Source organism: Haemaphysalis longicornis, unplaced genomic scaffold, assembly GCF_048455015.1.
Source record: "Haemaphysalis longicornis isolate Haplotype H1 unplaced genomic scaffold, Haemaphysalis longicornis Haplotype H1 scaffold_1, whole genome shotgun sequence".
NCBI classification, from domain to species: domain Eukaryota; kingdom Metazoa; phylum Arthropoda; class Arachnida; order Ixodida; family Ixodidae; genus Haemaphysalis; species Haemaphysalis longicornis.
The window spans coordinates 72522468-72590313 of record NW_027526203.1 but is presented as its reverse complement, the minus strand read 5'-3'; the positions used below and the strand labels follow the sequence as shown (position 1 = coordinate 72590313).

Here is a 67846-nt window from a genome sequence, read left to right as displayed (position 1 = left end):
GAAATAAAACAGCCTCAGCAAAACACCAAGAAAAAAGAAAAACCTCCAAATGCAAACTACGAAATAAAAAAAAAATAAAGCCGGGGGAGCATTCATGAACCCATAGCACCTGTGTAAATGTGCATTAATGTTCTTAGGTATTAGGCAATATCAAAATTTTGCATTGTGTTGAAAAAGAGTAAATAATCATAGATAAAACATATGATGGGGACCTTGAAAATGTGTTTTCTGGTTCTTGAAAGTCCTTGAAAATCCTTGAATTTCGGCTTTTGAAGCCCGTACGAACCCTGTTCGGTGTACGAGCACCGGAATGGCAGTACACTATTTCTATTAATCTGCGGGCATTCATGTGAACTTTCATTTTTGAAAAGGACATTAGTGAGTTTTAGTGTAACGTTTGCTGAATTTTGCGTGCGTGCAACGCCAAACCTTACAGACCCTGCAAACTGTAAACCCTACAAACTTCGGGACTGCAAGCCGGAGAGTTTAACCCAGTTCATTCCATTTCATCATCAGGTCAAGCTCCTTGCCGCACGAATAGGCAGCAATCGTGCCATCATGACTTCTTTCAGAGCTGATGTGCCGATTTATGCCCTGCTGTGCAGCTGCAGTAGTTGCATGAAACATTGCATAGAATTTACAGTTGTGAAATGTGTTCATTTGCGTGTTCACAGGCACTGCCCCCCAACACCACACTGCTGCGGGAGAGCTGCAACAGAGCCACGTCATCGCAACGTTCTCTGCGAAGACGAACTCAAACCCCACGTCTCGTCCACTGCTTGGAAAGCCGAAGGAGCAGATCCGCGTGTCCTCAACTGCTCGGATATGCATCTTCGAAAGCTGAAGGAGCAGAAGGAGAAGACGAGGATGATGCCAGCTATAAAGGAGGAAGCGGTCTCAGGTAAGGCCTGCCTCGGGCACAGTGCCTGGAATTGGCTTCAGTGCTTCACAGAGCTTGTAGTGTTTGTACAGTAATTGCTCGATAATTAAAACTGCAAGGGAAGCCATCTCAGTTCGAACTAATGAAAGTGAAGTTTAACAACACTGCACTGCGATTGGGAAGCAGCAGTGTTTGAAGAAGTTTGTGACCGCAGTCCACCTCTTGTCCTGAAAGGCAGCAGCCAGCTCTTTGCTCCAACGAGGGAAAGCAGAGGACGGCCTCCTCTTTGCCTTCCTCAAAACGTGGGCCATGACTCGGGGGCATGGCCGGTGTTTAGTCCGGCTTTGGCTTCCGAGCGGGCGGCCGAACTGGGGCTTCGTGCTCCTCCTCCTCCTCCTCCTCCTCCTCCTAACTGGCAGGGGTGGGTTTTGCGCTTTTCTCCTGAGAAATGATGTTCACATCTGTCCGTGGGCTGCACACCACTGCACTCGTGTCCTCATTGACGTTATCTGCAAGCAGTACATTTACCAGAACATCCGTCCTGTGGGATTTAAAATTGTTTTAGTCTTCTTTGTTCTGCGCACCTCATTGTGGGCTACGGGTGCATTTCAATGCGTGCATGCCAGGCACCAAGACCCCGCCATGGTGTTGCGTAGTTCGAATTTCCCGTGGCAGAACCTGCTCGGGTTAGGATTGAGAGGCTTCTTTATACATTGACTTGTGGGGAGTCTTGGCCAGCTCAAATAATTCCTGATTATTTGAGTTTGAATTAACGAGCTTTCACGACTGCATATCGTTCCTATACGTGGTGCTCTTTTGCGAAGCGTTTTCTGTATGATTGACTCAAGTTTTCTAATTCTTTTTGTTTGTGACTGTAACCTGGCAGGTCAAGCTTCTAGCCGCTCAGATAGGCAGCAGTTCATGCCATCATGTCTTCTTTCGGAGCTGATTCGTTGATTTATGCCCTGCAGTGTAGCTGAAGTTCTTTTGTGAAACATTACATGGAATTTACAGCAGTGAAATGGGTTCATTTGCATTCCTTGAATTCGTTTTCCTGTGTTCACAGGGACTGCCCTCCAACACCACACTGCTTCGGGAGAGCTGCTGCAGAGCCACGTCATCGCAACGTTCTCTGCGAAGAGGAACTCGAACCCCACGTCTCATCCACTGCCTGGAAACGCATTTTTGCAAGCCAAAAGAGCCGATCTGCATGTCCTCAACTGCTCGTGAATGCATCTTCGAAAGCCGAAAGAGCAGATGGAGAAAACGATGACGACAAAGCTGCACCACTGTGCCAGGTAAAGAAGCTTAAGAGATCCTAGGTAACACCTTCCTCGTGCGAGGTACCTGGGATTGGTGTGAGCACTTCACACAGCTTGTAGTGTTTGTTTATACAGTAACGGCTCGTTACTTAAAACCGCAAGGGAAGCCATCTCAGTTCAAAGGAATGAAAAGTTTAACAACACTGCACTGGGATTGGGAAGCAGGAGTGCTTGAAAAGGTTTGTGATTGCAGTCCACCTTTTGTCCTGAAAGGGAGCAGCATTGCCCTAACGAGTGAAAGCAGAGGACGCCTCGTTATCGCCTTCCTCAAAACGTGGGCCATGACTCGAGGCCATGGCCGGCGTTCAATCCAGCTTCGGCTTCCGAGCGGGCGGGAGAACTGGTATTTCGTGCTTCTACCCCTCCTCCTAGTCACTGGCAGGGGCAGGTTTTGCGCATCTGACCTGAAAGATATGCCATCATCCGTCAGCAGACTACGTGGGAAGAAACTTTCGAAGTGGGCAGAAAAAAAAAACGGATATAAACTGTATCCTGAAAAGGGCACCTGCCTTCTGTTTCATAGACCGTGCCATTTAACCATTGCCTAGCGTCCACTCACAGGAGTAGACATACCAGTGAAAAAAAAACAAGTTTCTTTGTGTTCTGCTGGATCGAAAGGATCTCACACATCAAACAAACTAAAATGAAGTGTATAATACACTGAACGTTTGAAAGGTAATTTCCTACCACTCCTAGGCATTGGACAAAGCATGTCATGTGAGGCTTTTTAATAGTCTAGTAAGATCGTCTAGACTATAAGAGTGTGGTGTAGAAGTTGGCATTGACACCATCATTAAAAATGTTAGACCCAGAGCTACTCTTCAGGCTTCTTTTCCACTTGGGTCTGTTGCCTTCCAGACAAGCCCTGCACAAAGTGTGTACGTGGGGTGGGATATGGGGAGCCTAACACATTGGCGAACATGCACTGGTTTAATGTATGCTTTAAAAGTCACCTCTTTTCAAAAGCATTTGAAATGGCGTGCGTGTCTGCTAAAAACGTATGTTTAAACTGTCCATCAATTGCTAGGCCTTTCCCATTTCAAGTCGACGTGCAGGCTGAAGAATTCCGGATCTCATTCCAAGGAACCTATCAAACCAGTATTTGAAATGTTGTTGCCCCCGTGTTCTTGAAAGAGTTTAGCAAAAAAGAATGTGCCCACAGATATGATTTTACATTGTTTGTATTTGCGAGACAAGTACCGGTAAAATTGTTTTTACACAGATGCCTCAAAGTCTGCTTCCACTATTTCATGTGCAGCCCATGGCCGGAACTTGGACAGCACAAAAACAATGAACACAAACGCGAGTATTTTTTACAGTGGGAGCACATGAAATTTTACTCTCAGTAACTACATTATAAAAACCAAAGCACAACACTCAATTGTTTTTAGACTGAGTGTTTTAACAGCGTTAAGACAGGGAGAGCTAGTAGAAACATGGTTTTAATAATCTCATCAGATCGATAATGTTGGCCTTTTCTGAAAACCTCCAAATAACTTGATGGCTGCCTGGCCACAGTGGCATTCCGGGAAATGAAATCGCTGATGTGCTGGCGAGGCCGCACACCGCAGTGGCATAGTCTGATCACCGGTGCTGCACCAGGACATAAAGCCACTTCTGCAAAGAAAACTCTCGCAACAAGAATGGGATGAACTACTACTGAACAAGTTACATTTCATGAAACCACAGTAGGGTGAATATTCTGCAGAAAAAAAAGGTACAGTAAAAGCTCGTTAATTCAGATCTCCCGGGAGCGGGAAAAATGTCCGAATTATCCGAATGCCGAATTAATGAATGAATAGGAAAAACAACATTAAAATCACGTTGGAGAAGCATACCTTTATTTGCTGAAGTATTTTGTAATAGTCGTCAGCTTTTTTGCGCAGATTCCGGCTGGCAGTGCAATTTTTCTTAACTCTTCCAAGTGGCCAACAGCACACAAACTGTCGGAACTGCTCTGGAAAACGTCCTCCAATATCAAATGCGCCTCCGAGACTTCTCGTGAGGTGCGATGATGTCGTGTCTGCACCTCCTTGCATGACTCTTCGTCAGAATCGTGGTTGATGACGATGGCGATGCCTTTCAGGTTTCTGTTTCACTCCAGTGGTTCCAGTGCTGCTGATTTACCACACTTTTGTGCAGCGGCAGCCGTCAGCATTTGTCCGAATTAAGCGGTGCGGGGCCGAATTCTGTCGTAATAACGAAGGTTTGGTCCCTTAGACTAACATGCACTTTGGTCGGGACCAATAGAGCCGTCCGAATTATCCGAATTTCTGAATTAACGGGTGTCAAATTAACGAGCATTTACTGTACACTGAAATATCTATATGCATAGTGAGAATTTGCCACACATATGGTACATTATCTATTTAGCAGCGCACAATCACAAGTCTGCAACAGATGGGGAGGATGGCTCTCAGTTCTCCATATCCTAATTGAGTGTAGAAAATTTGAGGACACTAGACGCCGGCACTTTCCTGAGATTTGTAGATATGCCATACCTCTGCACCCATCGTTACTTTTAATGGATGAACATATGTATTCACTGAACCACCTTTTAACTTACATTCGAGATATTTTCAACTCCGTACCTCCTGTGCGTAAGTCCAGAGTAGGATAAGTCGGGGCCTTCACATTTCTTGATAACGCGTGGGACATGTTTTATGCTCTGGGCACTGTTTACACACGGATGCTGTCATCATTTCATCATGACCATCTTCTCACACCCCCATGCCAAATATTTATTTTTAGGCCTCACATTCGTTCCAGTTGTATTTTACTGACTGAAAGACCAATCATCTTGATCTGGTGCACTTGGGCCTCGATGCCTTTGCGCCATAAAGACTTACATACTACTACTCCTCGCCGCACAAAGGCAGCAATCATGCTGTTATGATTTCTTTCAGAGCTCATTCGTTGATTTGTGCCCTCCAGTACAGCTGCAGTTGTGTGAAACATTGAACAGAATCTTCAGTAGTGAACTGTTTCCATTTGCAAACACAGGTCCCTTGATTGGGTTCTTTTTCTTGTATTTACAGGCACTGCCCCCCAACACCACACTTCTCTGGGAGAGGCCCAACAGAGCCACGTCATCACGTGGATCTTGGCGCAGACTCGAGGCCCACATCCTCCACGGCACGGAAATGCACCATCCAAAGCCGAAAGAGCAGAAACGCATCTTCAAAAGCCGCAAAAGCAAAAATGCATCTGCAAAAGCCGAAAAACAGAAGTGCATCTTCGAAAGCCGAAAAAGCAGAAATGCATCTTTGAAAGCCGTAGGAGGTAATCCGCAAAGAATACGTTTTTCTGAGAAACTGCCATGGGGGATTTTAGATCAGTTTTACTCTATGTTGCTTTCTCTATTGTACGCAGCTTCATGTGTAGGCATCGGGTGCATTTCCCTGGCCACGTGCCAGGTGCTTAGGCACCGGCATGGTGGTGTGTATTTTAGTTCTGTGTGGCGGAACCTATTCGTGTTCGAATGAGTGGGCTTCTTCAAATATCGACCGCTATGGAGCTTGGCTAGACCAAATCATACAGTTCTAATTATCCATAAATTGGAAGTATTGAAGTTTGAAAAAATGAGCTTTAAGCGTAATGCCTTACTGGCAAAAGTAGTGCACCAATGTGGTGCACCTAGGTGCAAATAATTCTATTTCTTGCAGGATTATAGAACCCGAGGTTTGGTGGGCTTTATGTCCAGCTGGAATTTTGATACCTGGAGTAGTAGTTATTTTGAAGCTGAAAAAATCTGCAACTCAAGCTGGATTGCAGAAATTTCCAGCTGCATTTCTAGCTAGAAATTAGTTTTCTTTTGCAGGACAAGTACAATTACCGGGTGGAATAATTTATTTCATGGTAGGAAATTCCCATTTCGATCTTTATTCCCAGCTGGAAATTTTTTGATATACTCTGGCAGAAATTAAGAGCGGCAATAGCTCATGTGCGCTATCACTCCGCCTAAGCGAAGGACCCGGACCTCAATGGGAGCACGCGTTTTCAGGGTTCGCACAGACCCTTGAAATCCTTGAATATCCTTGAATTTGATAACATTCATTCAAGGGCCCTTGAAACTCCTTAAATATAAGTGAGCTCCTTGTAATCCTTGAAAATTTAGTGGACTTTGTTTTAATAAAGCAAATGAACGACGTATTTCCGTAAGTCCCACTGATTTCAAAAACGCGTTTACTGAGGAATGACCGCGAAAACAAGTAGCCTTGACAGAAGAGCAACAGCAAGTTTCGGTTCTGAAATTGGCAGCGCCTGCATCGTCTGGCAACAAATGGGAGCCAGAAATCCAATGCAATCCAACGCAAGTTATATCAACGGTCGGTCGGTACTCAGTCCATGCGTCGGCCTCGCGCGTCATTTCTCGGCGAACGTTTGCGTTTGTGCTGAGTGCAATGCCTGCAACTTTACTTTGACAGGATGCCAGGCGGAAGTGCAAGTTTCAGTCTGCGTGGCTGGAGCACAGCGAATATCGTCACTGGGTGAGGCCGGAGACAAGCGACCCTTATCGAGCTTCAGCATCAATAAGCAGGTTGCGGTCGAGAATTTCGCAGAGCTGTCGTATATTTCTCAACGAGTTATCTGCAAGGCTGTGAAAAACCATGGCGGCCTGCTGAACGTTCCAATTTCAAAAGAGTTGGAGGCGTCAGTGCACCAATCCCGGCATAGGTATGCTGCATACCTAGCCGAACAAAAGAAACAAGCACTGTCACGGCAGGCAACTTCAAAGAGAAAAGAGCTCGAGAAAGAGCTTGATAAGATGCAAGGGAGGAAGTCAAAGCTTCAAAAAGCTCTCAAGTGCCTGCTGGAATCCGCGGACTGTTTTTCGGAAGAAGCTGAAGTGAAAAACGACCTCACCTACTTAGTCAAGGCAAACAGCTTCCGTCGAACTGATAAATAAAAGGAGCTGGAGATAGCTTCTGTGGAAAAAAAAATCCATGCGAAAACTGCGCTGCTTTCATAAGTCTTGTAAGCATATAAAATTTTGCTGACACTCCTTGAATTTTGCCCATTTTCATCCTTGAAATCCTTGAAAAGTCCTTGAATTTTCAGTCAAATATTCTGTACGAACCCTGTAGGCGGCCGTAGCGGGGAGGTCCACCACGCACCTCGCCGCCCCATCCCTTCTTTCCCCACCCCACTACTGCTGGACATGATAATAAATGTTCTATCTCTCTCTCTCTTGTCTGTAGTCCTGCTTTTCAACATTCTCTGTTGCATTGAGAAACATGGCCATCTACGGAAAGTGTATGGTTACAGCCCCACTGTACCCTCCTAATAACAATCACTTCCTTTTCAGAAAGAGGCTGGAGCCGCTGCCCAGGACTGCCTGCGGCTCCTGCCTGTGTTCCTCTGCAGAAGACGCCACGAGTGTTCTGGGGAAAGGTCGAGCATTTTATTTTCTTGTAAGCTTTTCTGCAATCTATTCCTACTAACAATAAAGTCTGCTCTATTGTTTATGCGGATAATATACGCTTAACCTCAGCAGCGCTGGAAATCCATGCCATTTTTCCACTTACAGAAATATTTGGATTTTGTCGAAAGGTGGAAACAGGTCTACTTTATGGAATAATGTTGCCAAGTGTGTGGTCCTCGTACTTCCCGTATTGATTCCTGTTACAGTCTGCCTTTCATACCGAGGGCAAATCATTCCGCAAGTGACATCTTTAAAATACTTGGGGAATATCTACGACAGTAAGCTTGATTGCCTGCCTCATGTAGACCACATTGCGACGAAAGGGGAACGGGCCCTTGGTATGTTCAACAGAATAAGCAACAAACAATCCCGCATACAGAAGAGACACGTTAATGTTCATTTACAGCGGGTAAGTGCGTCCAGTTGTGAGAGGGTGACTGGAGTAATCCGATGTCGCTAGAATCTCGCAGCCAGCCGTCGTCCTAGAGACGACTGCACTGTGCCTGTGATCAGCCCGCTCGGCCAGATCTTTCTCGACATCGACTTGGCTAACGCAGAGAATATCTGTACTGAATGCGCATTTCGCGAGTCCTGTAATTATGCGAATGGCTATTCCAGACAAGGCAGAATAATTTGCGAGAACAAGGTGTGAACAAACCTGACGCAGCCCCGCTTTCTGAATGCCCCAGACAAGGCGAATGAGATGGCCAAGGTGATGCCACACCTGACTGCTTCGTTTCGTTACTCCACCAACGCATTTGTAGTCTCCGCGTTTCCCACAATATACATTGCCAGAATACGTATTGAGCGTTTACCTCCTGTTCACTCGCCCCAAAACTGAGATGGGCTTCCGAACATAATCAGGAAGGCGTTTTGCGCTGTCAATGTACGAGTGCACTCGTCACGGTGCCGTGCCCCGCGCCGCCATTCCAGGAGACTAAAAGCCTGCTTACAGACGGACGTAAAGAGACAGGCACAGGACACGGTGACCTCGCAATGCATGAGCGTGAGAGTGCTTGTTGGACCTGAGGCTGCACGAGTGTCTTGACGCCGACTGAGCGCAAATACGCAACTGACATCCCTGGACAGTACGGGGCTGTGCGAGCTGCGTGGAAACGGGCAAATCCGATTCCGAGATGAGCAGAGCCCCGCAGTTGCACGAAGCTAATGCCAGCGAAATGATGGAAGCTTAGAGAGTGATTGATGGCTGCAGCGTGGACCCGAGGAAAGGTGCAAGAAACGAGACAGCTTTTGGAGGTCTATGCGATGCAGGTCCCAAGGCAGCAACATTGGGAAGGTGGTCACTGCTGACCGAACTGCCAACGGGTGGTTGGCCCCAATAGCGTTGTCGAACCCCAACTCCACGCTGCAGTGGGCAAGACTGTCGAGAATGCGTGTGCTCCCGTTTGACGCGGAGACGTTAGTTTCAAGGGCTGTCTTCCACGACAATTTGCATGGGTGGCCTTTCCAGCGAACGGCGGAACTGTTAACAGGAATGCGGAGGCGGACGCTGCGGCACGCGCGCTTACCAGTCGCGCAGCCATACACGACCCCGCACGTTCCGTCCAACAGCTCCCCCCCAAACCCACGCCGCTCCTCACATACGGTGAGATTCTAGCCTGGTACCGCGACACCAGACGAAAGTACCCACCGCCGCACCCCGACCTCCCACGAGCGGAGTCGACGATACTCCGTCAACTCCAAACGAAAGCGATATGGACCCCCGTATTCGCCAAGCACATCTACCCCACGGTTTACCCGACCGACCACTGTCAACACTGCTACGCGTACGCAGCCAGGGCTACAACACCACATCTTTCATGGGACTGCAGGCCCCCAGAAGACACCCAAGACCCAATGCCACCAAGCATGGCACTCGCCATAAGAAGCGACGACATCGGCCATCAACGCGGCACGGTCCGGCAGGTGATGGACATCCTCGCGCGGCAACGGCCGAAAACGCCGTCTCCACCGAGACGCGCAGTGAGTAGGCGGCCGTAGCGGGGAGGTCCACCACGCACCTCGCCGCCCCATCCCTTCTTTCCCCACCCCACTACTGCTGGACATGATAATAAATGTTCTATCTCTCTCTCTCTTGTCTGTAGTCCTGCTTTTCAACATTCTCTGTTGCATTGCGAAACATGGCCATCTACGGAAAGTGTATGGTTACAGCCCCACTGTACCCTCCTAATGACAACCACTTCCTTTTCTAGAGTCGTGTATACACTTCGCCACTCGCAGGATCTCTGTCCTTCCTGACATTGCATAATTTTTGAGCTCTTCAGCAGCCACCTGGGCCGCGCACCAGAGTCTGCGCCGTGGCTGGCGTAGGCTACCTGTAGTACGTCACCATTGATCCCCTAATACGTCAGTGCCACGCGAAGTTGGAAAGTTGTTCCACACTTCTGTTTTTCTCTTAGAAAACCTATTTTGCGGATAAAAGGGCGTGGAACGAGTTGCCAAGGGCTACGTCATGTCAGATGGAGCAAAGTTGTATTCTGTCTTCAAGGCTTTCTTAACCCATGCAGGTTCTATGATAACAAATGTTGCGCTTGCTTCAGGCTCCCCTGACCGCAGTGCCCCCAGCTGACACTGCACCGGCGGTCAAAGCACTTCCGGTCCCTCGTCCGTCTGCTCCTCCCCTGGCCGCTGCCCGCCCGTGTGTGGAACGTCGGGTTCAGATCCCTCCTGCTGTCCAGCCGGAAGACGACTATGTATTTGTAGAAATCATTCAACGCAAGAAAAATCAAGCCAGTCTATTTGTACTTAACATATACAGCCCCCCAAACAAACCCCTTACCGGCATCGACAAACTCCTTAAAGGGACACTGAAGTGATATGTAAACATTGCGGGATTACTAGCGCAAATTGTAGTCCGGAGTCCCCAGGCCATGTTTCGACCACTCTAGGCGCGTTTACGCGATTTTATTTAGTAGAAAAACTAATTCGAAAACGCTGTCCTCCTCTCTTTACGCTCGCCCATTTTCTGTGGCGTTTTCGTGTGACGTCAGGAGGGGATGAGCTGGCAATTGGCTGCGCCACGGCTGCGCTACTGCACGGCTCCCCGGCCGACAGAGTCAGTCGGCCCAGCGTTTCGTCCGCCGGCCGCCGGCGGGTCGTCGCAATCAAGGAGGTTAAAAAAAAAATTGCTTGGTCGCAATTGGTTCGCTTAGTTGAAACGAAGCCAGGACACGTTTGTGAATGGAAGAATGTGCCTTTCTTTACTTGGTTTGTTTGTACACTGTATCTAGCTCCAAGTCAAGGTCGCTTCACACAAGCGCTGCACATGCGACGCTTCGCTGACTGGTACGCCAGTAGGAAAATATAAGGCCTCTTGAAGGCGGGAGAAGAGTCAGCGAAGTCAATATAGGTACTAAGCAAATAAAATCAACTGATATTTTTACCGTACAGCGTAAAACTAGGGCGCGGGAAGCACGTTTTTGCGCTGGGCGAACAAGCACAGCGGTCAGCAGCACGACTACGCATCTGCGAACGCTTTTCCGTCTACGAAATGCAATTGCTAGACGTGAGCTACTGCGGAAACTCGGGCGACGCTTACTGCACGATCGCAGTACAACAAATAGTCACCTAAGCGGCTTGAAATGCCAAAACTAAATAAAAGTGTAAACCGGTTGTACAATATATACCTTATATTAGCAAGACATTCGCGTCCCGCTCCATGGCCTAGCAGTCTGGGGCGCTAGGAATTGACCCCAAATGTTTTGCGAGTCACAAGTTCGAATCCCCGCGGGTACGTGCTTTTTTTTTGTGAGTTAACTTTTTTGTTTTCCGCCGATGTTTTCTATATTGAGTTCACCTTTTTTGGGGCCGCAACGTTCATGGCTACACGAACTAGTTCACAAAACGCGCGCAGGCTGGCACTGGCGCGCTAGCGAGTTCTCGTTGGCGTGCTGTTGCCATAAGCACCGACTTCTTGCAGGCAGTGGGCACAGGCCAGAATCAACAGACCCTTGGCCTGGTGCGAGCACGCTTTTTACGATACAGGCATGAGTGCGGCAAGCTCCAAATATGGGGGAAAAGCGCATGGCATTTGAGCGTCTGCGGGGACGCGGAGGGCGTTCATGCACTGCGTAGGCCTCGGGTAGTGAATGCTACGATTCCAAGCCGTCCTGGGAGGCTTATCTTACGCATTTTACAGCCGACAGCATGGCAGAAGCGCGGTACGATGATTACTGAGATATTGAGAATGCCCATCCAACAAAGCCATTGGTTATGTTTTACAGAACCGAAACCGAAACCGAAACTTGTGTGATTGCTAACCTTGGGCATCGTCCAATCACGGCGCCCCTCCTCTCAACGTCACAGCCTTAGTTGGTGCGGCCGCCGCAAACCGCGCATGGTAGTTTTTCTTCTTTCGCGCTTTGTAAAATATACCAATTTGTCAACCGGATAAACGATGAAAAGTGTGCTAATTTGAGCCAGTCTACGCAGTGCAAGCAAAAACGGGAGATTGACAAATTCACTTCAGTGTCCCTTTAAAACCGTCCGGCAACTCACGCGCGGACAAAAATTAATCGTTCTTGGCGACTTCAATGCCCAACATACAGCATGGGGATACCTAAAAGACACCAAGAAAGGCAAAACACTATATGATGCAACACTTCAGAACATTCTGCATTTGTGCAACATTTGCAAGAATTGGCCACAGCATCTCCCGAGACACCACCCCTGACCTCACCTTCACATATAATATCAAGAGTGCCACGTGGACGCGACTTGACGAGACACTCGGCAGCGATCAACATATTACACAACTGGAGATTGCGGACGCTAGACACGCTAATCAACGCATCGGCACCGCCAGACTCACTAACTGGAAAGACTTTCGAGACGACACCCCTGCGGACTCCATCACTAACCTAGATGACTGGGTCCAACGGTTACTTGACACGGCCAAGAAGCACACGAAAGAAATTGCCCTAACCCAAGAAACCCCGGCCACTGATGCACACCTGCTCCATCTTAGGGATGCCCGACAAGGCCTGCTTCGAAGGTGGAAAAGGAACCGAACAAATAAGAAACTTCGCATCCGCATCACTCACAGGGTTCGCACAGACCCTTGAAATCCTTGAATATCCTTGAATTTGATAACATTAATTCAAGGGCCCTTGAAACTCCTTAAATATAAATGAGCTCCTTGTAATCCTTGAAAATTTAGTGGACTTTGCTTCAATAAAGCAAATGAACGACGTATTTCCGTAAGTCGCACTGATTTCAAAAACGTGTTTACTGAGGAATGACCGCGAAAACAAGTAGCTTTGACAGAAGAGCAATAGCAGCAAGTTTCGGTTTCGAAACCGGCAGCGCCTGCGTCGTCTGGCAACAAATGCGAGCCAGAAATCCAATCCAATCCAACGCAAGTTATATCAACGGTCGGTCGGTACTCGGTGCGTGCGTCGGTCTCGCACGTCATTTCTCAGCGAAAGTTCGCGTTTGTGCTGTGTGCAATGCCTGCAACTTTACTTTGACAAGATGCCAGGTGGAAAGTGCTAGTTTCAGTCTGCGTGGCTGGAGCACAGCGAATATCATCACTGGGTGAGGCCGGAGACAAGCGACCCTTATCGAGCGAAGTACGCAGTATGTCAGAGGTCGGTCGACATTGCAACAATGGGGGAGTCGGCGTTGAAGAGCCATCAGAAAAGTGCCAAGCACCGATCCAAAGTTGCGGCAGGTGAGGGCTGCTCTTCCGTCACGAGTTTTTTGCAAGCGGCAAACGTCACAGAAACGACTTCTCAGCGGGAAAACACGGAAACATCCTCTCGAGCTGCGACCCTTGACGAAGACTGCAGAAGGCATGACTCCATGATTGAAGCCGAAATTTTGTGGACGACGAAAGTTGTCTTCACACTACTCATACAGCTCCAGTGGATCAGTTTCCGAGCTTTTCCGAAAGATGTTTCCGGATAGCGATATCGTGAGAAGCTTCACTTGTTCGAAAAAAAAAATGCGCGTATGTCGCGTGCCATGGTCTGCCCCCATTTTGCGCTTCTCAAGTCTTGAACATGATGGAGAAATCTGACCATTTTGTTTTGTTGTCCGTTTTGATGAAACGTTGAACGAATACCTGCAAAAGAAACAACTTGATGTTCACGTGAGACTGTGAAACAATTCTGAGGTGACAACAAGGTATACATCGGCATTCATGGGCCACAGCACAGCGGACGACCTCATGAAGAATTTGACGGAAGCGCTGGCGTCCTTTCCGATGAGCAAAATTGTTCAGCTTTCCATGGATGGACCCAATGTCAACTGGAGTCTTTTCCACAAGTTCCAGCAGCGCATGAAAAATGACTTTCAAGTTCAGTGTTTCAAGTTCAAGTGCCTGCTGGAATCCGCGGACCGTTTTTTGGAAGAAGCTGAAGCAAAAAACGACCTTACCTACTTAGTCAAGGCAAACAGCTTCCGTCGAACTGCTAAAGAAAAGGAGCTGGAGATAGCTTCTGTGGAAAATGAAATCCATGCGAAAACTGCGCTGCTTTCATAAGTCTTCTAAGCAAATAAAATTTTGCTAACACTCCTTGAATTTTGCCTATTTTCATCCTTGAAATCCTTGAAAAGTCCTTGAATTTTCTGTCAAATATTCTGTACGAACCCTGCGTTTTAAAAGGCGATGTCTACGAATGTGTGAAATCGTCTGGCTTTTCTAACATAGTTTGTCGTCGCTGCAGTAGTTTATAAGCATATTAAGTAAAAAAATCATGGAAACGGCTTGCGTCATGCTCAAAATATTCCCAGTAATGCGCTACTTGTGCCGCCCGGAGTAACATCCGGCTGTGGTGATGAGGCGTAGTGGCAACTTCCGTTGCTGTTCTTAAGTTGTACCCGGGCACAGCTAGAAGCACCACAACATTTAGCTGGAGTCCCATCTTTTCTAGGATGCAATGGCTATTGGCTTATCGCATCCATATGACCACATTACATTTGGTCAGCGAGTTTTCAAGGTGTCGTGGGCGCATTGTCATTTAAACACTGCAAAGGCGTGAATGGTCGTTCGGCTTGATTTAAGATTTCCAGCTTAACGGCGAAATTGAAATTCGGCCACTTCGCGCTAGCTAGAGCCACTACATAAACCTTTGGTTGGACACTGACGATAGCACTAGCCAGCACAGCTATACATCGGAAGAAAGCCCACAAAGCACGAACGATGAAAACACAGCCAAAGAAAAAGAAGTGTGGCAGGCGGGCCAGGATCGTATTTTTCATGGGAGGTGTCGATGGCTTGCTTTACACAGCGCGGTAGTGCAGTCATGGTAGGGAGAGCGAGGGCAAGGAGGGGAAAGAGTTGCCCACTGCCCATGAGCGGGCGGGCTAACCGACTTTTAGGGGCGTGATGCAAATTTTTCCTCTGCCCCGAGGGAAAGCCAACTTAGATGGGCACCTCAGCGGCACTCGGCGTTCCACGTAGGGGAATCTGATAATACTACCGTATTTATTCGATTACAAGGTGGTCCTGATTATAAGGAGAGGGTGCAGTTTGGAGAGTCAAGAAAATTACTATATATATATATATATATATATATATATATATATATATATATATATATATTTAGCAGTCAAACCTCGTTATAAACAAGTAGTGTCAGGACAGCAAATTAGTTTGTTATATCCGATATTCGTTGTAACAGTACAAGTAAAAATCAGCTCTAACAAATTGAAAATCTGGCTTGTGCAGAAATACTTGGTATAAAAATTCTTTTTTTAGGCTTCGAATCGACTACAAACAAGGTGACCCTTACCTTTCTCCTTGTTGCATTTCAACTTCAATGAACCGGAACATGCGTACGGGAAATTACAATACAACAAAGTTCACTTGACAAAACAGGCCTGCGTCCTTGTTTATTTGAAGAGGGATGTGATCTTTGTCCGGTGGCTCCTCACAGAACGGAGCAGGATGAAGTTTTCCGGAGTGTCCACAAACAGGAGGGCCTTTATACTTGTGCAGTAGCTTCTTATCCTCCTAGTCAAATATTTCTTCGTTATATCCGATATCGGGTACGGCACTCACGGTTTCAGTTTCGTTATAAAGGAATGACTGTCATTGAAATAAAACGTGACGTACCAAAGTTTGTATTTTCTTTGCTATATCCGATAATTAGTACTGTACTGAGCTTCGAATATGAGGTAGGGTATGACTTTGAGACTACGTATTTTAGAAAAATACCTCGCCTTATACTGGAATAAATATGGTATTTTCAAGGGACTGCGCAAAAGTGTCTTATGACCGGTTTTTTTTATCGGGGTACGAGTAAATGCCGGTTTAGTTAGATGGTCTCACGGACCACGGTGGCTAAGAGTTTAAGTAAGCTACTATATTGAGCACGTTCTCGTGTAATTTGCGAACTCCTAACTCAAAAGTTTCTAAAAATAAAACGCCTATTTTGTGCCCCCTCCTCTCCATGCCATGCACCGTGCACTACACAATCCTTGTGCCAACCGGCCGTATATATGGCCTGCCAGCTCTTCGTCTCGCGTGCGTGAGATAAGGCAGACGTGGTCGAGGGAGTTGAGAGGGGAACAGGTGAGAGTGCGAAACTGCCAAGGCAAAGCGAAATGAAGGATAGTACAAGGCGGCGATAGAAAAAAAGGCGGCAGAGAAGGGAGCGGAGTGACAGCGCAGCTTTGAAAAACACTGATAAGCAGAGAGCAGAGAGAGGGGGAGAGAGAGCTACGTGTAAGGGAGAAACTTGAATTGAGCGGTCGAAGAAAGCGGATCTTGGGTTACATCGTATGTGCTTTCACGTTAGTCGACTCGATGGCATTTCTGGCTGCTCCAGACCTGCTCCAAAAATGCCTTTCTGGCTTTTCCAAGACTGCTACAAAAGGCACTTTTGCCTGCTCCCAGGACTGCTCCCAAACCCATGGACCCTGTTCCACCCCTGTATATATTCTCATTGTAAATGCAGGGGTGAGACAGCTGCGCATATTGCGCAGTTTTGATACAAATTTGTTTTCCTGTGCCAGGCTGCTCCAAAAGCTTGAAAATTGCAAAAATTGCGCCAAACTGCTCCAAAACAGTCTGAGAGTCGAGGATTTTTGGCTCCCGTGGCAGTATTCAGTGGGAAAAAAGGCTTACTGACGGCATCATTTTCCTGCACCCTCAAAGGGATGCTGTTTGTAAAGGTTTAACTGATTGATCATTCAATACAAAGCCCGCATAAAATTGTCCCCAAAACAGCTTTTCCGAAAGTCACAATGTCGGGTTTCACGTGTTATATTCTGTGCGTTTTTAAAGTTTTACCATCGAAAATCAATGCAAAGTCCCGTAGAAAAAATACTAATGTTTACTGAGACGAAAGGACTTGTTCAAGGTGATGAAAAACGGCAATTTTCGGAGCGCTGTATCTCCGGAACGAAATTACTGGGCGCCGCCATCTTGGTGTGGTGAAGATTGGAAAACATGGCCGCCGAGCGAAGCACTTGCTTGTGGTTCAGACTAGTTCACTCTAGTTCAGGGAGAGCGCTCTTCGCAGATTTAGCGTGCTTTTTCGTTATGGGGGAGGCTAGGTTTGCATTTTTTCGTATGATCTGTTGGGGGAAGTTGTGCGACTCGAAAGACTGTGTTCGTCAAAAACAACGTGATGCCTGCGAATTTGCCGTTTTACGGCATTGAGTGTGAGGTGCGGTGCGTGCTTGAAGTGAAATTTAGGACTGATTGTGATGTTATAAAGCGCTGAGTTATTGCTTTCTTTAAAAGCGACCTTGCGAGCGGCGGGAATGGGACAGTCGACACTGTAGAAGGGGCGGCGCAGGCTACATTGCCGCAAAATGTTAAAGCAGTGTACGATAGCGCGACGGGCTACTACGATAGCGCGACGGGCTATCGGGAGCGCGGCGCGAACCCGACACCATTTTCCTCCTAATCCCTTCTACCTTCTGTTCAAATTTCTCTTGCTACACCGCTACCACACGAGACACATAAACAAACGAAACCGAAATTGAAAGAGAAGTTGCCAATGAACTCACCAGATGGCGATAGTTGTCTGTAGAGCGCGGGTTTTAGATTTTGCGGGAGATTTGAAATCATCGGAAGGCGGCTTCCGATTGCCTATGGCGCCGGAGTGAAAGAGTTGAGCGGACGCCAACTGTTTAGTTGAGTGTGTGACTCATGCTTAGGGGGGTATCGCTGAAGCGGTGGTGACGGCATTATTCAAGAAAGGCAGTACAGCCTACGCCAGTTACAACGGACCCTGAGAATCCGGAAAAAAACGTCCGCTGTAGCCGAAGTATGCAGTATCCGACGGGGGGGGGGGGGGGTGAGCCCTAAAGTGGGTACTTCGACCGATATTGCATATGCATAGTACATACACTTTGTTCTTTCTACACGTGTGCAGCACCTCTGCACAGTGTTTGCACGAGGGCAAAGAATCGCGTAAATACTGTTTCGAAAGCTTAGCACGGCGGCACTTGGAAAAGGCCTAGCGGATGCGGTCAAGCGTATAAAGACGCACGATAAGCTGAGCAAATAAAGCAAGAATATAACTAGGTGCAGTTACTAACCAACCATAAAACATCAGTCATGGTCATCAGAATTAGCTAGGCTCTTTTAAATCCCTTCACGACGAGGCAGGTTTTCCCGAAACCGTTCGTCGAACACATTGGATCGCTGCCTGACGTTCCCCCAAGGCAGCTTCCACATTTTTAACGATTTTAGTCTGGTCATTGAAACAGCTGTAATGAAATAATCTGATGACGGACAGCTGTGAAATCGAAAGTTAGACCAGGGGCGGTATTCTGGTAACTGTCCCTTTTGAAAACGTCCCTTTTGCGTCCCTTTCATCGTGACGTACTTCCGGTTAAGAAGTGGACGTTGGCAGCATAAAGCAAAGTTAGCAGTAGGTTTGCCACGCTTGCGTTACGTCACTTCCGGTTGTTGGCTTTTAGCCAATTAGAGCTCGCCAAAAGGGACACTTTTGAAAGGGACGCAAAAGGGACAAAACTCGAGAATACCGCCCCAGGTGGACTGCGCACGGTTACCGGCAGATTGCACACAGCGGATGGGAATGGATGAGAACTTGAGGCATTTCTTACCTTTTTCACCGAACGAAAGGGAACGATGCATGCGTGGGAGTAATAAAGACTGAACTTCACTGAACTTCACTGAAAAACTGACGAGGGCAGACTCGCCTCCGGGTGCACGACTTTAGAGATAGCCCTGTTTTTAATCTCACTGAAGTCGCGTTTATCAACAGCGGCTTTGTTTGTGACGGTAGAGCGGACCGTTTGCTTAGACAGGCCTGTACTTATGGCGATGTCGGCCTGTTTTTCCCTATGTTTGACAGCGTTAATTACGCGTAATTTATCCTACAGTGAAATCGTTACCCTGCCGCTCATGCCGCTGGTCGCACAAAAAAAAAGCCACTGGCACTGGCTTGGCTTGGCTTGGCTTGGTTGTGCCAGCGACTCGGCTGCCAGCAATATTGCCAGGCATAACAGTTTTCTTGCCAAAGTAAACAAAGAAAAAGATATCGGGTGCCGGCCCTGCGGAAGTCCGCTATAAACATTCAGTCGAAACAATTTTCGCCTAAAATTTAGTCTGTTGTAGCCGATAGTCTGCTCTAGCCGGGTCAGAGCAGAGTGAACTCCATTTAAAATGCATGGAGACCAGACAAACCAACAGAAATGGTCTGCTGTAACCGAAAGTTCGTTGTTGCCGGATCCACTGTAACGAGCGTAGACTGTATTCAATCTCTGAATGATTCAGCGAACTATAAAATAAAATTCTCGAGTAATATATATCTACCCTTTTCTGTTAGAATGCTTAGTTTTCCTTTTTTTTTCTGTTCATTGGGTCCACCAACTCCGCCCATGGCTTATAATCATGACTGCGTTATAATTGAATATGGCAATTTCATTGTTGTACATGTGTTCTTGTCCCGAGCTGGTTTCATTTGTTAAAACCGAAATCCTGTTCTTTTGACTTCCACTATTGAAAATGCAGCAAGACTGAGAAATTTGTGCACTGAAACCAGCGTTCTTTTTACCCATTCCTAAAAAGTGCTTATCCATTGGGAGCCAATTATTTACAGTAAGAGGTGACACTTATTACGAAAAGGGTTGGTAAGGTTCCAGTAATTCTAAGTTGCAGCCATTTAGGGAATCGGGGTAAAAAACTGTGGTTGATTCCTCTGTCATAGGAATCAGTAAAACACGAAAGTGAAATGTGCAGCAAAATCTGCAGCTTAACGTGATATTCGGGTCGGCGGCGCTGTCTCGTGGGTGTGCTTGGCGAGCGATGTCCTGCTGGCCGGTCGCTGCCGCAAAGGTGTACTGATGACATTTCCATCAGGGATATTACATCAGTGAAATCTTGGTGTATCTCGGCATAAACTCTCGTGTTAAAATATACAACCCGAAAACGAACAACCCCAAGTACAGTTAAACCTCGATATAACGAAGTCGTAAAAATCGGCACTATTCTTCGTTATAATGAAATTTCGTCGCATCGAAATTCGGTACCTACCAAAGCAATCACTCATTTATTTCGTCTGGAAGTAGTCCATGACCTTCTTTCACCCGCACCCGCTTGTCGCTGGCATCCATGTTGACGCACAGAAGAGCCGTGATACGCAGCTAACTCTGCTTACCGCCGTGGCACCGATCCCCTTTCAGTGCTAGCGTCCTATTTGGCAGCATCTGGTAAAAAAATCCTGTTTCGTCCGCATTGTAGACTTCCGATGGCTGGTATCGCGTCAATATTTTCGGCATTTCCTTCTCCAGCCAAGTAGCGGCTTCAGGTGCGCCGGCTGATGTTGACTGGCCACATTTCGCAGAGCTGAGAATCACGTCCTTAGCTTTTAAAATTGTTGACAGTGTACTTTGTGATATCGTGAATCGAGCTGCAACGTCTCTCTTCTTTTCCTCTTTCGAAACAGCCTCCAGGATCACCACTTTTTGCTCAAGCGAAATAGCTTTGCACTTACAGCCCCTCATGGCGGCGTCGCACGCGGGAAACAAAAGCGGCGAGCAGTATTGCCATCTTTTTTTGAAGCGTGCCGCTAAGTTAAGGCAAAGAAGTCGCTAAATAGTCGCTAAATTTTACAGAAAAGTCACCGAAATAATCGCTAAATTTCGAAACCATAACAAACCCATTTAAAGTAGGTTTTTTCCAGTTAAACTTAGCTGAAATTGTTCAAGAAGTTGAATGTACAGTGAAAGCAAATTTATTTGCTTCTTTGAGCTGCAAAGGTAAGAACAAAAAAAAAAAAAAACGGGTGCCTCTCGTACACTTTTACAATAAAAATAAATGACTGATTTGCCTGTAAGATTGAATCAGTGCACCAGAACACGCACACACACGCTGCACACGGATGTAGAGTCGAGTAGAAAAGATCTTCCTCGATGGTGGTAATGGCGGTCGAGTCCCAATCTGCTAACGTTGTCGGTTCGTTGGCAGCTCTGTAGGCATCGGCGGTGCCAATCAGACGCTACATGCTTCTCTGCTGAGGTATGGGGATGGGGGAAGAAAAGGCCCAAAAAAGATCTGGGCAGGAAAGTAGTAGTAGTATAAACGTTTATTTGCCATAAATGGTAAAGGAGCGGAGGATGATCTCCTGCGTTGGTCTTGAGGTGATCGCCCCCTTTGGTTGGCGTCCCTAGTCCGGGATGCCATGGCCTGCCGCAGCACGAAGAGCCCGGTTCACCAGACCACGCTGGTTCTCCAGGACCGCGCTGGTCAGCACGGCCTCCCACTGCTCCGGTGATGGCGCCAGGACCTCCGGTAGTTCCTTGACGCCCTTACACTCCCACACCATGTGGTATAGGGTGTTGGGCGTTCCGCTGCAGAACTGGCATTCGAAGCTGTATAATGTGGGGTACATCATATGCAATTGTGTGGCATGTGGGAAGGAATTTGTCTGGAGTTTTCGTAGTTGTGTTGATTCTTCTCTGGTGAGCTTTGGATGTGGAGGTGGGTATTTCCTTCTTGTAAGTCTGAGGTGTTCCAAGATGTCTTTGCTTCGTTTGGCAATGGGAACGCTCTGTGACATCCCGGGGAAGACGTATGTTCCCGACAAGGCAACTGCTCGGAGTGAGAGGTTTCGGGCTACGGCGTCAGCCCGAAGAAAAAAAAAAAAGAAACTGTCGTGGACTTGGCGTGATAACGGACTTTCACAAATTTTATTTTTGGTCTGAGCTTGGGCCACGTAATTTACAATTTTGAAATAAGGCCAATGTCATCCAAATAAGAGAACAGCCTCGTTAGAGCTCAACGCTGCTTCGAGGATTTGGCATCGCTCCAAGGCGAAATGGGTAACTATTTGTGTATGCACAGCTCAGCCGTAAACGATGATACAACGTTGCCAGATTAAATCGAGACTCATGACAGCTCGCCTTAGGTGACCCTGTGCTGCATGTATGTCCAATCTTAACAACCGTAAAGTCGCTGGCAAATCTTCGGAGATGTCTCTTACTAAGGGGGTGACCCAATGGTATCCTGGATAAACAAGAGTATGCTCACTTAAAATTAAAATGGAATTCATCACTTTGTTTCCCGCCAATGTGAAGTGGTCGTCCCAACCGTGAGGGCGTTACAAAAGTTTAAACCCGAGGTGTTTACGATAGCGCTAAAACTGCTCAAAATACTAAGATTACGGTTGAATACCGAAGTCGCTAAAATTTCACTGAACTCTTGGGCGATTCCGCTAAAAAAGTCTCTGTCCGCTAAATTTGAAAAATCTGTCGCTAAACAAATAAGTCGCTAAATTTAGCGACAAAATCGCTAATATGGCAACACTGACGGTGAGAGAACGCACCAGGCGATGCGAAGGCACGAGAAAGAGGGAGGCCACTTTGGGTCGCAGCAAAGGCACATGGGGGGAGGAGTTATGCAGCGTCACGGCGGCTCGGCCAAATCCTGCACCTGGTGAACGACCGACTCGCAGAGACGGTGTAGGCGTCGCTTCGCTACGATTCGTTGGATTTGAAACTTCAGCCATCGAGAGTCCTGATTGGAGCGATTCAAACTTCTCGGGGCTCAAACGAACTTCCGGGGGTATAGAAACCCACCCGGAGGTACTTATGACTTATCGTCGGCATTTATCGGCGGCACTTTTCGGAGGCACTGAGTGGAGTGGTGCTGTCGCCTTTGTGCGAGCCATATAACGTTTGCTTACCCTTGTACATACTGCATATAAATGTCGCTTCAACTTTTTGTCGACTCGAGAACTTCCTCGCTCTGCTCTACGCCGCGTCGATAGCGGACGGATCACGGCAACGTCGCTAACCGGTGGCTGTGCTCGGATGGCCAGTTGCAAGAGTGGTGGCTGCAGTGAGCGGGCCCAGTCCTAACAGCGGATACAGCATCAGGATGGCTGATAACCATAATCGGAGACAAGCTGGGATGCGAGTGACAACCTTGGTGGCTGCAGCGGGATGCCCATTCGCAACAGCGAGAGGATTTCGCTGCTTCTCTCTTGCTTGCCGCGCGCCCCGGGAGGCCCGGCCGTGTGCGTTACCCAAGTCGCTCGCGCTGCCAACGCTTTCCCCTCAGACGTCGTCACGGGGAAATTGTCCTTGTGGGTAAATTTTCAAGTTCAGAGACTTTGTTGTATTGAAATTACAGCAACATTTGCTTCATTATACCGAGATAAAATATACATGGTTTCCAATGAAAAGTAAGTTGTGTGTGCCTTGTAACTTCGTTATATCGACGTTATATCGAGAATTTTGTTATATTGAAGTTCGTTATATCGAGGTTTAACTGTATAACGTACTCTTTAGTAATAAAGATTGCTTCCCTGCAAGAAGACCTTGAGTGCAGGGGTGCATTGTTTACAGGCCGCTTCCTTTATCGTACTGGCGTCATTTCTGTGGTGGATATGACGTCATTGAAATCTTTGTGTATCCCGGAATAAAACACTTTTCGTGTTTAAAGAAATGAGGTTGCAGCTCATAGTTGCTCTTTGCCAAAGCTGTTGCAGGTGACGGCGACGATTCTGGATGGGAGACTACCAACAATGTTTCATTTTGTTCTTCTGTGTGGCACTTCGACTGAGACTTTGACTCTTCGGATGAAGACAGGCCAGGTAAGCTAGTGGTGATGCATTTAGGCGGTGGGGTAATTCGGTACGTGTACAAGACTGAGGTAGTTTCATTCAACCAGGGGCTTGCAAAAAAAAAAGGGAATGCTAATTTTTTTTATCTACAAATTAGAATGGTCACTTTAAAGCCACTTTAAATACTGCATAAAATACCGTTCTACTGACACTGAATTTTTTTTAAAATTAAAAAATTTTAGGCACTTCGTAAGCATTTGCAGGGTAATATTTTTTTAATTATTATTCTGGAGGCTGGAATTTTATTGATTTTTTTGGTGTGAGGCATTATGATGTTCTGTGTTTGTGTGAGCACTTTTTTATTCTAGTTTTGGGCTTTTCTTTGAGAGAAAGGTGCCTTGCGCATTGGACGTTAAAGGAGCCATGAAGAGAAAACACAAGTTTGGTTCATTCAAAAGATTGTCTCGTTAGAATCATACTGACACCACTTTTAACGTAAACTTCGCTCAAATAAGCTACATAATTAGGAAAAACGGGAATGGTCATGCGACCCACCAGCTCATTTCCCGCAACAGAACCTATGATGTCACATGAGCTAAGCTCTGCGATTGGCGGAGGCTGGCAGAAGCAGACGCAAATTAGGTAGAGCTTACAAACTAGACAAACGAGCGATTTGCGCTTAAATTTAGGGCACATTCTTTACAAAGCAATAAGAATGATGTGACAAACAGTGGAAGTTACGAAAGCACATGTAAACATAGAAGTACTGATGCGTTCTGCTGTTCGTACTGCGCACAGCATGCTCGGTTTAGCTGCACAGCACTACCGGGCTTGGGGTTGTCTCAGACGACACTGGCCGATTGACGCAAGCAACGGTGTCTTACGTGACCCCATTTGTCGAACGAGCACTGTTTCAGGGAATGAATATTTTCTCCCAGAACAAAAACAAGCCAGGTTTAAATGCGCGGGCAAAAACAAACCAAACGCTTGCCACGGTATGGTGGCGCCATCTAGGTTATGGAACGTAAAGAAACGCGGGAACAAACCAACACCGCTGTACAGGGTGGAGACAACCTTTGAACGGTCCCGTGCCGCCGCAATTGGGCCAACGGGCTCAACGCGTTATTTTCGTTTCCCACGAGACCTAGCAACGCGAAACAGACAATATGATTCAAACTTCTTCAGTAAACCACGTTGCGGCGATAATTTTAGCATGGTTTTGACACAATGACTTGCTTCGGCGGCGAGCGAGCAACTGAAAATGGCGGTGCCAGCGTATACGTGTCTCTACCCTGTACGGCGGATGCGTGAATGAAGGTACTCTAGGCTGCAGAGCGGTCGGTTCCTGTGATGTCATTTGGGACCATGAAAACGCACGATTAAGCGGGAAAATCATAATTTTAACCTAAATTGTTTAATTTCTCAGTGAATAAAGCACCGTTTGTATCCGGACAAGCGCTGGGGGCACTATAAAACACGAAATCTTTCGAATAAAACCAACTTGCATTTTCTCTTCATGGCTCCTTTAATACAGGGGTGAGACAGCTGCGCATATTGCGCCTTTTTTGATACAATTCCATTTTCCTGCGCCAAGCTGCTCCAAAAGCGTGAAAATTGCGAAAATTGCGCCAGACTGCTCCAGAAGAGCCTGAAAGGCACGGATTTTGATGCTCATGTCCGTTCCGGCGGGGACAAAAGCCTCCCGCATCCCGGTGACCGCTTTTATTGTCGGTCAACAGAAATGGCAAAAATAGAAAGACTGAAATGAAGCAAACGATAGCTTCTAAAACACGATTGGCTTTCTGTCCGGGTTCGCTGAAACGGCCTTCCCTATTCGGCATCGCTGTGGCTACAAACATGGCCACCGCCTGATCTGCCTGCTACTGCCTACTTCACGCGCTGGTTTATTTTACGCTATCAGCTGGGTTCCAGTCTATTCATTCTATCAATTGTGCCTTTGAACAGTGACGTTAACGCGGGGATGTGGTTTGAGATTGGTGCGAGATTACGAGAAGTTGCGCGGCTCGTAAAAAAGTTTTGAAATGTGGGGCCTACAACTTCGCCGTGGTTTGTCCTTGAGTGCGAAACGCGGTGCGTGCGTCTATAATCGGGTTCGTGAATTGAACTTTTTGGCTCGTTGTGGTGTTCTAAAATGCTGAGGTGTTGCTGTGCTTCGAAGGGCGATCGCGAGCCTCGGCCCGAGAGGGAACGGTCGGCACGAAAGTTGCGGGCTGCACTGCGGCGCCGCAACCTGTCCAGGCAGCGCCCAATAGCTGCAGGACTGCATGGTTGCCATAGCACGCGACTAATAACACTTGATGTATGCGAAGTGAAATTTAATGCCCAAATCTAGGTGGCTAAACAGTAACGCTACTCAAATGATCACCGGGTGGACGAGCGCCCCACGGACTGCAACGGGTAGGCTGGTTGGGCTATGCGACCGTTATCTCGAAGTTGCTCAACTGTTGCCGTGATTACACTCGTTCATACAACGCAGCCTGGGATTACAAAAATAATAATTTTAGCATTAAAACGGCAAGAAAACACGCCACAATTGCAGAGCCCTTAAATTTGATAATGTTAATGGCAGTTTTGTTGTCAGTGTTGTGTATATCCGCAACACAATATCACTAGTTAGGAAAAAGGTAGTGCAGTTAGAACTTTGTGATACTCATAAAAAATTATTTCGCGTCAGGCTGTTCCAGTGTTCTGCGTATTCAAAACTGATTGGAATGTGTACTTGACCCTTAAATTGTTGAAATTATGATTTTTTAAGCTCACAAGACGGTGTATTAAATGTCCCTACCTGCTCCAAATCAAGATTCTTCTGCTCCAAAATCGAAATTTTGTTGCTCCGAAAACTTCTCCCAAATCTCTTTGGGCTGTCTCAGCCCTGTAAATGTATGGTGGTCAGAAATACTTCAATGTACAGGATAATTTTATGGAAACGGGTTTGCTATAGTCCGGCTCGATAGTAATGCTATTCCCTGTGCCTTCCACCTTTTACACAATTTAGTCCTACATTTATTCACCGTACACAACTTCCCAAATAATGTTATGTTACTGTTCACTATTTCTTTCCTGTTTGGAAACCCCTCCCCCCCTCCGACTTGCAACCTGCAATACCACACATGTAAAGTGATTGTCGTACATTCACAGTAATAGATGGGTGTTAGGATGGCTCTAAAGCTAGGCACGTGAGCATGTGACCAAGTTTTTTTTTACGTTTTACTACAAAGCCACGTGATAAAAATATCAAAATAATATCAAAACATCTCGGAATTTTCTGTAGGGAGGTGTTTTGGTATGCATTTCTTGTGGTGCTTTAGCAGCCTCAGAAACTTATATTAGCTGCTCCAAACTTGGCTTTTCGGTGCTCCAAACTTATCCAAAATAACTTTTTTGTGCTCCGAAAATTGCTCAAAATTGTTGTTTATGAGTAGCATCACTGTGTCATGCATGTCTACATGTGTAAGAGGGATGGCATGTGTCGATGCTGCTTTTGCGAAGATGCTGCTTTTGCGACTGCTTTTGGTTGTGGGTTGAAATAATTGCAGTCAAAATGTGCGCCTATGCGGGCCACATTGGAGGGTGTGATGTGGTAGGGTGTAAAAATCAAAAGACCATGGACAATCCACTAGAGGTGTGCGGCGCAACAAAGACAATGATGGTTGAATGGTATCGAGATTACGAAGAGGAAGGCAGAGGAGGAGAAAGAAGACGTTGAGAATCGGAGGGCAACGCAGCGCACTCGCTGTTAGTGATCAAGTCGTAAGGTTCTGCGGCCTGTCGACCGGACGGCCAGAACCACGGTGTCCTGCGTCTGTCGACCAGACAGTCAGGCACCACGTCCGCACCCTCCACAAGAGGCCAAGGAAGCATCGTGCCGCAGCTCTCTGCATCCGCTGCTTCACCTGACAACACAGATGTCTCCACTTCGCCTCTGCAACCACAGCGAGACTTGTTGAATCGTAAGACTGCACCCATTCCACTTTGTTTGCCGGTTACGAATTGGACTGTTCTGTTGTCCGCATCATTTCCGCCACCTGAAGATTTCAACTGTACTCTGTTTCCGTTTGTGTTGCGCCTCCCGGCATCTTAATTATCAGTCCTAAATGTTCTTCCTCGCATAGTTACTAAACCCCGTGCTGCAGTCTCTGATCTGTACCTCCGAATACCTCGTCTCAAGTCTCCGAAACCTCATAACATCACAGAGGGCACCTGTGGTGTCGAATGTGGTTTATGGCTCCGGAGGCCAGGGGTGCAGTGGTCCACTGTTTTCAGGGATACCTGTAACCAGGTTGGGCACATCCTGTACCAGTGACAGTGCGGACCGCTGCTTAGCTGCGGACATTTTCAGTTTTTACCGAAGCGTTGTCTGTTGTAGAGGATGACACGCACAAAGGGGTCGTGATGGAAAAAAATCATTTGGCTGGCCTGGATTAAGAGATGCTAACAAAAGGCTTTTTCTTCTGATTTCTGAAACTTCTGTCTGTTCCTCCCCTAGAGGCTGCCAACAGTAAGGCCCCATGGGAAGACTCGCAGAGCCTGAAGTGGTGCAAGATTCTTATTATGCTGTTGCGTGTGAGCGCACAGGAGAGCAGTGAGGCAGTTCATTTGGCTAGGCATCATGAGGTTTCCACCATAGAAACAGAGTAAAAAATTCGGGGTGCTATTATCTGTGCCATCGGTAGTAGGTGAGCACGAGAAATGGGCACATTCTTTGCCGATAAGTTAGCCTTTTTGTGGGAAAATGGAAAAGATTTCCCAAAACGTTTACACATCTTGGGCCGAGCGCACGGCAATGCACATCGGTTGGGTGCCTTGTTCTTGCTGCAGCCTGCATGATACAGGATAATTCATTTTGGCAGTTGTTAAAGCCACAGTGGCTAGGGCACTTTAAGGTTGTGTGTGAGATTGCAGCTTTGTTTGGGACAGATGGGTGAAATGCATCTGTGCATATGTACAAAGCAAGAACGACTTGAGTTGTGTGTAACAAGGGAAAAAAATACATGTGGTGTGTATTGGGCCTTTCTTTTTATTTTGAGAGCTAACTACTATTCCTTGTTTAGTGGCCTGTTATTTTAGACATGGGTAATGAAATGCTGGCATTGCTGAAGGCTCCACCTGATGCGAAAGAAGGGGCTTTCCTCATTACTTAGCAATGCGTCGTCACACAACAAGGGCTGCGCATGTCTAATTTCTAGCCAAGTAGTGGATGCTTCTTAGCCTCCGGGACAATCAGCTGGGTCCTGCTACGAGGGCACTGACCAACATTGTGAGTGCTTATGAGAGTCACAGAAAAACTAGAATCTGTTTTTAATAATAGGTAAAAAGCCAGGATTTGAAGCAGACCTGCCAACATTTGTATAGAATTTGGGGCTTGACCTTTCAGTTACCTGCCGTCCTTGAAAAGTTGAGCTTCGAGAATAACTCTTGTTTCCTTCCTTCCTCCTCCTAGGACTGGCCCTGGAAGGAGGTGAAAACCTCCTGACACTGTTTCTAGGGCTGAGTCCACCGACCCTACCGCACAACTCAAAGTGCCGCTTCATGAATGTCCACGGTGACGACTTCTTCTAGGACCTGGGTAAAGGTCCAACCACATGCAGCGTACTTTTGGCGTTTTCACGCGCTGACGTCGTCCTGCGTCGCCAAAAATGCATGGCAACACGAGCTGATGCCTGAGCGACGCCGATGTCTACGCTCGCCAGATGTCGGCGTCTACACAGCGCGAGAGAGCATTGGAAAGCGGGCGGCAGTGTCCGGGTTTCCTGTCCTTCTCGTGGTTCGGGGTCATCCTTTCAGCAGAAAACAATCAATTTCTTTTTACTTGCGGTAATCGGTTGCCTTGAGACGAATTGCAAGCTATTTCTGTTCGCAAGCGCTCATCCATTTGTGGCTTGTTCGGCTTTCATCGGGGAGATCAGGGATCTGCAATAGCTTTGTGTGAGTTAAATAAGGGAGCTCTGGCTACATCGCTTCCAGTATTAGCATAATCAAGGGTGAGACAGCTGTGCACATTGCGCAGATTTGATACAAATTTGTTTTCCTACGCCAGACCGCTCCAAAAACTTCAAAATTGCAAATATTGCGCCAAACTGCTCGAAAACAGTCCGAGAGTCATGGACTTTAACGCTCCCGTCAGTTTCGGTGGGGAAAAATTCTTACTGACGGCATAATTTCCAGCACCGCGAAAGTGATGCTGTTTGTAAAGGCTTAATTTATTGATCAGTCAATAAAAAACCTGCATAAAATTGTCCCCAAGATAGTTTTTTCGAAAGTCACCATGTCGGGTTGCACATGTTATATTCTACGCGTTTTCAGTTTTTCCATCAAAAGCCATTGCAATGTCCTGTAGAAAAAATAGCTATGTGTACTGAGGCGTCCAACTACTTGTACAGTTGATGAAAAAACGGCAATTTTTGGAGCGCAGTATCTCCGGAACGACATTTAGTGGGTGCCGCCATCTTGGTGTGGTGAAGATGTGAAAAGTGGCCGCCGGGCGAAACAGGTGCTTGTGGTTCAGGCAGAGTGCGCACTCTTCGCCGATTTCTGCGTTGGTTTTAGTGATGGGGGTGGCTGGGTTTACATTTAGTCGTGTGATCTGTTGCGGGAAGTTGCGAGCCTCGAAAGACAGGAGTTCATCAAAAACAACTTGGTGCTCGCAAATTCACCGTGTTTCGGCCTTGAGTGTGAGGCCGGTGCGTGCTTGAAGTGAAATTTCGGACTCGTTGCAGTGTCATAAAATGCTGAGTTATTGCTGCCTGTCACACCAAGCTGGCGAGTGGTGGGAATGGGATGATTGACGCTACTGGCTACATTGCCGTAAAATGTTCAAGCAGTGTCACAATAGCGGGATGGGCTAGTATTTCACACTAGTCATAATGGTTCATTTATCTGAAGTAAAATTTAATGCGAAGAGGGAGGCCGCTAAAGATACCAACATTACGCAAATTACGATCGCAGTGAACGTGCACCTTGGGAATTGAATAGGAGGCCTGGTGGGGTGCGACGACTGTCACCTCACTTTGCACAACTTTTGCCGGGGTTCTACCCTTGGGCGTAAAGCCGAGTCTGGGACTACAAAAATAACAATTTCGGCATTCACATAATGAAAATGCCTTAAGATTGCTTAGTTTTTCAATTCGATATTTTCAGTGGCACTCCACGCTATCTATGCATAGAGACTAAGAATTTAAAAATGGTTTGTAAGAAGGTAGTGCAGTTCGCACCTGGTGATACTCTGGTCGAAAAAACTTTATTGAAAGGTTGTTTCAGTGCTATGTACGCTCAAAACCGATTAAAAAGTGCACTTTTTTCCCGTGAGTTGCCAAAAATTTGATTTTTAGGCTCCTAAGGTGACATAATAAATGTTGTTCTTCTCCTCCAAATCAAGGTTCTTCGGCTCCAAAATCGAGATTTTGCTGCTTCAAAAACTGCTCCTGAATCTGATTCAGCTGTCTCACCGCTGCATAATGCTACAAGATCGGTGCGTGAGGAGCAAGCATTATCAACGCCAGAACTCTAGCGGCGCATTCCATTCCATTCGTAGCTACCGTGGCTTGCGCAGGGGAGGTCGGGGATGTGCGATAGCTTTTCTTGAGTCAAATAGGGAAGCTGTGGTTACATAGCTTGCGGCAGTAGCATTATTGCCCTTGGCTCCAAGATCGGTGCGCAATAAACAAGCGTTACCACTGCTCAAATCTCTCAAATACAACCAAAACAAAGCACACCTGAGACTATTCGTGGGCAGCCTCGGTTAGTTTACCAAATTCTTCGAGGCCGCCTCGTCTCCTGGCGTGGTCAAGCGATTGAGTGCCGGTCTTCTGTTTTGAAAGTCCGTGGTTCGAATCCTCACAAAGCCACAATTTTTTTTTGCGGTGAAGGTTTGATTTGTTTTTTTTTACGGGGTACAGACAGGGTGCCAGAGTACCGTGCGTTTTAACCTACAAATGACATTCGACGGTAACCTCAGCATCAAGCAGCGCTGAAATTTCTTTTGCTTTCACTTTAAATTTATGAAAGTGCAGTCGGTATATAACATGAAGGTTAAATCAAGTAGCAAGTAAAGCAGTTGGGCGAAGTGCGTCTTCGCTTATCATCCTATCTTATTTTGTTCAGATTTGACCGTTCTGACTCGATATACATTTCGCAGCATTTCAATATTTGCCCGCCAACATACTTAGCAATGAATAAAGATGCCAAGTGATTTTCTTTTTTTTTGGCTAAAGCTAGGGTCTTGATAATTGCAGTTCAAGAATCGACAGTACCTGCTCATAAACGGCTTCAACAGGATGGCATACGTGTCCAGCAACGCCGACGCAGCAACTGGCGCGCGACTTCGCCGGTCTCATGTGGTTACTCGCCCCCTCCTGTGGGTCCGCGCGTTGCCGCCAAACGATGCCGACGCTCGCGCGACGCGTGATTTCGCGTCCATGTGGTTACGGCTTAAGTCTGAAACCCCTTGGCACTGCGAACGCTGGACCACAGAGCACGTCTGATTCAGCAAAATGGTTCACAGCACTCTTCTATGGTGGTGCTTATTTTTTGTTATTGCTAAGAGGTATTTGCGTGACATGTTCTTCTTGAGTGCACTTTCTTGAGCCACTACATAAAAGCTCACTGATAGCTTTAATGCGGTACGGTCTGCTTATTATGAACCTGGTAATAATGGAACATATGGATATGAAAGGTGGGAGCTGTGGGCTGAGGGCTTGGGGAGCATGCTTCATGGTAGCCAACTTTGCTAGCATGAAAGCGTGCTTATGCGAGCTTGTCTGCTCTATGCACAAGCTGCTTTTCTATGAGGCATAAATGTTTTATCTCTAGCACATGTTGTGTGCCTGGCGGCTCTGAGCAAAGGCTCGTCTTCACATCTATACATCTTGAACTGTTTCGTTTGTCTCTCGAAATTGTTGCCAGGATAGAGGGTTCTGATGATTGTGATGCATCATGGTACTTGCCTATTTACATTATTGTCGATAGTTTTCCTTTTATTTATTTTTTATTTATTTAGAAATACTGCAGGCAGCATCGCTGCCCAAGCAGGAGAGGGTTACAAAATGTGAACATACAATGCATGTTCAAATGCACCAACACTTGTACATTCCATAATCGATAGGGGCAAACAGTTACATTGGTCTATGGTGTTAGGAAAAAAATACTTTTGAAATATTTTAGTGCGGGCGAAGTACGGTCGTATGGGCTTGCTGTGATTGATCCTCGATGACCTTTGTGGTGCGGGAAGCAGCTAATCTTCGCGTAACGGGCCGGTTTTGTTGTCGTACAGTAGATGCAAAAATTTGAGGCGGGCGGCGGCAAGACGAGTTTCCTTATCATATTGGTTACTGATGACCATGTCCAGTAGTCTGACAAAATGAACCGTGCAGCAGGATGCTGGATACGTTCAATCTGGCTAATATTCTTGGAATGAAACGGTTCCTAAACTATTGATGAGTACTCGAGGACTGGGGGAACCAAGGTGCGATAAGCTTCTAATTTAATATTAGAGGGACATCCTTTCAGTTTTCTTCTCAAAAAGCATAGCTTCTGAAAGGCTTTATTGCAAATATTATCAATATGCGCATTTCATTTCAGATTATTAGTAATTGTTAAGCCCAAGTATTTCACAGACGTTACAACTTCGAGATCACGGTTTTTAATAAGATAAGTGAATAAACGGATTCTTTTTTGTTGTGAACACCATCGAAACTGATTTTGAAAGGTTAATTTCCATTCCCCTCTTATCGCACCAGTCCACGAGCTGACATTTTCATTCAGTACAGCCTGACAAGAACCACTCTTGATAACAGAGTAAACAACGCAATCATCTGCAAACAATTTCACCTTTATACCGTCACCAATATCTGCTGCAATATCATTAATGTACGTACACTAAGAAGTAACGATAGTTAGTGAGGTATGAGTATTATGAGGGTAACAATAGTTCGTGATAAAAAACTCATTGTTACAACCAAAGGGGAACACAAAACTGATGCGAGTTTTTTAGCATGTGCATTCATTATCTCTGTAGTGCTTTCTCGGCGCCAACAAAGTGGCACGTGCTAAATGATCAGTTTTTTTTGTCTCTCTCTCTCTCTCTCTCTCTATATATATATATATATATATATATATATATATATATATATATATATATATATATATATATATATTTATTATTAAATAAAGAAAGCTTACTCTTAACAAAAGTGTGGCTAACACATTCGATAAGGTGACAGCTAACAAATTATTCAGGGTGGCCAAATAATCTAATTCAGTGGTAGTATTTATGTGCCTGTTGTAGGATTTTTTTTTGTTACAAATATAAAAAATGTGCGCCATTGGTATTAAGTGCTTGTATTTGAACGCGCCAGTACGCAGGTCTAAATTTAAAGCTTTAAGGTTAGCGTGATGGGCGATTCCATAGCGATGATTGCGATTTCAACAAAAAAGGAAAGGGCAGAAAATATATACCGCCGTCATATTTCTTGGCGGTGGCTTTATGGATAGTCGCTAGGACAACATAAAATCTGGGCGAGAAAGTACGTGGTAAATGCATCCACTGTCGCCTTTTTAAGAACAGTAATAGTCTTCCTTATTATTAATTCCTCGGGAACAAACCAGGTATAAAGATTTTGTTATGGATATTACCCAGATTAGGCAATACTTCCTTGGCCCTCAGCTTCCTTTTGGGCACTTGCATGCAGCAAATACCGGCTCCACTGGCTTTAATAAGAACCATCATTACCAGGCACACCTTATCTGATAATGAAGGACGCAGATAGAAGTGGTGAGCACAGAGCGACAAACGCGAGAATGAAAGGCTCGTACGTAAATTCTCGGTGGCGGTAAAATGTTTCCAATGAGCATGGATGATGTCATAACAGGCAGTGAATTCTTGGCATTTTTAGTCGCTTGTATTACCTATGTGGATACGCCTCTCGCCTCCCCCTCTCGCCTCCGGAAGATGGCGGACCTCCGTAACTCCCAAAACTTGAACTTTCGGCAGTGTTGCAGTTTAGAATAGGAGGTCTTGAACAGAGGGGATGGCGTTCCTTGTATTTGTGCTTGGTTCAGACTGCATGCAAGCATGGTGTTTAGTACTTCGGGACCACCGGAACAGGGGGAGTCAGTTGATGTTTGGTGGATTAATGATCAATAACCTGGGGACAGCACAGTGGTTTGAGATAGGTGGTGAGGCCGTGGAAGTGGTAAGCGAATATATCTTCGTAGGCCAAGTTGTGACCCCGTATCCCAACCATGAGGCAGATATAATGAGAAGGATAAGAACGGGGTAGAGTGCATTCGGCAGACATTCTCAGATAATGAATGGCAGCCTACCATTGTTGCTGAAGAAGAAAGTGTATGACAGCTGCATCTTAGCGGTACTCACCTACGGGGCAGAAACTTGGAGGCTCACTAATACCCTAGTTACAGGGCGGAAGCAACCGCAGTTAAGTTTAACCATATGGTTACTAAACTTTAATCGCGGTTATCACAAACTGCGGTTTTGGCTGTTACACGCGAAATTCCAAGTGTGGTGACCGTGGTCACTTGGTTGTGAGGGTAACAAAAATAAATTACCCCACTTTTAACTTCGCGATAAAAAAACAAAAGAGAAGCAGTGTAGGCAAAAGGAGATATGGTTAAAGCAGTCGCTTCAGACCCAAACGCAACGCACTTGTGCGCGGCGAGGAGAGGGGCTTCTCCAACAGCTCGCAACCGGCTTGGTTTGCGCAGGTCTGCTCGCTGTTGGGAACTTAAGGCATAGCATCGCGGTGGACATTTGACCACCGCTATCTCTGACCACCGCTGCCAGCACCGCACCAGGGGCTGGTGCTACTCATGCCTCTGCGGCGCCACCTGCAAGTCCGGTGCCACCTGCAAGGCTGACGGACTGTGCGAGAGTGGCACAAGCAGCACCCTATGCTGCCACATCGACATCGACACCTGTGCTCAGGCGGAGTGAGAGACAGCGGAGACCGCTGAACCGTTACTCGCCGGGGTGACAGGTGTTTTGTGGATGTGTTGTACAAACAAACTTGGGGGTGAGGGGTGTGACAAGTGTGTGGCGCCCCCCAACCCTGATATTCGTTGGCCGCTAGGTTCAGTGGCCCCACCAGGCTCGGTGGGCAACACTGTGGGTGGCCGGGGAATAAACACCGCCGAGCACGGCTGCTCGCGGTCAGTCACCGTCACCACCAGCACGCTGCATGTCGTCTCTCGGCTGGAGGGTACCCCTACCCTCCCAGGTTCAAGAACGCGGGGCTAAATCGTGACAGCTGCGAATTACAATCCAAAGCACAATTTTTCACCGCAATAACATCCACTTTCTCGTATGTGGAAGTTCTTTTCCGCGATAAGATTGATTTCGAAGAGCGGCCATAAGCTGTTGCTGCCGTGGTCTGGGCCGGTTCGAGCCGCTTGCAGTGCCGTGCGGGCAGGCGCACCGGCGTGTTGGCAGACACGGCCGACGTGCACGCCGATCGTTTCCGAGTGCTGAAAACGCTTCATGCTTGCCTGCTTTAGCCATTTGTTTGGCGGACGATGCGCGGAATTTACAAATTTAGCACGGCTTTTGTCGTAGTTAATAGGGTGGATCGGGAAACGAGCCGCTGCTGACGGGTAGTCGCGCTGATTGCGAGAGCAATGCAAAAAAACGCAAGCGCCTCTTGGGGGCAGCTTCGGGGCGCCCGCTGTTTGAAAACCTTCGTCTTCTCCGAACGCCAGGTGATTTTTTTTTCGCCTCCGCTGATGCGCTGTCACTTGCGTCCGAACTGACTTGTGCAATTTTGAGCACTGCGGCTGCGGGAACTGCGGTTAGCACTACCGAACTGAGGTGGCCAAGCTCAGTTTGCATTAACCATGGTTAGCGGGGTAACCGTAGTTTCGTCTGCCGTGTAACGCAGCAAATTGCGGTTTTGTCTAACCGCGGTTCGCTTAACCGTGGTTAACTGTGCCCGGGTAACCAGGGTATAAGAGGGTTCAACTTAAATTGAGGACGACTCAGCGGGCAATGAAGCGGAAGATGATGGGTATGACATTAAGGGACCAGAAGAGAGCGGAGTGGTTCAGGGAACAAACGCGTGTTAGGGACATACTAGCAGAAATTCATGTAATGCGAAGGTAAGATAATTGTTGGTCATTAAGGGTAACAGAGTGGATCCCTACAGAAGGCAAGCGTGGCCGGGGGCGGCAAAAATTAAGTTATATGGGCAGATAAGATCAAGGAGTTTGCAGGGATAAATTGGTCGCAGTTAGTGCAAAACCGGGGTAATTGGAGATCAGTGGGAGAGGCCTTTGCCCTGCAGTGGGCGTAGATAGGCTGGTGATAATGATGATGATGGATTAACATCTACTGGTGCGAGGTTGCCCCTTAAGTGTTACTCATGCAGTGTAACCATTGCATCGGTTTGACCTTCCAACTGAGGAGGGTTCGGGGGAGTCTTGTCTACACTTCCCAGCCTCTTGCTGACACACGCGCCCAGGCTCTGCTGGTCGTTTCATGGTTGACCCTGTGGCTCCGAGTTTCACGGCTTTGTTAGCCTCGGGGAGAGTCCGTGGGCAAGTGTGTGCGCTTGTGCTGCATGAGCGATGAACTCTCAACATAGGGGAGACCAGTGTTGATGGAGGTCTGGCCTGTGACAGGTTGGGCGTGACAGCCTGCAGCAGTGAATGGGGCCTTCTGTAATGGCCTTCTGGGGTCGAATGGGGCCTTCTGTCCTGAATGGGATTCGGAAATAGCAGTGCGGCCTGTGTTTTACACTTGTGCGTGTAGTTTGGGTCTTAATACGTTGTTTCCGAACCGTAGGAAAGTGTGCCCGGAGGGGGAGATCTCACCACTACGAGCGCCGAGGGGAACGTGTCAGCCCCCTCCTGGGGCCAGTGCGACTGTCCTGCCCAGCCCTGCTGCAAGCGCGGATTCCAAGCCCGACTCGCTGCCCCCCGCCGCACCGACCATACTGCAGGTGCAGGTGTCCCAAGTGACGGCCGTCCCCGGTGCGGCCCTGTCATCCGGTGGCACTGCGCACCTGCCGGTCATCTCAGCCACGCCATCGGCCGAGAAGGCGGGGGGTGTGAAGAGCTACAACTGCACGTACGCGGCCGAGGGCCACCCGTACGAAGAGATCCCGGAAGTGGAGGCGCCGTCCATCGGGTCCCCGATCCGGGAGGTGGCGGGCCCCCGGTACCCAACCTTGAGTTCGACCCGCTTGCATCGCGCGACGACAAGCAGGGGGGAGGAGAGGCCCCTCCGACCGTGAACGAGGTGAGCCGGCCGCTGTGGAGGAGCAGGAGGAAGGGGCGGGAGGGTGACGCTGCCCCACCGTGCAGTACTACTACGCCCTGTACCCGTTCTCGGCCACGGGTCCCCACCAGCTGAGCGTGGCCCAGAGCCAGGTGCTGCTCGTGGTCCACCAGTGCGACCTGCACGCCAACCCGGAGTGGTGGTTCGTCCAGGACCGCCACGGCAACGGGGGCTACGTCCCTGGCAACTGCCTCAGCCGCTACCGGCTGTGACCGCCTGCGTGCGCGTGCACCGGCGCCTTTGCCGCTGCGAGCTGCTGCAGCCCGTGCCCTATGGTGGCCCGCCTGAAGGGAAATAGGCAGCTTCTCCCACCCGTCCAAGGGGCATTTCCCACACCATATTGTGGCAGCTTGTTTTTTTTTTTTTTTTCGGTTGGGTGTGTCACGCGTGCCAATGAGCAGCGTGTGCAGTGCGAGGCAGGTTTCTGTGGGGATCCTTTCGTGAACCTGTCATCTTGTTCCAGGCAGCTTGCGTCTAGTTTCAGCAGCTGATCTCGCTTCTTTTTGTGTTGTGAAAGAAAGGTGCAGCTTGTTAACATCACACAGGTGCAGCAGTTGTGTATGTGCACACGTTTTTGTTTATCTTTGAGCTCAGGTCAGCCTGACACGTGGCAAGTAGTATTTTGCATAGACATGTGCTTCTAAATTACAGGCCTGATAAGAATGGTCCACTACTTCGAGCCCTCATACTTGGAGAGGTGTGTGCCCAGAAGGGCTGAGATCCATCAATGGTACTGTGCGTTAATGACAAACCTTCGGCACGTGGAACTTTTGAGGTACAGCGCCAGAAGTTTGAAACAACCATTAACACAGTCCCTAATTATGGTTGCGGAGAAAGTGCTGGAACCTATGCAGCGTATTTTCTTTCTTTTTCCCCCAGAAAACTGGCCCTGCAAGGAAAAAATGTTTTGGCGCTTCAGATTGAATGTAACTTAAGGAAATTGGTTTTGTGCTTGAGGTCAGCTTGGTGGTGCAGGTTTCCTTGGCAGCAGAGGTTCCCTGCAATGATGGAAGTGCAGAGGTTGGTTATGCTCACCCGACACTTGACGGGTCCTTCAATGTCTCCTTTGGGGGCTTGACTGCACTTGAAAAGATGCTGCTGCTGCTGCTGCTGCTGCTGCTGCTGCTGCTGCTGCTGGAACATCAGTACGAAAAGTGTCCTAAGTGAATCGTGGCTGAGAAGGCTGCCTTAAAGGGACAAACCAGGCGCACTTGTCCACTACCGTTTTCTACGTTCCTGAAAATTCTCGTGGCAGTCCTGTGTGTGGCAAGACGGAAGCCGACTGCTCCCATGGCGGCATTTGTGGAGGGAACTGGGGGCGAGGGTTGGTACTCAGATAGCAGCTAGACGGGCTCGGTGCAGCAGCGAGCCCTGGGGCAGGGATTGGTCTAGTGTGCGGCGGGTGTAATCTGCCCCGGCCCGACTGGCAGCTCAAACGCGGGGTCGTAGCGTTGCGGGCACAGCACTTCACGCTCCCTTACCGGTGCGCCGCCCAGAAGAGGTGGGGCTTCGCACTCGCATGGCTGCCGTTTGGGCATTGCTGGCTGCGCCATTGTTACAAGTGCAGGCACCACACGCCAGCCACTGAGTGATGTACTTACTGTTTAGCCTACTCCCAAATTGGTGCCTGGCGGTGACAGATTTGCACATTAAAGCGGAAATCAGTGTTTCGCTGAATCTCTTCTGCTCACCCTTGTGTTCCCCGTTGAATGAGGGCGTTGTTTCGCTTTTCCTGTTGGAGAGTCGAGAAATAAAACTGTTGGTTGTGCAGTCTTGAGGAGCACTGTCTTTATTGAGAAGGGGACGCGCCAGCCCGTCCAGGGCCCAGTGAGAGAGAGGCCGTGCTTGGGGATAGGTTTGGCGATGTCCCTGGAATGCTGAGCACCCGTGTGTCATCAGACCCTCTGCTGCTGCTCCAGCGCTTTTTGTAGGCATCGTTCAAGGCAGCAGATAGGTGGGTGTACAAAGGAAGGAAGTGCGGTCTCGCTTCTTCACCTTCACCCATGTCCAATTGGACCGGGCCTGACTGGTAACCTTGGGTGATCCTCTGTGAATTTCCGTCTCACTGGGGAACTGCACCATTGGAACATCCAGTGATGGACTGGGGAGTTTAATGCACTGGCCCGCCGCGGTGGCTCAGTGGCTAAGGCGTTGCGCTGCTGAGCACGAGGTCGCGGGTTCGATTCCCGGCCGCGGCGGCCGCTTTTCCTATGGAGGCGAAAAGTGAAAACGCCCGTGTGCATGAGATTTCTGCGCACGTTAAAGATCCCCAGGTGATCAAAATTAATCCGGAGACCTCCACTACAGCGCGCCTCATCGCCTGCGTTGCGTCGACGCGGTAAACCCTACAATCAATCAATCAATCAGTTTAACGGCCCGAAGCTACGCCTGGGCTATGAGGCGTGCCATAGTGCAGAGACCACCTGGCGATCTTTAAAGGGGCCCTGAAAGAGGTTTTGCCGATACATTGGGTGTTCGCATTTTCAGGGAAACCAATGTCCCAGTAATCACCTCCTTCAAGAATCTCGTTACAGCATTGAGTATTAGTGGAGTGATAGCAAATCAAAACATAGCATGTTTTCCCAAGCCAATGTTCACCCTCGTTTCGACCACCTCCTCGCACCACGCGAGCGTGACTGCCCATGAAGGCTCTCGCTTAACGTCTGGAAGAACACCATGTTGCAGGCGTTGTCTGCTACTGCGATATTCTGCGCCGCAAGTGCGCTCTGGGGTGGGGCTGTCTGACTGCCTGTGTTCCGTTTTGGCCACTTGTTATCAATTTGCTTACGAATCCTGCACTCCGCTCACGGCTGGAAAAGCTCATGGAAGGAATGGGGTGGGACATATGGTAGTCTAAAAATCTAAGCGAATGTCTAAAGAATCGCCTCAAAATTTGTTAAGTGCGTACATGCTTTCCGAACGGACGTCGATTGATATAGTTTTGCTTAATCGGCCGCTAGTTCGCGTCAATGTGGAGCTTGGTTGTGTCGTGGCGATGCCATGCACGTGCGTACACAGGCAGTTGTGGTTGTGTCATGGTGATGCCATGCATGCGCGTGCACAGGCAGTTGTAGTATGCCATTCCATTATTCCGATCAGTTCTAAACATTTATAACCATAACAAAAAAAGCAGAGGAATGGTTGCACGGTTTGGTACGGGCACTTTTTTTAGAGTGCATCATGTATTCCGTTTCCCCCTCCATCCCCCCTTACTTTCCAAAAAACTGCTACGCGACTTTGTGTTTAGCACCTGCTGGACAATTACACCATAACAGATCCTACGAGCGGCCTCTGAAGAGTATTGCGAGTTGAGGGGCCGTGCGCGCCTGCCTCTTCGTTCGACTGTGCACATAATTCCACAAAACAGTTGTTTCGTGCAGTCAATCCACTTTCACTTTTCCTCCTGATGGCCTGGATCCCTTTTATCCCTATAGAAAAGGCTGTTAATTCTTTACGTGCTCAAGGCTGCCAGTTGCGATACGTGGAGGGTTTGGTTGCCGGCTGTGGCCCTGTATTCCCCCCCCCCCCCTCAAGCCGACCTTGCATCTCGTCTAAGTGGATGGGAGGAAACTATCTTGGTATGAAGACATATTGAAGACATATTGGTATGAGGAACTATATTGGTATGAAGACATACCAATTTTACAAAATACGCACATCAGTATTTTGTCCTCTAAAAGTATACAATTGCCTTTTGATATATACAAAGTACGGGTTTAAAACTCGGCACATCGTAGCTTTCACAAAAGCAAGAAGGATATGCTTAGAAGCTAGAAACGGGAGGGCAGTCTTGTTCCCGCTCTTTTACGAAGTAAACTGCGTTTGAAAGAACGAGGCGAGCTCAGAAAAACGAGCGCTTACCTTCACTGGTCGGTTGCTATGAGCTTTCCAGTCCACAAATATTCGCCGTAACATGCGGCCACACAACAAACTTTCGTATTGGTCTTTTCTCCATTTCGCTTGATTGTCAGGATTAGTAACGTTGGTCAGGATGGCTGCTCGTTTCTGCAAAAGCGCGCGCTTTTCGTTCGCTCTCCCCAACCCAACGCACGGCAGCCACGGCTGCCAAGGGCAGAGGAGCAGGAGGGGAGCGCTCTGCGCGGGGCGCGCACGTGTGCGCGTGTGAGAGGAGCGTAGATTTGACGTTCAGGAACGGTGGACGAGCTCTACTGCGCATGCGCCAACTAGACATCAAAAAATCGAATGCCGGGCTGCTTCTCGGGGAGTCTACGGCGAGTCCGAGACTGTACCACGAAGAGCCTTTGACTCACCGCGGATAGTCTGCGGGTAGTCCGAAGATTCCCCGAAGCCATTTGGATACATAAAAAAACAACATCCCCCTCGCGAGGGGCACGATCAAATGCAGAGCATTTCTGCGGGGGGGCGCGCCTGCAAGTCGCATGGATTACGTATTGGTTGTTGTTGTTGTAATTGTTGTCTTCCAGCGTAGACATTGTCGATGAAGTCGATGGTGGAACGTGCCGTGAACCCCCTGCCGCGGCTATGACGCAACGTGGAGCGGCTATGACGCAACGTGGCGCGGCTGTGACGCAACACAATCCACTTTAATCCAAGCCAATTCAATCGAATCCAATCCAATGCCCCTCGCGAGAGAGTGTTATAGCGCCGAAATCGCCACCACGCGAACGCGTGATGCTGACGTCCCGATCACGCCACAGATGTTAGCGACCGCAGCGCGCGCGAACGACATATGTGGTTTAAGCGCGAACCGACCGCGGCGAGAGAGCGCGATGCGAGCGCCCCACCTGTTCTTGCGCGCGATCCTACCGCGGCGAGAGAGGGTGTTGCGCACGTCCCCACCTGTTGTGCGCCCGAACCGAACGCGGCGAGAGAGGGCGTTGCGAGCGGAGAGAAGGCGAGGAGGACGCGGGGGAGAGGGCGCACCTCTGGCCGACGGTTGAATGAGTCAAGGATATAAGGCACGTTCGTAACCTTCCGTTCTGTGTCGGCTTTGTGGCTCAGTTGGTAGAGTACCGTGCACCTTGCGTTCCGCCCGCAGAGTCGTAGGATCGAAACCTGGCGCCGGCAAGTATTTATATAGTGCAGGGGGAGCGATGCGGACGCGGACTACGGACGCCAACGCGGGTGACATCGTGAGTTACTGAAATGCTCTGCATTTAAAACAAAGTGCCTCCTCGATTATCAGTCCCGGACCGTCCGCGGACTGCCGGGAACACCGATCCAGCGTTCGATTTTTAAGTGCGAATGCACTTCTTAACCGACCCTTGTCATCCTTCCGCCGCGCCGTCCGCAGCCCGCTCCGCCAGCAGGTGTTATCTCTCCGCGCTTCTCCTCTTCTCCCCTAGCAACGGAGCGCGCGTAGCAACGGAGCGGCGCCGCGTGAGGGCGCGCGCATCGACGGCGCTCCGGCGGGTTGGGCCGCCGCGGGCGCGCGCGGCTGCGCGGGCGTAGTAACGGGTTGCGCCGCGTGAGGGCGCGTTCATCGGCGCTCCCGGCGGGTTGGGCGCGGGCATAGAGTTTCATACAAATAACTAGAGGGGAAACTGGCGCTAGTGTCAACGCGAACATGGCAGCGGCGCTTACGCTTCAATGGGAATGATGGGTAGTTTTGGAACCGGATTGCGTAGGATCAAAACGGGCTTGTGGCTGCGCAAAATGTGTTTTTTGACAAGAAAGCTCTTATTGCCCTGTTCTCCGTTTGCAAATTACATGGCGAACAAGAAAGTTAGTGACGAAAAACCGGTTTTGTACGAAAAAAACGGCGCGTTTAAATAATAAGCAGACGCGGAGTCGAGCGAGTCGAGGAGGTTTGTGGAGCAGGTTTGCCATTTTCCGCCAACTACAGCAGGACGCGGACTTCTTTAATAACTACTTCTAAAAGTTTCGGCGCTGGTGGTTTGTAATAGTAAGAGAAGTTTTGTGCTCATAAAAAAAAAAAACCGATTACCTTTGGAGAAGTTATTCTTGCCTGAATTAGTGACATCCATCAAGCTGCGTTCCTATCAGCCACCGGTGCTGCTGTTCTACCATGTTCTACGCCGTAGGAGCCGGCGTTCGCACGAAAGCTGTGGCTGTTCCAAGCGATTCGCAACCGTCGTCAGCTTTGACAATACATTGCTCTGCCGAATGAGCAGCGCCGCAACTCCTAATTAGCAGACAACTTCGCCGCACAGAGCGCCGTCATTTGTGTTTTCGTGCTCGCTGTGCGGCAGTGAATTGATAACCCACCAAATTCGCAACTCTGGTTATAAAACATTCCACTCAGGGCGGCGTCAGTGCACGCGAGGCATGCAGTCCAAGGAGAAACGTATTTTTGATCACTCCTCCCAACACCCCGCGTAGGCAAATGCGTTCATGTAAATACAAAACGAAAACGAAACTGCCTGCAATCCATAGCAAGTTCTACGAGCCATCGAGCGCCAATCCGAATCCACAACTACCCATCACGCCTATTGAGGCGTACGATTGCAGCGCCAGTTTCCCCTCTAGTTATATTGTAAGAAACTCTATGGGCGCGGGCGCTCGCTGCTGCGCGGGTGTAGTAACGGGTTGCGCCGCGTGAGGGCGCGTCTCCTCTCCCTCTCCACGCGTACCCTCTCCACTCCACTCGTTTACCGCCCCTGCGTAATCAACTCGTGCATTCGCACTTTCACATACTCCCCCTCGGGGAAATGCGTGGGGAATTTTTTGTGACGCTCCGCCCACTAGTCCGGAAGTTGCCCGAACGCGCTCGTTTTTCTCGGACTGACGGCTTTGGACGATCCCCGGACGCCCCGGCCGGGGATCGACCCGAGGATTTCGGTCCGGCAACTAGCAGACGACACTGTCGCGAGCGGTGAATTTGAAAAAGGAGGTGCGCAACGACAATCGTCTGCTCTTGCTTTGCTGAACCGGCAAGCCCTCCGCTCGCCAGCACTGTATTCGCAATGGAGCAGAGCGAAGTTTTGACCATTTTTCAAGTTGTAGACAGCAACCAGAGGCCGGTGCTAGACGGTGGCGAGCCTGTATACGTTAATTCAGGTACGTGCTAGACTCAAATTTCGCACGTAGCGGGCGCTGCGCGAGCTTATACGCAGCACATCTGTGTGTTTTAAAGGAGCCATGAAGAGAAAACAAGTTTGTTTTATTCGAAAGACTAGGTGTTTCATAGTACCCCAACCGCTTTCCCGGAAGCAAATGATGCTTTATTCACTGAGAAATAAGGCAATTTACGCCAAAATTTTAAATCTCCCGCTAAAATTGCACATTTGGTGACGTGAGCAATGGCGTCACACGGGCCGGTCCATGAAACAGATACTTAGTATGTCGACTCCATATAGCACCCACACGGGGGAGTCGACCGAGACGGCGGCCATTTTAAAAATACTTGTAAAACCTAGTGCACCCGCAGCCCTAGTCATGGAATCGCCTGATCCGGAGAACAAAACTCTCGCCGAGGAGCTCGGGCTTGCATTTAACAACCTCACACCACTTGAACGCTCAATGCTTCTAAGTGCACGAGCGGCAAGAGTTGTGGGATACGCGGTGGACGGGAAAGCGACCATTCCGCACAACAGACGAACGCCCTGCCGTCGGCACCGCTGCCTCGTCAGCCCCATCGCGACGGACGAATACAGACTGGTAAGTATGTGCCGTATTTTTATTACGGTTAATAATAGTTCAACTTCAGTAGCAGTATCGCTTATGTCAGTTGGCCGGTGTCGTGTATGGAAAGCCGTTCGCGCGAGCTCTCTGCTTCGACCAGAAAGATACGAGCGTCAATGCGCGTGTTTACGGCATTTTTCCCCCAAGGTCAGAGCGCCTCGAACCCGAAAATTCGTCTGCGCGACGGCGAGATGTCGAGCTCGGCCAGGCGGTAGTTTCGTACGCATTGGCGCACACGCTTGCGTCTTCGTTCGGACCTTCAACCGTTTACTCCACCGTTCTTTGTCATAAAAAGAATGTGCAGTATGTTTCACGGGCATTTAGCTCGCTATGCAAACTGTAAGCCCTGCCTAACATGCGTTTGCTTTTGCCGGCCTCCGCCAATCGCAGAGCATCCCCAAGTGACATCACAGGTTCTGTTGCGGAAAATGAGCTGGTGGGTCGCATGGTCATTTCCTTTTTTCCTAATTATGTAGCTTATTTGAGCGAAGTTTGCGTTATAAGTGGTGTCGTTATGGTTCTAACGAGGCAATCTTTCGAATGAACCAAACTTGTGTTTTCTCTTCATGGCTCCTTTAATGGTGTGCAGACGGCGTTCGAGTTTTCCTGACTCCGCGTGCTGCGGGCTCCTCGGTCAGCCAGCCAGCCCGTGACACTCTGAACGGCGAAGATACCGCGGTCGAAGTGCCTAGCCGCGACGAGTCGGCCGCGGCCGAGCTTTGGCCTCGACATAAATCGTTGTTTTTAATTGAAAAATTCAAAGAGTTCAAAGAAGATCCGCGAAAAAAGACTAAAACGAAGCGCCAGATGTGGGCGGAGCTGGCCGACAGCCTAAACAATGAATTCCCTGGCACTACACTTTCGTGGAGTCAAGTGGAAAACCGTTGGAGGACGCTGGAACGACAGTACAAAAAACATTCGAGGCATCAGAACACCTCAGGCAACAATCGCGCGAAGCCCTGTCCATTTCGCAGGTAATCATTAACTACATGTGCACAGACCAAAAAATGACCCAGCACTGCGCTTGATTTTCTTCAAAGTGACTTGAATAAAATTCATTATTTTTTTAACTGACGAAGTGTGGGAGCAGGAACTCCAAAATGGATAACTACATAAATGTTTGGCCCAGCGTTTTTTTTTTTTTTTTTTTGCAGCAAATCGTATGAATATATAAGAACTGTCCCCTCCTCGCCAATACTGCTGTGCTTGTTTTCAAGCTTCCATGATGGTGTGTGCGCCATTCATAATGTAAATGCACTCACAGTGTGAGCAATTGCGTGTGCAGGGAACTTGAGGATGTATTTGAAGAAAACCACGCGATGAACCATATATCTGCGCGGTCCAGGGATCCTGCGGACCAGCACGGAGTAAGTGCATGTTTCTTGCTACTTATCGAAAGTAAAGGGAGTGCACTGGTAGGTATATATATTCGCTCGCAGAAAGCATGGAAGAGAGGACAGCCCCCCAAACGGAGTGAATTACAGTTTTAGCTCCAAATAGTCAAGAGAGCTAGAGTCCAAGCATATATGCTCTAGCCACATATGGAACTGACGGAAAAGAGCTAACCAAATAAGCGCCCTGAAAACGTAATTCACAAGTCGACATGCCACTTCCCAGTGCGGTACGTTTTCCCGCTTCAGCAAAAAAAAAAAAGAAAGGAAAGGGGTCGCTGTACTGCTTCGGTTGCTAGGTGCCAAACAGTGCTTTTAAAGGGACACTGAAGTGATTTGTAAACATTGCGGGATTACTAGCGCAAATTGTAGTTCGGAGTCCGTAGGTATTGTTTCGACCACTCTGGCCGCGTTTACGCGAATTTATTTAGTGGAAAAATCAATTGGAAAATGCTGTCCTCCTCTCTTTACGCTCGCCCATTTTCTGTGGCGTTTTCGTGTGATGTCAGCAGGAGATGAGCTGGAAAATGGCTGCGCTACTGCACGGTTCGCCAACCAGCCGACCTACCGATCGAGTCAGTCGGCCCAGCGTTTCGTCCGCCGGCCGCCGACGGGTCGTCGCTATTCGCTCGCTCAATTGAAACTAAGCCACAACACCTTTGTGAATGAAAGAATGTGCCTTTCCTTACTTTAGTTTGTACACTGTGTCAAACTCAGAGTCCGGGTCGCTCCACACAAGTGCACATGCGACGCTTCGCTGACTTTACGCTAGTAGGAAAATCTAAGGCCAATTGAAGGCGGGAGAAGAGTCAGGGAAGTCAATATAGGTACTAAGAAAATAAAATCACCTGAAACTTTTACCGTACAGCGCAAAACTAGGGAGCAGGAAGCACTTTTTGCGCTGGGTAAACAAGCACAGCGGTCAGCAGCAAGACCGCACATCTGCGAACGCTTTTCCGTCAAAGAAATGCAATTGCTAGACGTGAGATATTGTGGAAGTTTGGGGGACACTTACTGCAGGAGTGACATACAACAAAGAGTCACATAAAGTACTTAAAATGCTTAAAATAAATAAAAGTGTAAACTGGTAATACATTATAAACCTTATATATCCTAACTCAGCCAGCGCCGGCTCGTCGCCTAGCGGTCTGAGGCGCTGGAATTTGTTTTGAAAGTCGCAAGTTCGAATCCCCGATGGTACATGCATTTTTTTGTATAAGTTGATTTTTTCGTATGCGGCCGATGTTTTCTGAACTGAGTTCACCATTTTTGGGCCGTAACGTTCACTGCTCCACGAGTGAGATCGCAGAACGCGCGCATACTGACAATGACGCGCTAGCGAGTTCTCGTTGGCGTGCTGTTGCCACAAGCACCGACTGCTTGCGGGCAGTGGGCCCAGGCCTGAATCAGCACACCCTTGGCCTGGTGCGAACTAGCTTTTTACGAACAGACATGAGTGAGGCAAGCTTCGAATATGCGGGAAAAGCGCATGGCATTTGAGAGTCTGCGGTGACGCGGAGGGCGTTCATCCACTGCGTAGGCCTCGTCTAGTGATTTCTATGATTCCAAGCCGCCCTGGGAGGTTTATCTAAGACATTTGACAGCCGACAACATGGCAGAAGCGCGGTACGGCGATAATTGAGAAATCGAGAATGCCCATCCAACAACGCCATCAGATGTCAAGCATGTTGTTTTACAGAACCGAAACCGAAACTTTTGATTGCTAACCTTGGGCATCGTCCAATTACGGTGCCCCCCCCTCCTGACGTCACAGCCTTTAGTTGGTGCGGCCGCCGCAAACCGCGCATAGTAGTTTTTCTTCTTTCGCGCTTTGTAAAATAATTACCGATTTGCCAACCGGATAAACGATGAATAGTGTGTTAATTTGAGCCAGTCTACACAGTGCAAGCAAAAACGGGAGCTTGACAAATTCACTTCAGTGTCCCTTTAAAGTGGCTATCTCGTTGGTTTTTTTTCGCCTTGTTTTTGAATTCGCAACTTTTCATATATTGTAATATGGGAATAATTCTCGGGCCACTCACGCGACTTACAAATTAATATTTTGCAAGTGACAATGTAATGTTGAGCGAAATGCATTAATTTACGATGTGTGCACGTCAAAAGCATTTTGCGCGAACAATTTTTTCGCGTACTTTGAAGCGAAATACGCTCATCTAGGAGCATTTCTCCAAATTTTTGACGGTATCCTGAGTGATTCTCTGATCGCAGCACCCGCACGTGCGCAAGCCCCAGCTTGGAAGAGCCACTGAACGAGGAGGAGGAAGAGGTGCCTGATGGTGTCCACACCGAGGAAGCCGGGCAGTTGCCCCAGCCCCCGGCAGGACCCGCCGCCAAAAAACCCCGCCAAGAGACCACCCGCGCGCCGATTGCGGGCTGTGCCCGCGCATTCCAGCAGGCCGCTGAGGAGCGACACAGACAGCGCCTTGCAGCCCGGGCAGAGGCTGAGGCTTCCCGTGAGAGGCGTCACCGGGAACGCATTGCCGTGCTTGAGAAGATAGGCGACAAGATTGCGGCCGCTTCAGGCCGCCAAAATGTGCAAAATTGCTAGAGTGTTACTGCTTCTTTCATTCAACAAAGTGTTTTCGCACTGCTAACTGATTCTCAACTTTTTGTTGGTTAACACAACTTATGTTTTTAATATTTTAGATTATATCTGTTTTGTGTTGATGTTTTGGTGTTCTGTTATTTTTTCTGCACCTATAAAGTAAAACACCTGAAGCTGATGATAATGATTAGTGGCTTGGATCCCTTTAAATCGGGGCGTCGGTTGTCAGCAACCGACTTGCCTGTTTTATTACGTTTACATGCCCTACTCCCAGCTAACCTAATAGATTTGCATCCTCCCTCCCATCTCCCTCTCTTCCTTGCTTAAAAACTCATCGCCCCCACCCCCCTTTTTTCTCCCCTCGCTGTTCTAAATTCTCATCCGTATGATTACTCCGCCTGCGTACTCATCCCTTCCCTACTTTTCCTCCACCACCACTCAGTCGCCTCTTCGTCACCTCTATGGCCTTGAAGTTGAGGTTCACCCTCGCCCCAAATCCCAAAGCCTCCACCAGCGTCGTTTCCCCCTCACCCCGCGGTGGTCGTGCCCCTTTTGCAGCCCCCTGACGACGCCCATGCTCACTGCTTTAATGTCCCAGAAACCCGTCAACTTACCTTGCTAAGCAGTTCTGTATCGCTGTTGTCAAATGAACAACGCAGTCACGAATTGCCAGTCAAAAAGACGTACAGTGCACACAGTCAAATGAACATTTACCAAAACAAAGTAAAATAAAACGCTTCTGTCATAAAAAGTTGCCAGGTAATATATTACTGTTGTCAGACATACAGATAATGCACTCAAACAAACACGTGCATTTGCAGAAACACAGTAAAATAAAACTATTGTGTCATGAAAAGTCGCTAGTTAATATATTACTGTTGTCAGACATACAGATAATGCACTCAAACAAACCTTCACGCAGACACAGTAAAATAAAATAATTATAAAAGTTTCTAGTGCGAAAAAGCGCCATCCATATTCCTTGCTACATGCACAACACACACACACAGAAAGAACTCGTTGTTAGACTTAATGGGACTCTAAAGAGCGAGCAATGTTGTCTCGCAGCGCAGCTGCTTGACCAGTCGTCTCCTGTTCTTGTGGTGAATCAGGAGACAAGGTATCAGCCGCACTGTCCAAGACCACATCTTCCTCATCCATCGCGTCAGCAGCCCTTCCTGCAATGTTGTGAAGGACGCAGGCTGCCAGCACAATGTCCACAGTGAACCAAATACTGGCCACGTCCACGTAGAGGAGGCGTTGAAAGCGGGCCTTCAGTAAGCCGAAGGCGCGCTCAATGGCGACCCGCTGCCGGCTGTGTGCGGTGTTGAAGGTAGACATGTGTGGTTGCCAGTTCCCCGTTGTTTGCTTGTATGGGGGCAGCAGCTATGGCAACAGCGGGTATGCTGCACCACCGATGAGGTATCCGCCTGCAAAAGTTGAAAGCAGTCAGGCTTAGGATAAGAATGTGCTGAATGTTCCGCCTACGAGTTCGCATTAAACTAATCTAGCTTGTCTTCTGCGCATCTGAACAGCTTTTCCATCACCAACATACGTACAACAACGGCGGCACGAAACGGTTTGCCGAGAATCTGAAACAAAGCAAGCGATGGCCTTCCCAAAAATCTCCAAGAATCCCTTAATTTGGCAAACAATCTGGGGGCACGGGGCCGTAGGGAAATTAAAACATTAGCTTCATCGTGCCCAAGCTTTTGGACATACCTAAGCGGACAAACCAAACGTAACAATGGTGTTTTTTATTTATTTCCATAATAGCAACGGCACGCTAAAACCTCACCTTCACACTTGGACGCCGCATCTTGAAAAAAGAAACTCTCCCGGAGCACTCTGGTGTCATGTGCGCTTCCAGGGAACCCAACGAACACGTCTGTGAACATTAAGTCTCCATCACACACACCCTGGATGACGATCGAGTAGAACTTCTTGCGGTTGAAGTAGCTGTCCGCAGACTCCGAGGGACGGGAAATGCGAATGTGGCAACCGTCGATTGCCCCGACCACGTCTGGCAGTCCTCCTCCAGGTCCGCGACGCAGAGAAAGAAACGAGCTCTTGATCCTTTCACGCTCGTCGACGTTGGGCCACCGGATTTCTCGAGCGCTGATTTCTAGCAGGAATCCCACAACACGGGTGATGGCAACGTGTACAGTCGACTCGCTGACGTCGAACTTGTCGGCGATTCTGTAGAGAGTCGACTGCGTACCAATGTACGTAAGTGCCAGCAGCACAGTCTTCTCGGCGGTTATCTTGGGCCTGCCGCGATTACCTTGCGGGTAAAACGATGACGTTGAAAATTCTCCAACGAGGGCTTCTGTTGTAGCTCTCGACAGTCGAAACAGCTTCTTGAACTCGAAGTCCGTGTAGCGAGGCACAACGCTTTCCACGTAGAGTGGGACTCGGTGCCGCTCGTCCCTCGCTAACTTGCTTAAAAGCGACACCGTGGACACGAACTCTCCCACCTCATCATCTTCATCGCTGTCAGTGAAGTCTTCCGACTCCGAACTGTCGAAATCTGCGACATCCATGAGCGCGCGCAAGTCCGCCGCCGACATTTCGCGTAGCAGACGATTTTCGAAACGACGGAAGTAGTCCGGTCCTCGATTTTGTGACGCAAAGCACGTCGGGACTGCCCGGGACTAACCGGCTACGTAAGCATGACGCAATAACCGGTCCGAAGACAATCCTCGGACTGTCCGTGGACGATCCGGGACTAGAACATCGAGGAGGCCCTTTAAAAGAAAGCGACTTTTTTTTTGCCGGACGTGACGTCATTGCTTTAAAAAAATGGCACCTTTTGTACGGTTACCTCGCTGCGATCTTATAGCCGTGATTTTTGTCTGCCGTTGCAGCGGTGCATAGGTGTTCGGCTTGCGATTGTGATAGGGCGCTCTCGAAGAACTTTGGAGAGCACTCACGGTGGTGTGCAGCGTGTGATTGAGACGCTGAGTGTGTGCGGCAGCCTTATTTGCGCGTAGTGCGTTACGACGGTGAACACGGGCGTTCTGCATCAGTTGTGCCGCCTCTCGTTCGCACGAAACTCTTGTCGCTCACCACACGGTCGTTGACAAGACTATTGCGACCTGCAAAGGTGATTCCTGCGCGTCGCTTTGGTGCTGTCATTTGTCGCGTCGCTGCGTGCTGTCATAAGCTCCGGAACATTATATTCAGGAGGTCATGGTCCTGCTGCATATTCTTGTTAAATCATTGCAGAGGACTCTTGGCGCGCAGAAATGAAAAGTTTGTAATTATCCACGTTAGTTTCGTTGGTCTCCAGAGGGTTGCTTTCCTGACGAGCGTATTGGTGCGTATATCGCGGTATGGGAGCTGTACAAATGTGTTGACGGATGTGGAGGGGCACACTTTGAAGCTGTTCTTGGGGCGCTGGATATACGAGGAGTTCAAGGGTGTCTCGTCTGGTAGGTGGTTGAGGCGGGAGGTTTGGGAGTGATGGTAAGCTTCGTTCAGCTTATCTAAGGTATTATGTACTTCCAGTTCGACCAACTTGCACGTGGGTGTCGAGAGGGCACTGTTCGGTCTGTGGAAATAATTATTTCGCCCACCACCATATTTGGTGCCCGTTTGTGCTTCTGCTATCAGCCTTCGTCGTGTTCTGCTTGATCCTACACAGTGACAAAGTTTGATAACCGTAGCGGGACCCCGCACGACATGCGGCTGTGGGCCAAATTAAAAATGCTATTTCCATAACACTGTTGGACATGAATTCTTGTAACTTTGTTCCTCCTGTGGCTACACGCCCCGTCACCATGATGCACAGCATGTACTGAAAGTCACGTGCTTTGTTGTTCCTATTTCAATGTATCTTAATGGTACATAGGGCAGACAAGGCCCTAACAGACGGTGGTGGGAGCATGCCGCATTGCTGGCGACTGGAACAGAAACCGATTTGGTGCTCCACTCCAAGACTCAATGCACGCCAGGTGGCTGCATGCCAGAATTTGATACGACGAGAGTGCTGAAGTTGTATGGCACAAAACAGGAACGAGAAATCTTTGAGGCTTATGTGATAAAGGTGGGAGACAGATGCACTATGGAATACTGAATAATTAGTGTGAAGTGTGCAGCAGCTGTAATTGCTTTTTACATGTGGTGTTAAAGCATGTGGTGTTTTGTTTACTTTGTAATCTCTCAGAGGGAAATGAAGCTTCGTTGATGAAGCTCATTCCTGTCTCTATCCTTTGCTTGAGTCATGCCTGACATTTGACGAAAATTTCCACGATGAAGTCTCAACTAGCCTGCGTAGCCACCTTCATTCAGTTCACTGTTTTGATGCATATTTAAGCACAAAACCCTGGGACGTCTGCCATTGATCACTCATAAGAAACCCTTGATGCCCACCACACTCACCACTATCACTTCCACAACTTTGCAAAAAACAGATGCAAGCACAGCCATGACAGATTCCACCGTGCTTCCCTGTAAGCATGCCCCTTTATCAAGAAGGATGCATCACACCTCAAATACACTACGACGCATGCAAGAGCTAGTGATCATCTACCTCATCTGGACATCACGCTTTTCTACAAGGGAATGAGACGGCACGCACTGCTGCCCTCAAATTTACTAGCCACGGATTCGTAGAAAGCAGAAAAGACCTGCCAGATTCCCTCACGAATCACCAACCTCTAAGTCCAAAGCCGTTGTACAGATGCCTACAAACCCACGCACACTACAACACAACATATTACCCAAGAGAGAGAGAGAGAGAGAAGAAACACGTATTTCCAAGTCCAGGTCCTAATTTGAAAGTTCAATTTACCAGATCCACGCAGTAATCCTGAATGCCTGGTCCTAATTTGAAAGTTCAATTCACCGGATTCACGTAGTACTCCTGAATGCCTGTGCGGATCGGGTGCACGTGTTTTTGGAGAGCCTCCTGGGCAGCCTGGATGTTCGCTGTCGGCAGGGGAGACAGCCAGAGCTCCCAGGAGGTGATGAAAGCGAGGGATTGGGTAAGAGATGGTCGGGTGAAGTCCCAATTAGAATGAGAGATGGATGGGTAGGACGAACACCTGGGGCAGGAAGGATGGCCAGGGCCCCGATAGATGCGGTGAAGAATGTGATGGGAGGGGAGTGAAGAGGTTTGAGCCTGTCGAATGAGGCACGCAGCCTCACGAGTTAGACGGGAACTGGGGGGTGGGTACAGGGTGCGTGATAGCCGTTGGGCGTGTAATTGGTAATGGTGGGAAGCGCGGTGTTGAGTACGAACCGTCGGCGGGTGGTACAAGGTTGGCCAGGACATGGGCAAACCCGGGAAAGGTACTCGGGTGAGCGCGTCTGCTAAGGCGTTTCCGCACATGCCAGCGTGGCCAGGAACCCAAACCAGTGTGAAGCGTGGCCGAGGATTCGATGCAATATCGGAGTGACGAAATCAGTGGTGTGTGGGTGGGTCTCATGGTTAGCGAAATTATGAAGGGCTGACTGACAGTCGGAGAAGATATATACTGGCGTGGTGGTAGGAACATTAAGAGTAGCGAGCTCTATTGCAAGGGCAATGGCGTATTCTTCGAGGGAGGTCGAATCTGGTGGAGAAAGAAAGGAAAGCATAGCAGTGTCTAAAGAAGGGAGTAGGAGAAATGAAGCCATGCCCGTTGAGTTTGAGGGGATGTAGGAGATAGTACAGGGAAGACAGAGAGGTTAACCATTCAATCAACTGCACCCAATGCTTATCAGTGATTTCAAATAAGTGCGTCAAACTTGCATGAAACACCTTACTGCAATTTTAACTTTCATTCATGACATTATTTGTATAAATTATACACTTATACTGAAGTGACCAGGCAGTATATTTAAAGGTGTGTGAACATTCGCAACGTAGAATACTGTGCGAGTACTTTTTGATATTCGATTTGCAGCTCTGTTTCAAATATTTGAAATTTACAAATAGTAGAGGAACGACTGTTTGCTCTATCTGAAGACGTGCAAACTTTCAAGCTTCACTACATGGTAACACCTTGCGGGTTGGTTTTTCTGCATGACACCGAAGCCGTGCCAAAAGCCTAATGCAGAAACCTTGCACCAAGCAAGTGTTCGATAACTGTGGTGTATGTTAGGTCAAGTGCAACACTACGAAAGCAAAGTTTATAATCTAAAATAGGTCTCCTATACATATAATAGCAGAAGTGAGAAATAAAACGTTATTGCTGGCTTGTTGGTGAGGTCCCACTGGCAACTAGCATGCCCAGCCTCCTTTCAATCATTGAGGAGAGTGGGGGGACTGCTGCCTATCATATTAAATATACCTAATATGCTTAGTGTGTCAACAGTATTTTGAGGAACCCATATTTCTTTATGGCAATGTATGCAAAATTCTTGTTGCACTGGTTTACATGTCTATGTTTTTTTTTCTCTGTTACATTAAATTTTTGTATGTCAGGCGCAAGTACCTGAACAGAGATGTGTCTAGTTCTGACTGCCTAAGCTGTCTTTTTTGGTGTAGTTATGTTGTATACACTCTAGAAACACCAATACAAAGATAGTGTGTTTTGAAAGTATTCAATCCACAGCCAGCTTTTACTATTCGTATTCAAAAATATTTTATTGAATTCACAGCCAAGTTTAACTTGTATTCAATTCACAGACGCAAAGTTGATAATCACACACCTCTAAATATATATACAAAAAGTAAGTTGTCATTTCTAGTGACAAAAAACACTCAGCTGCAGTGGCGTCGCTAAGGGGGGGGGGGGGCCGGGGGTCCTTGGGCCCCGGGTACCAGCCTCTCGGTAAAGGGGGGGGGGGTGCCACTTGTGCCCCTACAATGTGTAATGCTGACATCGAAAACTGGAAGACAACTGTAACGAGACCACAGCTTTGGCCTGTTCAATTTACGTCCCCACCAGTCTATTCAAATTTGTTTCCTGGTACAATGGGAGAAAGTGGGGAGAATTTTGGCATCTGGGAATGTTGCGGTAGTCGAGGATGGGTGCGGCTTGAGGAGTTAATGGGCTGCAGGGTGAGCGGAGGCGAACAAGGAACGATTCCTGGAGAGGGGGTGCGTCGGTATACGACTGCGACACTCGGAGGGGTGTAGCGAGCGATCTTGCTTTTCAATGGGACGACAGGGGCCTAACAAAGCCCCTTCATCACGTCCAGGACCACTTTTGGGGCGGCGGACGAGATCAGTAGGGGGGAGTAGAGAGTAGCTTATTTAGTGGCTCTAGGGGGGAGGAGTGAAGGGGGGCATCCAAGCCTACGAGACTTTGGTCATGTGTCCTCGGCGGTTATTTATGTGGCTTTTTTTACGCACATGAGATGTTGTGTACGGGTCATGGTGAATGTTTAGCATTTTCTGGAATCTTCGCAGTAACACGTCGGAGACCATGTACCCCGGTCCGGTTGTCATATTTTCAGAAGGAAACCAAGGTGAAAATGACCTGAAAAAAAAAATATGGGGAAGATTGAATCTTGAGGAAGCGGGGACTGATAATTAAAACGAAATAAAAAAAAGTGTGAAACATGCAATGAAGGTTGGTGCGGGGGAGCTAACTGTACAAATTAAGCCTGTGTTGGGAGTTCAGCCTTCAAGCAAGTGGAAGAGGAGGGGTGGGAGCTCAGGTGTCCAACATTAGGCGAGACAAATGGGTTGTCGCGATTTCCCCTTGGTTGCACCAGATTCTTTCACTGCTTGCACTAACCAACCAATTCGCGATTTAAGCAATCGCGAAGGATCTGATATCGGGTGTTGATAGCTCATACTTTTTATGTCGTTGACTTTCCTTCATCGTGCCCAGCGACGCAGCCAGAACATGGCGATTGCACGAAGATGGCATTATATGGAAGGGGCGTATCCCAAGCGGCCCCGTGTAAGTAAACTAAAAGAACAACGGACGAGTAGCTTGTCGAACAAATTATGCAAGAAATAAAACAGTTACGTAGGCATTTATTTTATTTACCGATCTTTTAATCAGGTAAATCTACGTTTTTTTACTTCATTCCCCTGCAAGTTAAGAGCAATATAAATGAGTATCTGCGATACGCACATAAATAAAGCGGATAGCCGTGTGTTCATCTTCTTTCCATTTTATCGTGGTTTTCGTGTGGCCGTCCCAAGGAGTTCTAAGTGAAGAAATATTTGAAGCTGATCACCTAAATATTTTTCTCTGGTAGGTTCATCTTTCAAGGTGGAGGGTGAGACAGACAGACAGACAGACAGACAGACAGACAGACAGACAGACAGACAGACAGACAGACAGACAGACAGACAGAACAACTTTATTTGGCCACAGCTGGGGCGGTTAGGCCGGTGACGTCTTCTCCGTCGTCCGTCGGGCAGCAGGACCCCTTTTGGGCAGGGGTCAGGTGCCTTCGGCCAAGCGGGCCAGGTCTTCTTGAATTTGGGGGTTTGGGTCACGCAGGGCGGCCTCCCAGCGCTCCTCGCTGGTGATGGTAAGGAGAATGGGATGGGATCGGTGCCTGGATAGGGGGATGCTATCACAGGCCCATATGATATGGGATAACGATGCGTGAGGGACCAAACAATGTGGACATTCGTCTATGTAGGTGTCGGGAAAGATCGCTGACACGATGGCATGCATGGTGGGGAAGGAGCGGGTCTGGAGCTGCCGATATATGACCGCCAAGGATCGGGATAGAGATGGGTGAGGAGAAGGAAAAATGGCACGCTCCAAGCGGTAATGGGCGAGGATGTCCCCATATGTGTGCAGCCTGTCCCGTAGAGTGAATATCTCACTATCATTGGCGGCGCCATCGAGCCCTCGGTAGACCAAAGCTGAGAAAAAAAAGGACAGGACAATGAAATTAGGTGCATAACAAAAAGATAAACACCAGGTACGTCACCCACTTTCTATCATTAGGCATTCGATCCGCTGAGTGCTCCCATCCCGGAATATGGTCAGGAGACCCCACGATAATTGAGGTGGGAGTGAGGGGCAGTTTCTGTGTTAGTGAAAGCGTTCGGCTGAGTGCTTTGTGAACATTACTAGAAAAAAATGTTGAAGACTGTGTGACAAAGGCCAGGACGCCCAGTGTCGTATACAAGATTTTTGAGCTGAGTGCCCCTCCCCATGCATTGGGGAGGAAAAATCTACTGGAACGACTCAGGCAGCACAACGAACACGTCTGGCTGCAAAACCGTCGCCCAGTACTGCAAAACATCAGACCGTAAAAGAGACTTCGGTGAAACGCTCCAGAAGCGTGACCAACTGGAGGAAAAGATGCAAAGAACATAAATCCTTCCCTCCGAACCCTCCCACTTGTGTACATGCGGGCGCCGCGTTCCACAGCGAGGCGCTTTGCGAGTGACCGGCGCTACAACGCGACCCCAGTCACCCCTGAAGGAAGAGGGAATCGAGATGGGTCCCAAACGTCTTGTTCTTGGTTATTACTTTTGGTTGGAGAGGGCGATATTTCCTCAGCTACTGGGAAAAGATTGTTTCATCTAGGATCTGTCTTGAGCTAGTCGACTGTACAACGATGTCAATGAAATCGTTGTCACCAACACATCGGGATGGGCGCGACCGAACAGTTGTGAGCCAGCGTGCGATACACACGGGCCTGTACGAATCTGATATTTTACTCAAGAGTTCTTTCTTTATCGCTTTGTAACCTCCTTTGATTCAGATTTCCTCCACTGGATGGTGGCTGCTTCACTGGTAAGCCCGACCCTCACATTTTATACTTTATACTGTGTTCGTTTTCCCAAGACGCCAATGTCAATTAACTTATTTGCAAATGTGTGGTGGAATCTTTTTTACAATGTACGAAAGGAAACGACAACATTGTCGCAGACAAACATCCACACGACTAGCCGTGCACTGGCCGCTTAGACGACTCATGTACGGCCAGTCGTCTCTTTCCCCGCTAAATGTTCCCTTTCTATCTGCTTCCATTCTCAGTAATCACATAACCATAGAAATAAAGAGACCCGACAATGTATCTATTTCAAACGTACTGAAATTCTCACTTAGAGAAATTTCCAGCAGTTGCATGCTGCCACAGAGGCTGCCTTTAGTGACAAACGGGCAGGCGCAGGCGGTTTTTCCTAATTTATGGGGCGGCCATTTCTTTCACATTGTATACCACTTTTCCTGCACAATACTTGGAAATAGCTTTTTTTAAAGTCCGGCTGTTGTTTATTTGCTGGGAAACTTCTATTTCTCCCCCAGCCTTCTTTCACCAGGCTCCGCCTATGGTCCTTCAAGCATAATTGGTTCAAGGTGTGTTCCTAGACACAGGAAAATTGATGCGAATGAAGCGACTATTTGTCTTGCATGTGTTGCCTTTAAACAGCCCTATCATTGCTGGCCACCCTCCTCCGGGCCCGCGGGACGTCTGCATGATTTAGTCGGCACAGCGGGCTGCAAAGCTTTCCGAATGCCTCTGGCGACCACCTTATAGTGTCGTTTTCTGATGAGGCCCGAGACTCTTTCACACCTCCATTGCTCTTGCAGGCATCCATTTGCTTGGTATCGACTGTAAGATGTGGTACTCTCACACTGCCGCATATCAGCCTTGACGTTTCCCCTACCCTACTTTGGTTTGGCGCATTACACCCTGTGCTGCCGCAAGTAGCTCTTGGCCACTCCTTTCTCGGCTGCTAATGGTGTTTTCGTGCTCACGAGTGACACACCATGATGCTTCTTACTGTTAGGATTTTTATCGATGCCTAATTCACTGAAAAGGTCGGTGTTTTGTATCAAGATCTGCACCAGAATCGTCATCTGGGGTTCTCTAAACCAAGCTCGTGTAGCTATTATTGCCTAAATAATACACGGCTTCTTATCTTGCTGCTTACTTTTCTAATAAATTGCCAGTTCTTATAAATAACTACACATCAAGTATCCTGTGGCTTCATTTCGCATCGCATGTCGCATATTATGTATGCTTGCATTGACGTTTCGAAGCCCATGCATTCAGTAGCTGTAAAAAGTTATTTTTTACATTGGTATCCAAATGAAAGACAAAATTTGTCGAGACCAATCGCTCTTGTCGCGTGATGAGAGCAATGCCGAGTGACAAGAGTGACCGAAATCGCTTTTGGTAGCTCCAGTCGCAAGTGTGAACCAGCCTTCATATGCTAACAATAGAAGACATTAATATTATCAATAATAACAACACTAGTTTTATTATTAATAATTGTTTTGTATATGTGAGGGGGAGACAAATTTTCTGGGCCCCGGGTGCAAGTTTACCCAGCAACGCCACAGCTCAGCTGCCATTGCCATCACTGCTGGAGAGAGAAAAATGACAAGCAAAACCTCACCCCTGACTAATTTCAGTTTTAAGTTGTAGTGGTACGTTTGTGCTGTTCGACAAGCAATAACTTATTTGCGGTAAGATTACTGCAGACAAGTCCTCAGTCACGCTAAACACAGAAGAAATGAACTTGAAAGCATTCACATCATAAGATCTGTTCCTAAAAGTACCAACTGAAGTACAATATGTTCTTCGGCATGTGACAGCACACATCAAGGTCATATTGGGTGAACTGTCCAGCATCTGTTGAATGCATGGCATTATACCAGCTTGAACGTGCCTTTGAAGGGATAATTTTAAAAGCGGTAACTTGAGAGGGTCCACGAAAAAAAAATTCCCGACTTTTTTTCGAGCTTTGAAGTTCTGCGCCGAACACGTTTTGCTAGGCCTTAGGCTTAGCTGCGAGTTCGGCCCCCGGGGCGCCCGGCCCAGGCTGTTAAGCCCAAGGCTGCCTAACCGGCGAGAAGGAACAAGATGGCGTCGCCACCGGCGATGGAGGTGTGCGATGCCGAGGAACCCAGCACGAGACCGACGACGACCGTCGGCAGCATCGAAGGTAGGACATTCGTTCAAGTGGAAGGCCGCGATGTGACGCCCGGCGAGTCGTGCGGCTGGATCGCGGCGAGCAGAAAACTACGAAAGACCAGGGAGCAGCAAGGTGAGCGACCTCTCGCCACGGAAAGGCAATCTAGACCGAAGGAAAAGGCTAACTTCGTCAAAATAGTTACCGCAAATATCAAGAGAGAAGCCCGCATGCCGGCAACGATACCTAGAGAAGACTTCAAAATCGTGATGAGGCCTAGGGGAGGCCTAAACGTGGCTAGAATAGAGGCCTCAGTCATCACGGACGCCGTCATGGCGGCCGCAGGAACGGCGAGGGATTCCGAGAGAGAGGACATGGTATGCGTCAATGCGGCGCAAAACATTCTGCCGACCGAGCACAGGGCAGACGTATACGCCAGAGTCAAGTCTGTAACTCTCGGGGGCATGGCGTACGGAGTTTACGCGTACCGCACCGCGCCCGAGGGAACGGTGAAGGGAGTAATCAGAGGAATTTCAATCGAGGAAACCCCAGCAGACATCAACGACGCGATAGTGACGAAGTACAACCCGTTGGCGCTCGAGGCACACAGGATCGGCAACACCACGGCGGTCATCGTCCTCTTCGAGGGACCGAAAGTGCCGAGGTACGTGAAGTACAGAGCTGCGCTACTAAAGTGTGGACTGTACAAGAAACACCACGAAGTGTGCAAGTGCTGTGGTAAAGTAGGACATAGAATCGACGTGTGCCCGAACCCTGAGGCCAAGGTGTGCTTTGCGTGCGGGGCAGCTAATCCTAACACGGAGCACGAAGCCACGTGCAAACCTCGCTGTAAGCTGTGCGGCGGGGCGCACCCGACCGGCGAACGCGCGTGCAAGAACAAGTTCAAGGTGCCTTTCGTTGTCACGAAGAGGCAGTGGGAGCGCAAGGCAGAAGAGCAGCAACAGCAGCAGAAGGAAAGGCTTCCCAATGCGTCGGACTTCCCGCCGTGGCACGCGAGAAGGGAGTCGCGACGGAGAAGCGAGAGCAGGCAACGTAGCGCCAGTCGCGGACGGAACGCCAGCCGACGCAGAACCACGTCGCAGCGTGGTGAAAAGATCACGTGGACAGAAGTAGCCAAGGGCGCAAGTAGCGGGAAGACGCCGAGCGTCACGCAACGACAGGGTAACGAAGAGCCCGTGACGAGAAGCGAAGCCATCGAAATCATCAAGGCCCACAACGAAAAGATCCATGCCAAGCTGAAGGAGCACGACGAGATGATCAAGAGAATCAACGAAAAGCTCGCCATACTACTAGAAGCACTAGTGGCAAGCAAGCCGCCAGAGTCCCAAGAACCGAGAAGGGAGCCGACGCCCCCGAACGAACCAAGAGAAGAGAAGAGGGAGGTCGTTACAGAGGAGGAGGCTGCCAGAAGCAGCACCGACGGCGACAACGGCCGCCCGACGGAGCCCAGCCATAAGAAGAGAGTCGTCGAGAACACCAAGGAGAGAAGGCTGCAGGCGAGACTCGACCGCATGGATGAGGAGCGCGAGCAGCTGGCGCGCACAATGAACGAAAAATTCAACAAGCTAGACGAAAGACTCACCTCGGTGGAACAGTCTGCAAGGAATACAGAACGGCATGGTGCAGCTGCAGGCCCAGATACAATCAGTTATGCAGAACGTGGAAGTCCAGATAATCGCCAAACTACAACAACTATGGACCCAACACCAAGCAACAAGCCAACCCCAGCCGCAATGAAGCGCCAGAAGCCAGAGAAGGATCTCCTGATCTGGCACTGGAACTGCAACGGCTTCGCGGGAAAGAAGGAAACGATCATCCAGCACCTAAAACACGCAGAAAGGAAACCAGACGTCATCATGCTACAAGAGACTCTCAGTGCAGAAACGCCAAAGCTCCCGGGCTACCGAACGCACGCCACGGCAGCAAAGGTCCCGAGCGGTAACAGTGAGCGCAAGAAGGGCGGCCGTAGACCGGTCGGCGGGGTGTGCACCTTCGTGCGCAAGGGGCTTGCCTTTGTCGAGCACGAGTTGGCCACCGGTGAGTGGACTGACAACTGCGCGGTGGAGGTGATCACCGGCAAGAAGGCGAGGGAGAGCACGCTCGTCGTAAACGTGTACAGCAGCCCGATGCACAGAAAGCAAAGCTTCCGCACGCTCATACAGAAAGCAGTGAGTGTCGCGGGCAACGGGACAATAGTGCTGTGCGGGGACTTTAATGCCCCGAACTATGAATGGGGCTATGACAAGACGTCCGAGAAGGGTAGGGAACTGCTGCAAGATGCCAAGGACGCGGGATTGACCCTGATCACAGACCCGGCATTTCCCACGAGAACGGGGACGTCGGTGGCCAGGGACACAACCCCGGACCTCGCGTTTGTAAAGATCAGCGACGAAAGGGACGCAACGTGGAAGAACACCGGGACCGACCTAGGAAGCGACCACATGATCGTGGAGGTGCGGATCCTGCTCGGCCACAGCGCGGACCGAGGCAAAAGAAAGCACAAATACACAGATTGGGAGGAGTTTCGAAGGAAACTACCTGCCCAACAGACAGCCATAGAAGACATCGAATCGTGGTCCGAGGCGATCGCGAGGGCGACCGACGGGGCGACGACGCAGATCGAGATTGACGAGAACGTGCACAAGATGGACAGCCGACTGGCCCACCTCATCGAGGCCAAGAAGGCCCTGAAAATGAGATGGAGCCGTCAACGCACGAACAGAAGGCTCAGAAAGAAGATCGCCGAAATCAACAGGAACATCGAGGACCATTGCAGAGAACTCGGCAGGCAGCAATGGGAGCAAGCATGCCGGGAGGCGGACGGGCAGCTCCACGTCGGCAAAACGTGACGGCTGCTGAGACATCTCCTGGACGAGACCCAGACCAAGGGTGCGCAACAGCACAGACTGAGCAAGATCATCCACAGAGCAACGACGGAGCACGGGGAGGCCGAGGTGAAGGCAAGACTCGACGCCAAGTACTTGCCGGTCTCCCCGAGAGAAGAACACCCGGACTACCAGGGGGCGGAGAACGCGGAGCTGGACCGAGACACCGAGGAGTGGGAGGTTAGGAACGCCATGCAAGACCTAAACAGAAGATCTGCCGCGGGCCCGGACCGCATCGGCAACAAGGCGCTAAGCAACCTGAACGACGCGGCGACGGCGGCCCTCACGGACTACTTTAACAAGTGCTGGAGGGCCGGACGTCTCCCACGGCAGTGGAAGGAAGCTAAGACCATCCTGATCCCGAAGCCTGGCAAGCCGCCCGGAATCGAGAACCTCAGACCGATTTCCCTGACGTCGTGCGTGGGCAAGCTCCTGGAGCACGTGCTCATGAACAGATGGCAGCGGTACCTAGAGGAAGCAGAGCTGTACCCAGACTCGCTCGTCGGTTTTAGGGGCAAGCTGGGAACCCAAGACGCCATGATCCAGTTGAAACGCGAGATCGTGGATGATGAGACGAACACCAAGGACAACAGAGCGGTGCTGGGTCTGGACCTGCAGAGTGCCTTCGATAAAGTGCGACACTGTGCGATCCTGGCCCAAGCGTCGCGCCTGAACCTAGGAAGAAGATCGTACGAGTATATTAGAGACTTTTTGACGGATCGGACGACCAGAATCTGTGCGGGGGACCTGAAGTTGCCGGAAAAGACGCTAGGCAGCGAGGGGACGCCACAAGGAGCGGTCATATCGCCGTTCCTTTTCAACATGGTGATGATCGGCGTTGCCAACCGGCTGCAGCGAATCGAAGGCGTGCGACACACAATCTACGCCGACGACGTCACGGTGTGGGTCACGGGCGGCAGCGACGGTCACATTGAAAGCAAGCTGCAGAAAGCAGTGGAGGCGATAGAAGATCAGCTAAAGGGCTCAGGCCTGGTATGCTCCCCGTCAAAATCGGAACTGCTGGTGCTTCCGCCCAAGAGAACAAGCCGCAAGAAGCAGTGCACCAGAGACTGCGAGAAGATCAAGGTGCGAACGCAAGGGGGACGAGTCATCCCCGAGGTGGACAAGATCCGGATCCTGGGAATGCTCATTGAGCGAAACCGGGTGAACGGAGCAACGGTGGCCAAGCTCGCGGCCAAGACCGGCGCGGCAGTGAGACTCATCAGGAGGGTATCCAACAGAAGAGGCGGAATGAAGGAGGAGAGGCTCACGAGGCTCGTCCAGTCTTTCGTCGTCAGCCACGTTGCCTACGTCGCGGCCTTCCACAACTGGAGGCAGTGCGAACGGAGAAAGATCGACGCGATGCTTCGCAAGGCTTACAAGGCGGCACTGGGACTCTTGGGCAGCACGAGCACGGAGAACTTGGAAGCCCTGGGAGTCCACAACAACCTGGAGGAGATTGCGGAATCCCAGCAGACGGCGCAGTTCGAGAGGCTCTCGGAGACAAGGACCGGTCGAGCGATACTGCGCCGCCTGGGAGTCAGCGTAAGAAGGGAAATCGAGACGGAGGAGCGAGTACCGGAGGGAGCGAGCAGACGCATCGTCGTGTGCCCGATCCCACGGAACGTGAATCCCACCTACAACCAGGACAGGAGGTTGGCGAGAGCCAAGGCGCTCATCGCAACCCACGCCAACGACGAGGGAGCCGTGTTCGTGGACGCGGCGAGTTACCGGAACATCGACGGCGCCTACAGCGTCAGCGTAATCGAGGCCAGAACTGGCGCGACCAGATCGACGGCCAGCGTGAGAGTCAAGACGCAGTGTCAGGCCGAGGAAGCGGCGGTGGCCCTAGCCATCGCGGACCCAAGATGCACGACGGTGCTGTGCGACTCCAGGACGGCAGTGCGCAACTTCGCGAGGAACAGGGTGTGCTGTGCGGCCGCGCGTATTCTGCGCAAGGCTGAAGCCGACGGTGACAATGACAGTGTCGTGATTAAGTGGTTTCCCGCACACGCGGGGGAAGGGGTAGCGAGCACGCTGGGGCTCGCCAACCACAACGAGACGGCCAACGCCGTGGCGCGAGGACTAGCCGGCCGCGCCGCGGGAAGGGCCGCCGACGACGTGGACTGCCCCGACAAGGACACTATGACCAGCTACGGAGAGGTGCTCTCATGGTACAAACTAGGCAGGAGAACGATGGCACCGCCTCACCCAGGGCTGACCCGAGCCGAGGCGGTTGTGTTTAGGCAGCTGCAAACCAATTCAGTGATTACCCCAGTGCTCGCGAAACACCTGTGGCCGGAGGTGTACGTGACTGACGTGTGCAAACTGTGCGGGAGTGAACGGGCCACACTGGCTCACATCCTGAGAGACTGCGTGAACCAAGAATATACAAACAGAGGTGATGCTCTCCCACCGCCGTTCGAGGCGGCCAAGAGATCCAATGACTACGAAGAGCAACACAAGGCCGTCCAGCAGATCCTGGCGGCGGTCGAGAGGCAGCGACCGGATGGGCGGAGCGCTGAAGGGGCCAGTCCCCGGAAGCCGACGCCCGCAAGACGCTAGCCTCGCCGCCAGGACGACGTAAGGCCACGTCGATCCAAGCCTCCACCTGAATAGGTTGGGGCAGGGAAACTGCAGGCGCTTCAATAAAGTTGTATTCTCTCTCTCTCCCCCCGCATTTCCCCGAGGGGAAGAATGTGAAAGTGCGAATGCACGAGTTGAATTTGCGCGGTTCGGTAATGTTCGCGAAAGAGAGATCACACACACACACACACAACTACAAAGAAAGAAAGATGCATTTATTCACAGACACCTATTTGTGTTGTCGTTGTACTTGATTGCTAGAGCGGATCTCAGCTTTGAAATTTCGTGTCAGTACTCCTTTAAGCGGGTGCATTAGCCCTTCTCACGCCCGATTCCTGGCCAATCCCCCACGTGGGTATGTGCCATGTCAGCGGCCAGGCAGCGCGCGCCCATCTCCCCCCGTTGCTAAGGGAGACGAGGAGCGCGCGCACCCGCAGCTGTTGCTATGCGGACTACGGCGGCGGACGATTCAGGCTCGCTTAAGAAGTGCCTTCGCACTTAAAAAAAATGCTTGGCACCAGGGCTAAGAGCAACTAGTTAATATTTTCTCATTCACTACTTGAGGCCCGGATGTGTATCATCAAGGCTTGGTTCCTACAGCTGGTAACAACAACAACAACAAAAAAAAACATTTGTCCCGTGCGCAGCCCTACCTCCCACCGGGCACCGGGCTGCATGCCCTATTATCAGCTGGAGCAGACAGATTATGGTAGTTACTACACCTTCGCAATGGTGAACATTACCTGCCTGCCTCACGACTCCGAACACACAATTATACCTTCGCACAGGTTGACTCCGTTGCATCAATTGGGACAAAAACACAGCCCTGTGGTCTACGTAGAAGTGGTCTACGTTTGCAGTGGCTAGCTTGGTTACGATGGGAGTGGTCATGCGCCATCCCAGTGCCCTCGTCTGACCGGCGTTGCTGCCTCTCGCCACGGCACGTAGGCGGCGAAACGCCCAGCGGCCTGAACACGGCGCTCTAATAAAACACAGTGCAGAAGTTCGACGGGAACGTACTCATCACTGTCGTAAATCGAGGCGGCAGAA

The 67846-nt window shown here is 49.2% G+C and overlaps 2 protein-coding genes and 1 long non-coding RNA gene across 3 annotated transcripts; 2 read left to right on the top strand and 1 right to left on the bottom strand.

Moving 5' to 3' along the window:
* Positions 1 to 777: 777 nt before the first annotated feature.
* On the top strand, positions 778 to 5809 carry LOC144177488 (uncharacterized). Its single transcript, XR_013323825.1, has 3 exons — positions 778 to 901; positions 1947 to 2178; positions 5241 to 5809. It is a non-coding gene; the product is annotated as an uncharacterized LOC144177488 (long non-coding RNA).
* Positions 5810 to 7517: 1708 nt separating this feature from the next.
* LOC144177454 (dynamin-binding protein-like) lies at positions 7518 to 39766 on the top strand. Its single transcript, XM_077705264.1, has 4 exons — positions 7518 to 7596; positions 23566 to 23670; positions 37451 to 37906; positions 37972 to 39766. The coding sequence occupies exons 2-4, from the start codon at positions 23602 to 23604 to the stop codon at positions 38155 to 38157; spliced, it is 711 nt and encodes a 236-aa protein (XP_077561390.1). The 5' UTR covers positions 7518 to 7596; positions 23566 to 23601; the 3' UTR covers positions 38158 to 39766.
* An 11148-nt stretch (positions 39767 to 50914) lies between these two features.
* On the bottom strand, positions 50915 to 52098 carry LOC144178216 (uncharacterized). Its single transcript, XM_077705941.1, has 2 exons — positions 51447 to 52098; positions 50915 to 50958 (listed from the first exon to the last, which is right to left on the bottom strand). The coding sequence occupies exons 1-2, from the start codon at positions 52096 to 52098 to the stop codon at positions 50915 to 50917; spliced, it is 696 nt and encodes a 231-aa protein (XP_077562067.1).
* Positions 52099 to 67846: the final 15748 nt, after the last annotated feature.

Bases quoted from the DNA above. Each gene is read 5' to 3' on its own strand.
- LOC144177454 (XM_077705264.1), top strand. From the start codon at position 23,602: ATGTTTCATTTTGTTCTTCTGTGTGGCACTTCGACTGAGACTTTGACT. The intron at 23,671-37,450 runs GTAAGCTAGTGG...TCCGAACCGTAG, and splicing joins TTCGGATGAAGACAGGCCAG to GAAAGTGTGCCCGGAGGGGG. The intron at 37,907-37,971 runs GTGAGCCGGCCG...CCCACCGTGCAG, and splicing joins CCCCTCCGACCGTGAACGAG to TACTACTACGCCCTGTACCC.
- LOC144178216 (XM_077705941.1), bottom strand. From the start codon at position 52,098: ATGTCGGCGGCGGACTTGCGCGCGCTCATGGATGTCGCAGATTTCGAC. The intron at 50,959-51,446 runs GTGTGTGTGATG...CAACTTTTGCAG, and splicing joins CTACTCGATCGTCATCCAGG to GCGGATACCTCATCGGTGGT.